General features: G+C 43.8%; 1 protein-coding gene across 7 annotated transcripts; it reads left to right on the top strand.

The window, feature by feature from the left end:
• The first annotated feature begins 23,353 nt into the window (after positions 1–23,353).
• On the top strand, positions 23,354–52,279 carry tle3b (TLE family member 3, transcriptional corepressor b). 7 transcript variants are annotated; one of them, XM_079289267.1, is made up of 22 exons: positions 23,354–23,786; positions 24,301–24,514; positions 25,140–25,240; positions 25,505–25,568; positions 27,589–27,633; positions 33,189–33,251; positions 33,552–33,626; positions 37,434–37,469; positions 39,738–39,939; positions 40,686–40,702; positions 43,328–43,450; positions 44,235–44,285; positions 44,680–44,835; positions 45,735–45,870; positions 46,324–46,499; positions 47,062–47,135; positions 47,236–47,485; positions 48,318–48,565; positions 48,718–48,865; positions 48,979–49,129; positions 50,333–50,409; positions 50,933–52,279. In XM_079289267.1, exons 2-22 carry the CDS (start codon positions 24,491–24,493, stop codon positions 51,038–51,040), a joined length of 2,325 nt encoding a protein of 774 aa, XP_079145393.1. In that variant the 5' UTR covers positions 23,354–23,786; positions 24,301–24,490; the 3' UTR covers positions 51,041–52,279. The 7 variants fall into 7 exon arrangements, with proteins under 7 accessions (XP_079145393.1, XP_079145392.1, XP_079145391.1 ...); XM_079289266.1 differs by having other exon boundaries at positions 39,735–39,939; XM_079289265.1 differs by having other exon boundaries at positions 37,431–37,469; positions 39,735–39,939.
• The last annotated feature ends 19,810 nt before the right edge of the window (positions 52,280–72,089 follow it).

Raw genomic sequence — 72,089 nt, 5'->3', positions numbered from 1 at the left:
TTTCCCATTTATGCTATGAAGCTGAACATATCAACTAAATACCATCAATGAAATAGATAATATGGAAAACACTGCTGTCGGTCAAAGTCATTTGATAATAGCTACATTATTTAGATACTTAGAACTAGTTAAGTGTTATTATATGCAGGTGACTATGTCGTTTTTCTTTCAGAGTACTCATAACAAACTGCTGGTAAGTCGTCCAAATGTCATGTAAATTGATGGTGTTGACAGCTCTCTGTTTCCCCTTTGGCTGTTCTAGCTAACACTGAGTCTTTTTGAATCCGAAGTATGAAAACTTTACGGACTGGCATCTCTCTCTCCAATAAACCGTGTTTGGCAGAGTGTACAGACACAACAGGGTGATTCATGTTAATTCAGTTACTGCCAAAAGATTAATTTAGTATTTTGGCTAATGTTAACTCACAACAACAGCATTGATTGACTGTAGCTGAAAAATGATAAAACATGAGAAGCCTGCTGAGAGCATCGATCCTGCTCTTGATTTCATGGGGGACAGTTGGGCTCAGGGAGTTTGTAGTGACGTTTGATGATGGCTAAACCTGTCCTGTATATCCTGTATGTATCCATACAGATTTTATATGACTTAAATGACATTGTAGCAATGCTAGACTTGGGTGAGATACGTACTATTTACATAGAACTCTGGTTTCTTTGTGTGACGGTAGTGAAAGCAGTCAAGCCAGGATGTACTGAGGAAACACTGCAGTTTGAGCTTTTCCTCCTCTGCGCCTCATTGACTCCGAGTGTGTAAACAAACTGGTCTTTGAACACATTTTCTCGTTCTTTGTCCTGTGTTCACACCTGCTGCTGAGTTCCTGTAACAGATGCGTCCATACTTTAGGGTCACCGTGCACAGCGCTGTCAGCATGCAGCCACATATTCACAGGCATACTGTGCAGACGCACGGAGACACCGCTCACAATTAACAATGTATTCACACATGATTATTATGTACATGTACACAAAGGAAAAACACAGACGTACACAAATACACACTGGCAGAAACACACCCATGCGCCCACACACCTGCTGCTCGTCCTCCTCCACAGCCTCTTGTGTTAATGGATGGGAGTCTAATTACTACTCTCACACTGGGACTACTTTTTCCACACGTGTCTCCCAGGACATGTGTGTGTGTGTGTGTGTGTTTGTGTGTATGTGTGCATGTTAGTGTGTGTGTGTGTGTGTGTGTGTCTGGGAGTGGTGGGGGTTAGCTACTGTCAGCACGGAGCTCACACACACTGCTCATTAGCAGACTTTCTCTCTTCCATTCCCTTTTAGCTTGCTGCTCGACGCGTTCGCACATGGAACACACTCGGCTTCGCATAAAGCCCTGTTAAGCACAGCGCAGTGTTCAGATGAACATCAACACGGGTATAGTAGCAGCTTAGCTTTGCGAATACAATTTTATTCTGAGATATCGTTTATTTCCTCTCCCTCTCGCGCTCTTTTTCTCTCACAGAGATAGCTGGTGCGTCCAAAGCGAGACACAAAACCAGACAGACTCACTTCCCCATTCAACCACCACAGTTCTGGTTAAAAATAACGACAAGGAACTGTGAGCTACTGACTCCTTCTCTCACAGCACTGATGCACACATCTGCATGCACCCACACCCACGTTGTCACAAACAGCGCTGGTGGTGGCTGAGGTATTCCGAGTGTGTTTTGACACAGCCTCGTCTGTGACGCAGTCTGTGTTGTACCATAACTGTCTCTGTACTAGAGTGACCTCCCCCACCACTTCCTCTGTTGTCTGCGTGTGTTTCATCTCCCCTGTGGCTTTCAGACTCGAGGTCTAAGTGGATCACAGAGGAGCAGATAGGTCTTCAGGGGAAAGATTGCTGTTGAGAAACGTCTGTGGCTCACAAACAAAGGCCACCTGGCTCCTAGCAGCGGGATGGAGATGTGCTCTCCTCGGCACTACAGTGACAAGTGTGCGCTAATAACGGCGTCCACACTCTTGAGGCCTAATGAGCCCTTCAACTAATGTGGTGCTAATCATTCATGAATGTTGAAAAAAACAACAACCTTGATGTTTATGTTTTTGTTCATTGAGCCTGTTCTCATTTGTTCTGACCCGTGTTGTTTTTGATCTGGCATACATCAGCGTAGAGGATGGAGTGAACATCTGTGTGTGTTAATCTAGTTTGTGCCCTTTTTAAATGCTTTATTTATGTGGTATTGACTGTGTTTTAATATTGTGCTAATAACAAAGCTTGATTCTAAATGATCCAGTTCAATATGTTTGTTTGTATTCTTGATGTACAGGAAAACAACAACAGCGCTATATCTCACCTTTTGAAGCTTACTGACTCAGTGGCCATTTCACAGGATGATTGCTGTCTGTTTTCACTGATCTGATGGTTTTCTGTGAAATCATCTTTTGCACTTTACTTCAAATGGACAATTTATTTCAGCCTCCTCTGTCGTTACCTTTTCAGACTGCGACTTTTTAGCTTTTGGCCCAATAATTCATATTTCTGTCCCTAAAAAAAAAGAGAAGATATTTACAGTCATATTCATGTACACAATGGAAGAGTCTGCATTGTAGAAGAAAAATGGAAATCGATCAAGTACGTCTCTTCAATGGTGATGTGCGTAGAGTCCTATCGATAAATTCAGCTTAAGTCCTAGTCCTTAAAATCTATCAATTCATTCATTGATGATCGTACCATCAGTGGATGGAGGTTTGGTGGTGCGTTGGCGCTTTTGTTTGTATTTGGATTACATACTGTGCCTTTAAATGCTTCACATCCATGTCTTCTTTGTATTACTCTTTGCTTTCTATTCACTGCACTGTGGCTAGAGCTCCAGCCTTAGTACGCAACCGTGTCCTTAGAAAGCACCACGTCACCTCCTCAGTGTCCATCAAGTGAACATCGGCAACATCGGCTGCCAAAGTCACAACCTCCGGACACGATTGTCGCACAAAGCAACAGTGTTTGCTCCGCGGATAAAGAATGAAAAACAGGAATGGGGTCTTACAGGCGGCCGTGCCAGCAGAGTATGGATTCATCTCCGTCTGGCTGACCTCATCGGCTGCTCGCTGTTGACCAGCGATGCAGAAGGAGGGGCAGACGGAGGGTGGGCAGAGACCAGCACCCGAGTGGACCTCCGGGCTGCTCGATTGCTCAGCCAAGTCGAAAATGTGTTCTCAGATCTTTGCCTGACATGACGTCCTGCGGGGTTAGGCCTCCATGCGTGTGCTTGGTTGTGCTTGGGTGTGCGTGTGTCTGTCAGGGAGGAGAGGAAGCAGAGATTCACACTGATCAGCCTTGACTGGTGTGTGTGTGTGTGTGTGTGTGTGTGTGTGTGTGTGTGTGTGTGTGTGTGTGTGTGTGTGTGTGTGTGTGTGTGTGTGTGTGTGTGTGTGTGTGTGTGTGTGTGTGTGTGTGTGTGTGTGTGTGTGTGTGTGTGTGTGTGTGTGTGTGCGTGTGTGTGTTTTAAAGGGCACAGAGGTGTGTTTAAAGAAGGTGGTCTGATGTGCGACAGTTGTACACGGGTCTGCTACAAACAGGAGATATCAGATCACAGGGCCATGTGTGAGCAACATACGCATCTGTTTGCAGGTGATGTGTGTTTGTTGGTATTGTCGGGACATTAGTGGTCACTGATGCGATGTGTGTGAAGAATTTAACGTGTGCTTGAACCCGTGTTTGCTTGTGAGCGCTTCAAACGAGAATTAAAGAAAAAATAGTGTGTCTGAATTTGTGTATTCGAAAAATAGATTTCAGGTGTGTGTGTGTGTGTGTGTGTGTGTGTGTTTCACGTTGTAGTGGAGGCAGTGAAGCCGTGATTCCTCCCTAGGCTTGTTTCCAACTGGAACACTTTGTCAGATTGAGCGACCTTCGGCTGACAGGCCGAGGAGTTCACTGAACCGTGTGTGTGTGTGTGTGTGTGAGCATGCAGCACAGTCTGTGATTGTATGGTTAAATGCATTTGTGCGATTGTGTGTATGAATATGGGTGAATGCACGGATGTGTGAATGTGTCTGTTCGTTTATGTGTCACACATCCATTGTGTGTGTGTGTGTGTGTGTGTGTGTGTGTGTGTGTGTTTGCAAATCTCCCAGGGTAGCAATCCATCTTGACAGTCTGTGTAGCCCCATCACATCACTATCACGCCACTCTCTCACTCGGACGAGTGATGGAAGGAGTCCAGAGGGAGGGAGGAAGAGAGAGGGAGAGAGCGAGTGAATGACAGAGAGAACGACGGATCACATCGGACTCATCAGGAAAAAGTGCTGTGACACACACTCTTCTGCACGGAGAGAGGAGGGCTGAGTGCTCCAGTCAATGCAAAGCAAAACAAACCGTCTACTTCCCCCTGATCCGTGCATGTTGGCTTAATTGGAGGCCTCCACTCGTTTGATTTCCTCCGAGGTAAACAGCTTGCGGCTTCAAATTCCACGCTTTTCAACGCTGTCACAAGATTAACTTGTGCATGGCAGTGATGAGAACCACCCTTTTTCTGCAGACAAAACAAGTATTAGAGACCACAGTCTACTTGGCCTCAAAGGAAACGGTATATACAACGTTCTCGCTCCTTTAACAAAGGCAGGTCCTTGTTTTTCTACAGGATCACGGGTACAGTAGGTACAGTTCAGAATGGTTTCCACTGATTGCTGAATTGTATTTTGGTTTGATATGTCCATCACTAGTATTGGGCAAAGATGAATTATAACGTTATCACCATGTGTTAGAATGTAATCTTGCAGAATTTTGTTTTTGGAGAGTAACCGCAGGCCGACCATTAGGGATTAATGATCAATTTGCAAAAATATGCATCCAAACAGAAACAAATGAGTGAAATTTGAAGGACATGGGATTTATTGTTTTGTTTTTTACTGTGGCTAATTGGGTTTGAGAATCATGGAATTTCACTGGTTTGGGTATCGACTACTAAATTTCTGGTATTGTGACAGCCCTAGTGTTAGAATTTTGTCCTGTGTTTTTTAATTTTAGCTTCATCGTGCTTAATATATTAACACTTTACATATGTCTTTGCTGTTAAACGTGGTCCAAATTAATCAGTATCGGTCATCATTTTAAGTAAAAAGTGAAAGCTGGAGACCATTATAGACCATGAGAGATTTTATGAAAGTAAATATCAATAACTGACCCTGAGATTTAACGATAGAGTTATGCCTGTGTGCCAGAGGAATTTAAATGGAGTTGGCTCCTGAAGGATTCAGTCATGTGAAACACACAAGGAGCGCAGATTGGCATCGAGCTGAATCCTCAATTTGTGGCAGCGATGAATCTTATGGTTCTCAAATTGATGCATTTTGCTCTCCTGCTACATTTCATTTGTTATAGATAGGCTTCAGCTATTTACAAGGAGTGAATAGCTTGTCCTTTGAAATGGCATGAAATTGGTCTCAGACAATCGTCCTTGAAGACTATTCAAAAGTAATAGATACTTTCCTCTTAGCAGGAGATGAATAAATATGTAACGCCTGTGTCCAACAAAGCATTTCTGTAAAGACTGCCTGTTGTTGTGTATCTGCTTTATTGGATAGTTTTAAGATAGTTTGTAAAGATGAAGATATTGGAATTCTTCTGTATTTTAATGCGTTTTAATCACCTAGCAGCTGGGCTCCAGGGATGGAAATGTATGTTGGTTGGCTGGTCAAAACACCAATTACTGGATGGCCATGACATTTTACACAGACATTCATGGTCCCCCAAGGATGAAGCCTACTGATGTAAGGGATCACCTAGCAACACCATGAGGTCGACGTCTTTTATTTTTTTGTGAAAATGCCATGACAACTGTTGGATGGATTGCCATGAAATATAGTGCAGCCATTCTCCGTAGGCTCTCCTCAGGGTGTAATGTAATAACTTGATACCCTGACTTTTCATCTACACCATCATCAGGTCAAAACTTTACTTTATTTTATGACAAAATACCTGCAAAAATAATGACATCCCCATCAGCCCAGCTGTTGTTTGTGTTTACTGCCAATTATCAAATGTTAACATATACGAGTAAGACTTAAAACTACACTTAAAACTCGGGATGTCAGGAGAACCGATACTTCGATGCCAAAAAATGTAAAAAAAAGTACCCTACGTACCTTGGATCAGGGCTCCAAACTGGCATCCCTAGTCTGTTGTTTGGTGAAACAATGCGCTGATATTATTTTCCACTTCTGTGCATTGTCTTATGTATGAGCCTCCAGACAGCTGTGAAACTATAGTGACACCTGTGCAGATCTCATTAAGATGTCCAGCGGGGAAGCTGCTCACTCAGCCTTGGCAACGGGGCTAAGTACTGCAGCGCTCAAAATAAACCAAATGTACTGCAGCGCTCAAAAGAAACCAAATGTACTGCAGCGCTCAAAAGAAACCAAATGTACTGCAGCGCTCAAAAGAAACCAAATGTACTGCAGCGCTCAAAAGAAACCAAATGTACTGCAGCGCTCAAAAGAAACCAAATGATAGTGTTGGTGAGTGCGTCTAAGGGGAAGTTAGCAACCTGCACTGCTTTAGCTCTCAGGAGCCTAAAGCCTAAGCATTTCTGCCACGCTGAGATTGTTTTCCATCATTGCTTTGGACCCTCTGTCTCATAGATTGTCCATAAACTGCACAATTATTTGACAAAATCCAGCCGCACTCGCTAATATCAAATCCTTGTATTGTAGATTTAAGTTTATATTTCCCAAATGTGATGTTTGGCTCGGTCCACTCAGCACGGAGCCAGCAAGTGTGTTCTTAGTCCTCGTTTTAGAGTAATGATTTACAAAATTGCACAGGCTAAACTTTCATGAGTTCATTTCCTCTCCCGGTGCGTTGTCACTCGGCTGTAAATGTAATCAGTTGCTTGTCCAATTATGTTCAAACCCAGCCTGTCAGTGCTGTTTTGAATAGCAGGACTGCGGTTAACTGAGACGGTGAAGACTCTTGGCTTGTTCGCCTTGTCAGCTGCTGCTTTTAATCAAACTATCTTCCGAATAATATGCACTTCTTCATCCAATCCTTTTATGTGTTGGCTGCTTGAGGCGCACGAGGAAAATCTCCTTGATACTCGTGGCTTTTTCAACCTTTGCTCAAAATGTGGAGCACAGATGGTCAGCGCTGGCTGAGAAGCAGCTTTGAAAGGTTCTTGTATTTCTTTATAACGTCCAGACGTTTAATTGAAATGCAAGAAGTTGGATGAATACAAGCGAACGTGTGGGAACACAGCGTGAGGTCTGCTGAGAGAATCTTCATAGACACTAAATTAATCTCGTTAGCCAGAGGAATACATCTTTTCATGGTGATTGCTGTTGTTTGTTTGGCGTGTGGCAGGGTCGTAGTGGGGTTGTTTTACAGAAATCTCGTGGCACGAGCACACAATTAAAGCGTTGTAGGGAAAGCGTATTTGAGATCTTCATCAGCACAGACAAGGGAGAAAATTGCCATCGCGTGCAGTGATTTATTAGTTTCATTAATTTATGTTGATTTGCTTAATCACTCTGAGTGTCAGGCTCAGATCACATCAAGATGTTTACAGCCCTGGCACTCAGCAGAGGGAGGTGTTAAAGCACTGACGCCAGATAATTAAACTGCAGTACTGGATGTGTAATGGCGTTAAATTGGAAGCAGAGGCTGCAATCGATATTTTATCACTCAGGAATTTGGTAGAGAATGTATCTCGCATTGATCCTAACGCATGACATACCGTCATTATCTTTTTGACTGGCTGATTATGTGGGTGTGAGCGAAGCCTTGGGGAACGTTACCTCCTCTTCTCCCCACAGAAACCCACGTTTTCCTATTGATTAAAAGTATTGAGTCTTAATGTATTTACTCATTCTCTCCTCCCATCGGTTTACGCTTTCCACTCATAACTGTCAATGCAGCAGCTGAAAACGAGATGCCGCTCTTACGAGAAGCAAGGGTATTTTTAACAAGGCCCCCTGTGTCAGTTGCCAAGCATTGAAGGGCTCGTGTGAAGTCTTGTGCCTGGAAGGGCTTTCGGTTGTATCTCTGTGTGGCAATAACAAGAGGAGGAACAGTGGAGGAGCCAAAGGGGGATACATTTTTTTTTCCCAGCAAGGTTGTGGAACTGACACTTAGAAATGTATCACAGGAGAGCCTCCAGAGACAGATAGCCTTTTGTTTTTTTTGCACTATCGGCAGATGTGGACTGAATCAGCGTAGGAACACTGCTGTTGCTGTACCCTCACTCACACGGGCGCCACCAGGAGTTTTGGGCCCCTTGACGACAGCTCTGACATCATAAATAGCTGTGGTTCCTGGTATGTTCCAGCTCCAGGTTTCATCTGGCCGGCAGCACGCCTGAATTCATACAAGACAACATAGCAAAGGACATCTATAGAAAGTTAGAAGGAGATGATTTGTTCAGATGTTCAATCTAAAGTCTAAAATCTATTTGTTGATTGTTTAATGTCTGAAACTAGTGGACAAAGCCTGTCACAATTTACCTGAGCCAAAGTAAAGGCATTCAAATGAACGCTTTTTCTTAATAACCATCAAAACCCCAAAAAGATTCAGTTTAGAGTGTTAAACAAGGTGAAGCAGCTTTTACGTTTCCATGCACCTGTTGAACAGACTTCCTGAATATCTGAGGTCTCTCACTTAAATCAGGGCTTAAAACATACTGTGGCTTTCCAATGCATTTTTTATTATTTCTTTTTTTATTGTCTTTTAAATGGAATTTTTATGTGTTCTATGTCCCATGTTTGATAGTTTGATTATATTTCTCTGCCGCTGTAAAGCATTTTGAATTGCTTTGGGTCTGCATTGTATTCTATAGAAAGAATTGCCTCGCTTTACCTTGAACGCACTTTTTTTATTTTTGTGCGTGAGCATTTAGTGAAAACACTGATTGATTGTTTTTTCTTTGGAGGACAACTTACATTTTTTTGTCAGTGTTAAAGTGTTGTTTTACTTTGGGATCTTTTCCCCTTTTTCTACCCTTCTACCGTGATAAATATGGGCTGTCATGTCGTCAAATCCATGTTTCCATGGACAGTACTAGGTCTTTGAAAATATAAATATAAACTGGATTCCATTTGAAAGAAAACATTGCTATCCTCTTTATATATACATATACATATATATAACTTGATATTATAGATACCCCCCCCCCCCCCCCCCAATAAATGCTTTGACAAATGTTTCATTTTATCATATGACGAATTGTGACATGAGCGTTTTCATCCTGGTTATCTCATTTGACAATAATAGAGCACTTATTGGGAGGGATTGCTGATATAAAAGCATCTTCCCTTCGCTGCTGATTCTCCGCTCGGTCTGAGCCGGTACAGCTGGTCTTGAATGAATGAATGAATGAATTTGATTTATATAGCGCTTTTCACAGACAGTACCATCACAAAGTGCTTAACAGAGCAGACATTTAAAAGCATAAAAAACACAATGTGACCCTAGGGTCAATAAATTATCTACACAGAGTGAATAAAAAATGTTAAAGAATAAAATAAAAATTAAATAAAAATTAAATAAAAATGTAAAACATATTTTAAGAGCAGGTCTAGGACATAGGTTTACTTTTACACAAACGCCTAAACAGGTGGGTTTTTAGCTTCAGTCTTCAGCTCGACCCGCTGCTTCAGCTAGCTACTTACAGCTTGATCGCAGTTCTTTAATCTCATTAACTGCTATCTGTGCGAGCACATCTAAATGACTTTGAGCCAGATGATGTGGTTTAGTGCCGATTTAATTGTTGACCCATTGTAACTGCTATCTTGCTGTTTAAAACCGCTTGGCAGTGAAGCCAAATCTCCCTGCCCCTCCAACTGCCATCTCTTAATTCAGTCTTAAACTGTGACCTTTGGTATGTGTCACGATATGAATATATATATATGTGTGTTTTATGAGGGTCTTTATGAGTCACTTTTAGCCACACCAGCTGCGTGGCTCTCTGGATGGCAATCTGAAGTCTGTCGGTCGGTCGGTTGATGCACCGCTTTGGTCCAGATTGAAATATCTCAACAACTGTTCAATGAATCTCCGTGAAATCTTGTGCAGACATTCATGGTGCCCAGAGGATGAATCCTAAAGACTTTGGTGATCTCCTGACTTTAAATGATTGGATGTATTGCCATGAAGTTTGTTACCGAGATTTATCTCCATGACTCTTCATCCTGTGCCGCCATCGACACAAACCTTTAATTTGTTCTGTACTGAATGTTTATGACAATCCATCTTCAAGAATAATAACATTACTATCAGCCTCAGCTGTACTTTGTGTTCAGTGGAAATGTTAGCCGGCCACCCTAAACTCACTAAACCGATGTGGTGAACATGATAGACTGCAAAACATCAGCATGCTAACACTGTCATCATGACAAGCCTTCTGCCCAAAACACAGCCTCACAGAGCATGGCTCTTCGACTTGTTTTTCAGTATTTATAAAGACACTTCTCCAGTACTTATCTTCTGCATATTATAAAGAAATCAGCTGCCAAAGCCACTTAGAAACAGCCCGGCCCTGGACGAGGTGTGTGAGGCTCTTTGAATGATGAAAAAAAAGTCTTGTTCGAGAGGCACTTCAGTCAGTTTCTAAAACACATTTGCGAGTGATGTTACAAAGAGCATGAAGTAAAGTGCATACTCCTGTGGATGCTAAAGCTCTGCACCGTGACCCCTGAGAGGCTGTTGATCACGTTTCGTAACAATCTCATCTTCTCGGGCCCGGAGGATGGAACTCGAGGAGTTGCTCTGTCGTTCACTAACAACCTCTTGAACCTCGCTACCAAGGAGACCCAGGTACTCCCCAAATCCCAATTAATGAGAGAAAGGCTTAAAGAGGGTGTTCTTGACTCTGCCTGTGACAGCTTAATTGTAATTTTAGCGAGGCCCCTCTGGCAACAATGTTCTCTACTTGACAGCTCTGTGCTGCTGATTGAACTGAAAGCCCTCTTTTGCATATTCATGTGGCTTCAACTGAATACAGTGCAGTGGTGGAACATATGCCCATCTGCAGTTGTGTATTTGTAGGCAAGGAACCATTATGTATCAAATCAACACGCATCCACGGTGGATAATTAGCATTAATGTGTTCATACAGACGACAGTGACATGAATGTGATGCTGCGTTTTAGTCAAATGTGATTAGTCCTCAGGAATATAACAATGCTTGATTTTATTTGTCAGATAACGCGCTAATAGTGCCACACTGAGACGTAATCGCTTTAAAAAATAAGGATCTATCACGTTAAAGTCACGGTGAAACAAAAATTTGTGTCTAGCTTTTGTACTGTGACGTATTTCACATTGAAGTGGAATATTTGAGCAGTTTACAGTTACAGTCTTCAGACTAATGCTTAAATTAAATACATACTACACCCAGCAACCTTATCATGCTCATAATTTATGAATAAAGCTGTTAAATCCATGTCAGGTAAACATTGACTTCTTGTATGGAGCCTTGATTTAAAACGGTCCTGTACTGTCATCTACGTGACTGGTGGAGCCTGTGCAGCCATTGGCCACTATTCCAGCCCTGCTTCATCGATACTAATAGTTTGTAAAACATCCCAACAGCCTCTGCTGCTGGGTATTGAAAGTGCATGAATAGGTATCGTGTGTACATGTGGCATGAGTAGGAGCAGCGTATTCTACCTAGTGGCAGACTGGCTTTCACATTGTGTGATAAACGGTATTTATACAGGCAACTGACAGGACTAAGGACTACTTAGTCAAAACAACATATTTCATTTTTGGTTGCAGTCATTGTCTTAAATCTTTTGTGAGACTGCCTACGCTACACTGTTTTGTTTTTATTGCATTGGCATTGCTGTTGTTGCTCAGAAGAGCATATACCTTGGTGCAGCATCCCTGACTTCGGATCAGCCTCGATGGACCATTACCATCAAAAGATGCACACAGGAGCAGAAAGGCAGCAAGGTGCATTACCAGTCTTTTTGATGTTTGTGGGCACATAGTCATCCTTTTATGAAGTGCACTATATCTCGCATGATTCCTTCTCCTTATTAACATAATATTAGCTTTGAAAAGACCGGAGCTAAATGCATTTGTCTTCATGAATAATGCAAGTAAGGGACATGTCGTCTTCCACGTTCCTTTTCCACGCAGCGTGCATCGTCTCCTCTCTGAAGTAGAAGTCCCCTAAAAGCCTTTCCTGGGAGAGTGCAGTGAGGTGGACAGCAAAGCAGAACAAAAGGTTATTTTGTTGAAAGAGGCAGAGTGGTGACAAATTATGAACAAGTCATTACACTGAGGTGGCACTTTGCAGAGCAGCGGACACAATCAAACATTGAGGATGGATCTCTGGCGGAATGTTGGAAGGTGCTAATAGCTCTCTGACAGTGACAAAATGAATTACATTAAACGTTTTCCAGAAGACCAAAAACTCATTCATACTTTAGTGCTTTTCATGTTTTAGGATCATTTTGTATGGCGTTTCTTCTGCTCTGTTAGATACAGTACTTCAAAACTTTAGAAAAACTTTTTTTCAAAAATCAAGGTTTTTATTTTTTAACTTACGGAAATGTTTCCGTGTTAAGATAAAAGCTCAATTTGGGGAGGCGTTATGTTTCTTTAAATGAGAAGTATGAAGGGTCTGAAAGGCTCAGCGGATGGCTGTCAATTCACTGAGCGATGAGACACACAGTGTGACGCAAACAAATTAATTAGTGTGGTTTTAAGTGTTTCTTCCCTTGAACTTTGAGGAACTTGATTCGTTTTGGTGTGGCCCTTGTGATGTGCTTGTATCCAAAGCGCCTCAATTTGCTGTGGTGGTTGTGGTGAAAACAATTTTAAAAAATGAGATCATGGAAGAGCGTTGTCAGTGTTGTGATGGAGCTTCATTATTCAGTTTCCTCTTGCAGGGCGGTGGGGTGAAGCAGCGTAACCCTGCTCCGGTCTCTCGGATAAAGCTGTTTGGATGCTATGGCGTTAAAGAGAGCTCCTGTGTGGGCCAGCACATGTTTCCCTGGTGGCATCATCAAATCCCCTCGGCTAGACTCCCCACTTCGCTTAATATCCCTTGTCAACAACTGCTTTGGGTTCAGTTCTCGCCACTGGTATTTTAATCAGTCACTATTATGGGCTAAACGGCTACACCGGCCCTGAGGCCAGCTGCTGGGCATGTTTGGATATCTGCCTGCATTGCGATGGCCTGCCAGCATGGAGGCAGCACAATTTGATGAACCTGTGATGAACAAACACACATTTACGCACACAGAGACAAAGATCCTTCGAAGCGCTTCATCCCATTTAAGTTACGTGTTAGTTAATGTTTTGCATTTTTTTGCTGAAGTTTGTTGCTGCATTTTGATCAGGTCACACAGCTGCTCTGGTCGATCAGCCGATAGTTTGAACAAAACTGTACTTTTTATTCGTTGACATCACCGATGAAAATGATTGGCTTTCGTCACATGACGAATGGTGACACCTTTTTGAGTGGCTGGCTTTACTAAGATCCCCTCAAACAACATATGCACCCACACACTTTTGTTACATTGCTTGACAACGTAGTAACAACCAATCACATCACAGGGATGAAGTTATTTCTGACCCAACAGACAGCCCCCTTCCCAAATTAGTCACAGCGAGGAGTCGCGTAGATGAAAGAGACACTCTACATAAACCTTTGTATCGACGCACAAAAGCTCAACATTCACAAAAAGATTTAACTACACGTTGATGGTGCGGCAAGTCTGACACTGGACCAATTGGTGGTAACTGTTAACTGAACCTGATGGGAAGATGGAAAATATTACAAAGCTTTTCGCATGAAGCATCAGCATCTAATAGAAGAATGCAAAGTGCAAGAACGCAGTCTCAAAGACCAGAAATTAGACCTATCCCCTGGAACACGGAGCCCGCAGCAAACCACACCATTGCTGTTGCCTGTGTTTATAGACATATTTAATGAGAAAAGACATGGTGCCAATAGGTCAAACATGCAGGATTATGATGAATGTAGCTCATCTAAGATGGGAGATGGCAACAATTAATAATGTTGTGTGATTTATACGGATTTAGTCTGACAAGCTTTTTGTTCATTTCTATGAATTACATTTATTTGATTAATCTGTGTGCAGCTCAAATAACTCTTGGGGAATGTTAAGCTTAAAGGAAAATATATATATATTGTGATATGAGAGAGCTGTTTTTTTCCCTCTGTCTGACAGTGAAAGACAGAAAGTGATGGGTAGTGGGCAGAGTGCCCGCCTCAGTGATAAGTGGACCACTGCAGAGCTATGAGTGAGGAGAAACCTGATATCAGGATGGCAGCACTCAGCATGCTGGAGGTGAGGGACAGACGGAGGGAGGGCATAACACTCACAACAGCATTGCTTTTAAGTGGACAGCTTGAAGATATTAACACGAGATGCTGCTCGGCTGTGTGAGTGTGAGTTAATGACACGTCAAGCATGAAGCGGTACTGAGAGGAAATCTAACTAGACCAGCGAGCGAAGGTGTAACTGTCACATATTTCCTTTTTGTTCCGTGTGAACCTAGTTGTGAGGTGTGTGTGTGTTTATCTCACGGTTACTTTGTGTTCCACATAACTTCTATCAAACCACAATTTGTTCCGATCAACAAGAGTTTGGACACGCCCTGTGGCGCTTCCTTAATTAATAGGTGTGTTTAACTGTACGCTCCCATTCTCACGTTACACAAACATTCACAGCAGCGGCAGATTCTCAGCCGTATTCCAGACCTCTGAATCATCTCATCTTCACATTTTGACCATGGTGACTCAAAGGCCTGGCATGCCCTTCATAATGTCATTTTTTATGTAAATTAAATTTGATGACTACTTTTACTTTGTGTACTTTTTTTTTTACAAAGTAACAGTACTTTTACTTGAGTACATTGTTTGGCTACTCTATCCACCACTGCCAAGTTTATTTCCAGTTGTGGTGTGTGTGTGTGTGTGTGTGTGTGTGTGTGTGTGTGTGTGTGTGTGTGTGTGTGTGTGTGTGTGAGAGAGAGAGCGAGTGAGTGAGTGAGAGTGAGAGACACGTCAGCTGACAGAAAGTAAGCATGGACCCAAACTGTTGCCTAGCAACTTAATTCCGTTGGAAAATGCTAAAACGAAGTGTTTCAGACGGAGGGTGAATACAGGTATGTTCAGTCAGACAGTATGAGAAGAATACGGTTTTCAGAACATGATTGAGTCAACAACACTATCTTTGGTGCATCAGTGATACTGTACTTCCTCGTTTCAGTTCCTTGAAGACAATGTGGTTCTGAATGCATTGCAGTGGGGGGAGCGGGGTAATTAGAGCTATTGATCTGGCTAAATGATTGCCTTCGCATCGTGCTGAAGGGCATGTGCTCAGCATGCCCCGGTGTTATCTGTTGACCCACAAAATCGATGTCCTGGCTGCAATCTCCCAGGTGATTTATCTCATTCCATTTATCTCGCAGGGCTGAGTGGGTCCACATGCACGAAAACAGCTCACAGGGCCACGCATACTCTCAATAATCATACATAAATGCTACACAATTCCCTATGAAGTATTTATGAGTGCAAAAATCCCATCTTGCCCACAGTCCTGAGGCACTGCATGTAGGGGCTTGTTCCCTTGGAAACCATATTTTGCTCTGGTCCACAATGGATTCTGGTTTCCCGCCGAGCGACTGATGAAAAAAAAAGATCATTACATAGAGAAGACATTTGAAATGTCACCAAGATGTCAGGCTACTCTCACATACTTGTAGACCCTTTTCCCCCTTGTTTCTAATAGAAATGCTACGTTGGGACAAGAAGGCACGCAGTTGAGTGCAAACCCGCCAATAATGAACAAATTCAACGCGTTCAAGGAAACTGATTATCAAACTGAAAGATTGTGCTCGAATTTACTCTGAACCACAATATCTCAATATAAGAATTTGGTCACAATATGATCAAACCTGTTTATATATGTTTGACTAATTTGCAACGAGATGTAAAGCCGGACGTATTACGTTTTCTATCAACATAATGTTGTTAATTGACATCCGGCAGTGATGTTAACATATTTTTGCCAATTAATATATCCAATCATGTGATGTTATTCATAGTGACCACTGCAACTGTAAGTCTATGGACATTTTAATGATTTATTAAACTTTCCATCGGTTAATAATCCAATTTTATTCAATAAAAGTTTGATGAACTTCAAACTAGAGAAAGATTGTGTTCTTGTTTACCACAGAAAATGTCCATATATATATATATATATATATATACGTATATGCAATGTAATTTCTAGGAGACAGGGTTGCTAGAGCAGGCACTTGTTTCTCACTGGTGGCAGGAACAGTGGTGTGAGCATTTACTTGGTCATGGCAAAGTGGGCGTCGCCGTCATCACCAGGTTCCCTGTCACTCTCCAGCTGAAGGACAGGGTAAGGTCCTTTTGTTGACCCGCTTCTTACAGCAGCCACTTGGACGGTAATCACAAAAAATAACACCAAGCCACTAAAGAGCGTTACAGCGGGCTGGCCTGTAGACCCGGTCACAATGAGTGCTGCCTAAATGAGCTCATTAATCACACACAGCACCAGAGGCAGAGCCATTCTTAATTCATTAATGCTCGGCAGAGCAGTCTGCGGGGAAAAACTAAAAAAACAATCGTGTTTTCGGTATCAACAACTGTGAACTCCAAATTGACGCTTTGTGTACAACAAATACTCAAAATGCATGAGTGCTTCATATTACGTGCCGGTGCGATAGGCCCAAAGAATACAACACTCCAAACTAACCTGCGTTCACATGTAAGCTGGTTTTACAGATACAAATCAAACGACTCAAATGCAAATGATACACACACACACTATTATTATTTTAGCTTTTAAACTTGTAAATAATTGAATCATCATCTTTGTTTTCACCACACCAGTTGTAGGTGGTTACTGACGCATAGAGTGTGTGCAATAATGAATCCGGACATCTCTCACCTCTCATACGAGCTGGAATAAGGCCGCCCTTCAGCTCCGAGTTTTTACATCTCCAGGCTTCGTAAAAGACAGGAACAAAAGGAAAATGTGTCCTGTCTTTTCTCACGTTTTCACTCTTGTTTAGAACCACAACGAATTGCCCTGATAGACATCTGTGTGTTTAAAAAGCTGACTTGTCGCAGGTTTTCTTTGCAGAGGATAGGGCAAGAAATTCCTCAACATCCTCTCTGTATTTGAAATTCAGTTCTCCATAACTCTGCTGATGTCGTTCATGAATAAAATACAATTTGGAGAATATGTTGTGCTCCTGTTTTCTGCTGGTATACCTGTTAGTCAGCCCACTGGCTTTGACAACGCTATATATATACATTCTGTAGGCATGATGAAATATAATAACGTCGGAGAAAAGACTACTTGGGTTCAGCTCCAATATTTCTTCTCCAAACATGCACGTGCATAGGCCTATGCACACACACACACGCACACACACACATACTGTATATACACTAGCCGACAGGACAAACAAATGCATGGACTTTAGCCTTCACCTGTTTTGTTCAGACACGGCTCACGTCTGTTTGTCTCTTTTAATAAAGCCCTTTCATCTTGTTTGCATTGATTACAGGCTGACGAGTCACAGTGATACACTTCGGGGGCCCTATTCATGTCTGCAGCCCCTGCGACACACACTGGGTCCATTGTGGCGAGGAATGTCTCCTTTCATGGCCTGAACCCGCCCGTGAAAGCATGTCAATAATCCCCAGGCAGTGGGTGCTTCACAATGCCGCCGCGACCGTCCCACCAAACGGACCACGGTGGAAATCGGCCCCATTTTGCACTCCTCCAAGAAAAGAAAAAAAAAGACTGGGATGGTTGAAAAGAGCGGACATTTGAATGGATGAAGTAATTAATCTGATGGCTGCTGATAATCAAACAACTTCACAAAGGTGAGACTACTTACACAAGAAGAAAAGCGCTCATCAATGTTAAGCCTTTGAAGCAGTATGCAATCCCCTCTTCATTTATAACCCTCTCACACACCGCACCAAATATGTCGAGAACAGCTTTATTGCTCTGCACAGCCCCTCCTTGTTTTCACACTGCAGGCCTCCAAGAGGCGAGCGAACACGGCTCCTGTACTCAGGAAGTATCGAGATCCTTGTGTACAGCAGAAGCAGGAACAAGAATCAGTTCGCTATAGAAGCTGTGGTTTTGGTACCGAGGAGCTGTTTGAGCAGAGGGTGCGATGCCATAAGCAGAATAAATGGGATTTGAGTCTTCAGTAGCCACGAAAGTCATTGAAAATATACATCAGGTGTATTTATTTTGGGGCTGGTGTGAGTTGGTGGTGTAGGGCTGAAAGAGGTTGAAAGAATCCATTGGCCAAGCCCTTGTAGAGATGGGAATGAAAAGAGCCAATCATTGCTCTGTAAAGAATTAAAACCACCTCTGCAAATAGCTCCAATATTTGTGTAGTGCCTCAGAGTGGGAGATTCACAGCGTCTGGGTTTCCAGTGCAAATAAACAGTGCAGAGGTCTACAAGGGTGGACTGGCCCCCCTTATCCCAGAGGTGAAGCCCCCTTCTTTGTTGCTGCCTAATCTGGGCCACTCTCTATTGAGTGGGATGAAAAGTGGATCTGTGTGTGTGTGAGAGAGAGAGAGAGAGAGACATAATCACAGTCCTCAATGTGTGAGATGAAGCTGTATGATAATGTGTGTTTGTATGCGGTTCTTGAATCAGAGTCTCGGGGCCTGTGGAGACCGCCGCAGTGTTTGCCAGTTCCCAGATAACCCACATCCTTACACTGCACCTATACATACCAATCCCAGGATCCTCGGCGCAGAGCAAACTGACTCGTATCAGCACAATTGACCATGCATCGCTGCATAAATCAACAGTACCCGCCCACTTGAGATATGATGAATGGAAGGCGGTGTTGAAATGCCAGCAGTTGATTTTGGACGGCATACTTGACGTACAAAGTAAAGGTCATCACAGGTCTTGCCCACAGAGAGCTGACCCAGGACCTGAACTGAGAAGGGTCTAAATTGTACTCGGCGTGTATCAAAGTGAGCAAACTCTCCGATCGCGTGTTCTGAAACATCACTGGAGGGAAATGTGTGCGAGTGAACTGTGACATTTAGAGGAAAATGACATGTGTTGCTTCTGTTTTTACCTGCAGCTGCTCGTTAAGCGCATCACACAGCCTGCGTTGTTCTCTATGAGGGCCGTTTCCTGTCATTCTTGGGTCCCTTTCTGATCTGATCTTTTTTTTTTTTTTTAATTATGAACTAATGCGGCCCGGTTCGGGTAGCTTTCCACGAGTTCATTTTGGACTTTGGACATTTTCTGATTGGTGGATTTTACTTGACTGAGCGGTGTGTAGACAATGGTGGCTCGTTTGATGACAGAGGATATCCTACTTTACTTTTTCTATTGATTTATGTTAAAATGACAAGATAGACGTGCATATTTTTTAGTGTTTTTATACAAAATGCAATGAATAATTTAGCTTGTCAGAAAGCCAGATAAAAGAAAGGTGCGAGTCTGAACCGTAATCGTTTCTAGAACCATCTCAATGCCAGTTCTGTGTAGAGTGACATTATAGTTAATGGGTTGCCTTGGCAAGTGACTTACAAGTGATCGTAAAATACTGAGTAATTTACTCCCTCTTTAAACGTGGCGACATCACATATTTGAGGTGAAGGAAGAGGTTTTTTTAGTGTTGCCACTCTTCTCAGGCACTTCAGTCTGGCAAAAAAAACCTAAAACTATTCGTTACACGTAAAGGTACACGTAGACATGTAATCACTTCAAGGGTCAAAGTCATACCAGAAAATAAGTGTGTAGAGAGCAGGTCGCCATCTTCTGATAGAGACGCCGTAACACTCGTACTTTTGGGTAATTTCATCTCGAACAACACCTGCTAGCATGTTGTGGTGGAGGAAACTGGAGCAAGCAGTGGAAATACACACAAACAAACTTCTGTGCTGCCACCGTCTGAAACAAAAAACGATTTGCAATAAAGATCAATCTCCGTAGTTGTGAATGTTTTCTACGACACACTCCTACATTATGAGAGTAAGTCCACGCGTGCGCTGTTAAGCACTTAACGTCGCCCGGCTCCGTCTCTGGTTGTGAAGGTGAGACTGAATACACTTGACATAACTTGGCACATTTAACTGTCTGCTAGTCATGTAATTTATTCAAGAATACATCCATCAGTAAGCAAAACGTCTTTCACCTGGAATGGTTCCGAATGAACACAGAGCTCGCTGTGCTTTAGGATTCATGTCACAAGGTGGATGTCAGTTCAACAAAGTCAACTTTGATTTAGCTGCTGCTCCAGGAAAGTGTTACACTTTAACTCATGTTAAACCTATAGATCAAGATAGTGATGGTTCCTGCACTTTTCACGAATAAGCACGCCATCTATTGTGATTTGTGAATGTCATTCTGTCATCATTTCTGCATTAGACTCGCTGTGTGTGTGACAAACACGCTGGTATGAATAGAGAATATACAGAACTGGGGAAAAGGAAAGTGACATTTCAGCCAGGTGAGCAGAGGAAGAGGAAGAGAACATAAACTGGCGGATTGATCGTGCAAACGAACTGGACATTGGTGTTCCTGATGAAAGTGTAGACCTAAAAATGAAAATAAACTCTAACAACTTTAATAGAACACGTCGTTTTTGGTTCCTCCTACAAGTTGGCTGTTCTTAAGATGCCCTTAACCTCCTTTGAGTGGAGGCACTCGTTAATCTACGACTGTTTCTCAGAGCCTATTCACTTACAATTCTTTTGAGGAACACCTCTTATGCTTAAGAGGGTTCGTAAGATGGATATTATGATCATCTTAGCCTTAAGATGCTTCTTTTTTTATGACAACGAGGCCCTGGCCTTTACAACGGAGGCTGCACAAAGTGAGAAGCGAATTTGCTCATGGAGCCTGAATTCGTATGTGTTCTTGTGTTGGTCCATTTTTACTTCCACCTGCAGCCGGACTCATGCTGTCTGCAAGGTCAGAGGTCACACAACGGCGGGACAGAGAGGAAATTATTTCAGGCGACATATTTTCTTTAAGAGAACGATGAGTTGATAGTCAGAATGTTCTCCACAACTCAATAATGAACCTTTCAGACTTTTTTATTAAAATATATCAAGCGTATTAAAGGTTGGAATATATCACCATATTATAGCTCGGATTAAATATTGAACTTTTGTGCAACCTTTCTTGTTTAATTCCCTCATCTTTTTGGCAAAGGCTGCGTCATACTAAAGCCTCATTCGTAAAATCTATATATTTAAACCTTTCTGCACCGACTTACACTTTACCTGCGTTAAAGCTAAAGTTGCTAACTTTAATATAAGATACCTTTGTGTCACATTTGCTCAAACTTGTCACTATATCCTGATAATAGCATATGAGACAGATGTACTATTTCACTCCAAGTAATTGTAAATGAAGTGACCTTTTCAACAGATACAATTATCTTCAAGCTATTATCTGGTGCTGGGCATCACGTGGTGACATTTATGTTTTAAACTGTACATAATAAGAATAAATGAATATAAATATATAATGACAAGTAAAGTTACCAACTGAATATATGTTTTGAGAATCAAGAACATGCTGCTGTTGGTTATTCCAAATCAGCGCTTGTCACGAACAGCTGAGAGAACTAATAAGGTTCCCTCAGGAAGCTTTGATTTTGAGAAGTGTAAAAAGTTTTACGGTCTGTTCCTGATAAAAAGGGCGATGATTACAACCAGGAAGATGAACTATCATTCGGGAGGCTTTGTTTAAAAAAAAAACGTTCTTTAAAGTCTCCCAGTGAGAGTGTATAGCTCACTGACATGCCCTCCGTTTATGAGTTATTATATCCCAAACTTTGTGTCAGAGCATCTGCAGGAGGGATGCATTTGTTGCTTAGCAACAGCTAAAGCTCGCAGTATGTCATGTTCAAAATTTGGTGGACTTCTAAGCTTTGGGCACTTTTTTAATTTTACACATCATTTTAAATTTAGTTGAGGTCTCATGTTTACAGCGAGTCCCCGAGTAGTTCTATTCAATCTGCATTTTAGAAATACCTTGCTTTAATTAAATAATTATCTTAGATACATTTTTTATTCTTATTATTGCGCATGTTAGGTACTGCAAACTTAGATTCACACATGATTCACATTTTCGAACACCTGATTTATTTATTTTGGATTGTGTCACAGGGGAATATTCATTCAACATTTTGCAACACATTCTTCACAGACTTTAGTAGAAGTTTCCCTGTTGACGTCAACACACGCGTATCAAAAGATTACACTTTTAAAAACAATTTGGGAAGACAATATGTGCAGAAACCGACGAGTGAACACGAGCCCATGTTTGAGGTGAAAGCTTTGTTTTGCAGCAAATGTTTTCATGGAGGAGGGGTTGAAGAGAGAGAGGGGGGGCGAATCAAACTGATATTTAGCCCCTACTGGCTTTTTTTTTTGTCCTGCTTTTGTTTTATGCAAGGCTCTTTTTACCACATGGTAGTGACAGATTGTTTGAGCTGAAAGGAAAAGCCATTCAAAGCTAATTAAGCAGCCATTCCAGGCACTATTCGCAGGCAGGAGGGAGAGTAGCACAGGCATTTGTCAGCACCGTACCCAACGTGGGTTTAATTGACAACCCGGCCTCCTGACTGACAGCTTTTCCACCCCTGAGCCAATCGTGAGCCGCGCAGGAAGACAGCCGCGACACCATTGGCTTAGAAAGCAGTGACGAGGTAGGAAGAGGGGCCCACGTGGGGGCCGGGCACTGTGAGCCACGCTTGATAGGCTGATGTTCCTCACGCGCAGACGTGTTGTAGCTTCCCTAGTGCTGTGCTGCTGATAGGGAAGCTTGTAGCTGCTTGAGGTCTCGTTAGAAATAGGTCGATCAATTGAAGTCACTCAAAGTACACTGCTGTAGATTAAGCGGTATCCACATATTCTACACATTTTGAGTCTTGAATTAAATTGTATGAGCTCCTGTTTTTTTAAGAGGATACATTCTGTATTTGGTCAGTGGGGGTATTTCCTGTTTACACCGGCACATATAGTCTCCGAATCAATATGTTTAATGATACAACTCGCAGGTAAACACTCACAATGTAAAATCACGGAAGACACCGATTCAAACGCGCTAATATATAAATCATTGCCTTTTGTTTTGAACAAGTCGTTGAAAGCACCGAATGCCACTAAAAATTCAAAATGGCGAACACGTGAGGTCACACATCGCAGACCTATCAGAACGCCCGTGCGCTGAACACCCCCACGTGGGGGACACCGCGCTGTGATTGGTCACCGGAGCTAAACTCCTTCGGAGAACCCCCATTGGTCAGCGCAGGGCCCTCTCTCGGCAGTCGGTTCCTCGTGTCAGTGCACAGTCTGTGTGTGGTAGGAACTGGGTATACCCACCAGTGAGCTCGTGGTATATTTCACAACGGCCGACATTTTTCACAAGAAGTAAACCCGTTTATTCCCCACACTAAAATATATATATATATCTTTGGACTTACTGGAAGACTCGTGTCCTCTCGCTAACTGGATTGTAATATTCTTTGAGTTTGCATGCCGTCAACAACTCGTCCCGATCGAGGGGTTTCCGACGTCCGACCGGACGGAGAGACGCTCTCCGCGTCGGAATCACCGGGGTTTTAAAGGACTCTCAAGGGGCAAAGAAGAAGAAATACGCACGGTGACGCACATTTCCTGCACGTATCAGTCTGTGGTGACGGTTACAAGTGAAGGATATTAAGCTTTTTTGTGTCTGGATACTATTTTTTTTGTTGTTACCTGTGAAGAAGAGAGAGGGGAGGAATCCGCCCAGACAAAGGTAAAAAAAAAGAGCGACATGAGGAGAGCCGCTAACGAGACGGGTGGTGCTTCATGGCAGCCGACTTTCAAAGCAGCTCCTTGTTTTCTCATTTTGTTTCTCCCCCGGACCACCAAAACAAACCCCGTTGTGTGTGTGTGTTCTTGTTCCCTTTGTGGAAGTCAACTCGTTACATTTACAAAGCATCTTGATGTTGAGATCAAAAGTATCAACTTTGGGATTTATTTTGATACATCGGATCAAACACATTTTTTCTGGTGTCCGTGTTTTTCCATCACTGCGTGTCATGCAAATCAAAGCGACACATTTATATTTTTTTTATCAAAAAATGGGGAATATATGAATTTTAAATAATGCCTCAATGAGTATTACGACACACATTTTATTCTCATTTTGTCAAGTAGTAGATTACAGTCCGGTTAAGTTCAAAATAAAGCTTTAACTCTCCATACGGTCGCTTGCTGCGAAAGTGATTCAGCGCCTCAGCTGTACCTCGTTGTCTGTTTGTCTATAGGTACAAAGGAGAGGTCCAGTGGTCGGGCTTTTGAGTGTGCGCCTCGCAGCCGAGAACAGGGCTTTGTCCGCCGCCATCCTGCGTATACCGGGGAGGGGGTGGCGGTGATCTACCGCACCTTCACTGGGATTAAGGAAGGAGGAAAAGGAGAGGGGAAAAACAGCGAATTCACTCGTGTAAAGGACGCGACATGTATCCACAAGGCCGGCATCCGGTAAGTAGCTCTCTTTGTCACTATTTTGTAAATTGATGCAAATTGCACGCGCCCTTCAAAGTATAGCCTAATTAGCTCGTCAGAGTGGAGCTGCTGATCCACACCTTACTATTTATGGTCTGCATCGGTGCCGCTGAGCTGCTTCTCTCTGGCAGGAGAGACACTGGGAGCTCGTGTTCATTGGCGAGCCGATCAGAGCTTTTTTAGGTTGAACTCAGGAAAGTAGATCATCACCCTCGTGCTGTAATGTGACTTAATTTCTCAGTGCAGTTTTTTAGTTACATTTTGACACTGAATTTAAATGTGAATTTAGCTTTCTGTGCAGCACACACTGAAAGAACCCCACGTCTTTGTTGTTTTCTTCATCCCTCTCTCATCATCCTCTGCCTACCATGTACCGTTACTTTAAGGACAAATGAAGCGACCCACTTCTGTCTAAGCAGATGTTGTTGTGTGAAAGCGGCTCTTTCCTCCGCCAGTCAGGGGGAATGTGACAACAAACCATCAAAAGAGAGAAAAAACAAAAAACCCAGTTCACCAAGAAAGAGGAGGTGGACGAGCCTATTTATCTTGACTGTGATGGCGTTATTTACACCTGTGGTATCTCCTACCTTGCACTTCTCAGGCACCTCACCAGCCAGGGCAGCCTGGCTTCAAGTTCACCGTGGCAGAGTCCTGTGATAGGATCAAAGACGAATTTCAGTTCCTGCAGGCTCAGTACCACAGGTAATGACTGGCCGACTGTAAACAGCGTTCACTTCCTGGAAATAAACGGAAGAGGAAGCTTCTGTCTTGTTCCAATTTTGCTGCTTCATGCATGTCTACACCGATGTTGCACTCATAAATGTATCTGTCCTGAATTTTATATATATATATATATATATATATATATATATATATATATACACACCAAATCAAGAATGTGCTTTTAATGAATGTCAAACGTATACAAAAAAATAATCATTTTGTTTCTCTCTTCTCTTCCTGAAGTCTTAAAGTGGAGTACGATAAACTGGCCAATGAAAAGACAGAGATGCAGCGTCACTATGTCATGGTAAGAGCAGCCGTCGTACAGCTATGCGTCTGATTTAATGGCGTATCCTCCCTTTAGCCTCAGGTGAACAGTCACAGGTGGTGCAGCCCTGGTGCTTTGCAAAGGCCATGTTAGCATTTGCTGTAGCTTGGTGTTATTGACTAGCGCCCCGTGTTTTCTGTTCTCATTGGGTAAGAAGGTGCAGGTGGGATGTGTGGAGGGGGTTGTTGAAGCTCTAGCAGGGTTCAAATGTCCAACTATTGATTGTGAGGTGTAACGACCTTCCTCTATGGCCCGGGGGTCCTCTTTACGACCCTCCACCACCCCTCCCTAACACACCCAGCATGACCCACATGGGGGTTAATGACTGGTCTGCTGGCTTTGTGCATAAATTACAGGGTTTCCTGTATTATTATTTTTACTTCTTAACTCAGCCAAATTGAACCATGGGGTGATTCAGACCCTTCGAACACACCCAGGGGTTTCCCATCTCTGAACAACTGCAAAGATAATAGACTTCTTGTGGAGACGAGGAAGTTTCATTGAGATCAACATCACAAAATATGAGTGTTTTTCCACGACTGCTATCACAATATGGGAAATAGATGCAAAACCTCACCTCACATGGGATAATCAAATTCTTGTTCAGTGCAATGAACTACACATGTTCCACTGTTTAACCATTTAACCACACACAACTCTGTACTTGTGTAACTCGAAAAAAAATGTTGAATTGTTAAGATGACGATGTGATCTTGATCAACCAAAAGCTAATCGGCCATTATTTTAAGACTTTTTTTTTTTTTAAGTCCACTTAGGTCATTTTTAAATCAGTAATGTCAAACATTTACTGGTTCCAGCTTCTCAAATGTGTGAAGTTGCAGCTTTTCGTAGTAGTTAGAAAGTAAACAAGACATTTGAAGACGTCGAATTGGGTTTTGGGAAAATTGTATGCGCATTTTCTCTCTATTATTGACCAAACGAGTAATCGGTTAAATGAAAAAAAGGGTCAGCGGGTCAATCAGTGATAACAGTAATAGTTGCAGCCCTAATATCATTGCAGTTCAATTAAAAGCCAGTAACCAGTAATCCCAAGCCTCTACTTTGCTGTTGTGTGCCAGCACGTAAACCATTTTCTGGAAACCCTACTTGAAAGCTAAGAACGATGCTTGATTCCTATCAAAGAGCTGAAGAGGGGGACTTTAAAACTCTTCTAATACTGCAACTAAAGCATTACATTACAGTTCGGAGCTCGCTGGTGATCAAATGATACAAAAGAAAAATCCGTGCCTCTGCACAGACGACCCAACTCAAAGGTTCTTAGTACCGCTGCATTGTGTGCGTGGAAAGAGAACAATCTTTATCCGAGCATGCTGTAACTTAAAGCTCACTCTTAGTTTGTGTGCGCGCGTGCTTATCTTGCTTGTACTTGAAAGGAACGACTTTTAACTAAACGCAGCAGTACGTTTGTTAAATATTATTTTCCCTGTGAGGAACCAGAAGGTGGTGGGAGTAGCTTGATAAACAAGACGGACAAACTACTCTTTACTACGCTTTAGTTTCTATCCGTTGGTGGGCTAACAATCGTTTGGCAATCATCAGCAGATAATGTGGTTTTCAGTGATAGTATTGGCGTTGTCCTGTGTTGTTGAAGCCACAGATTGGCTGTGTCCATGGAAGTAAATGAGAAGAGCAGCCACTCGGCTGTGGTTGCTCGTAGAACATGAAGTTGTCAACCTCCTTTGGTTTACGTCAGTGTGTTTTTAAAATAGCTCACTCCTTATTCAGCCTGTCTATTTTGTTGTTTGGGTACTTCAGAGGAAGGATGGAAATGTCATGCCAGTGAAACACCAACAGATTGTCTGTTCCTCATTAGAGAAAAGTCACAAGTAACTCTGGTTACTTATTGTGTTGTACAGGATGAGGATCATGTCTCGACTCAAATGTACAAAAGTAAATGCGTCGGTGAAAGATGTTTGAAACACAGTTTTTAGGGCAGTGTTATTGTGTATTCATGTTTTCTCTCCTCTCTATCTTACAGTACTATGAGATGTCCTATGGGCTCAACATTGAGATGCACAAACAGGTATGTAGCCATGTCAGGGATGGTCTGTGTACAGCCAAAACATTGCTGTTGTTTCCCCCCTCGTGATTATAGAATACAAACACACACACTCTTACACCTGCGTGTGCTCTCTACCCTCATCCTTAAATGACTTTTAAGAGGCACTCGCATGCTGGCTTCCTGTAGTAAAAATGCTGACAGGCTAAAGAACACGAAGGGCACGCTGCCTGATGGGGATGGTTTGATAAGATTAAAGTGAAGTATTTGGCAGACTGTCTGAGAGGATGTGTGTGTGTGTGTGTGTGTGTGTGTGTGTGCGCGCATATGCCTGCATTATTCTGTGTCGGCCTCCCCAGTGCCAGCCGAGCTAAAAGCTCATTAGTTCAGCTGCCACCCGGCGCTGGGCATCATGATGCAGTGGAAAGACTGTTACAGATGAGTTGGGCAAAAATATCTGCAGCTTCCTCTACACCACCCAAGAAGCCATTTCTGTAGTCTGGAGGCATGAAGGGAACGGGGGGGGGGGCAGATATGTTCAAATCATCTTAGCCCTAGAGATAAGGGCTGCGGTTCATATCAGGCTTCTTTGTTGGTTTGTTTCCACTTGATCTTTGGTGATGTTTAGCGTTTGTAGAACTCAACCATCATGGTGATTATCGAAATATGTGTTCTCACTGAGTGTCTGTGTCTTTTGTAGTGATGGAATAATTAATAGAGGGACAAATAGACATTAATTCACTTAACGATTTGCTGCTTTTCTGTGTTTTTATTATTTTGTCGTTGTAAATTGAATATCTTAGTCTTTTGGCCGGTTATAGTTGGACAAAAACGAGCTCTGTTGGGATGCTCTGTTGGGCTCTGGGCCTTTTGGTGACATTTATGGACGAAACAATCAATAACAAATCGAGGAATGACTCTGATGACGACAATAGCAGTTAGTTGCAGCCCACGCTTTGCTTTGAACCAGACAGCAGGTGCAGGTTCTTTCATAAAGTCTCGAGGTGTGAATTTGAGCACTTCATGGGAAGTGTTTCAGCGTGTCCGCTTGATAAGCAGTGTGCATGGCGTCTGGCTGGCTAACTTCTGGTACGGTTAGGATAAGACATCTGCTCCTGCAGACACCGTAGTCCTGGATCCTCTATAAACGTCAGATTACACCTGTAAACAACTCTGTTTAGCTAAAGAGCTGACCTGAGGCCTTGTAGTCAGCCGTGTGAAACCCACATTTCCTTTTCTATTAACAGACATTAGCATAATCTTTTATTCAGTTCACAAGAGGAATAAAGATTACCGCGATCTCGAGATGCCCCTCTTTTTATCTGTCTACGCTTACATTTCCATTTTCTCTGGTTCTGTCTTGCCTTGTGTTTCCCCTCGGTCACCTTTTGCCTCCTCCATTCTCCTTTTCAACCTCCTCCTCGTGCCCTTATGTCTTTCCGTTGCTTCCCGCTCCTCCGTCTGTACCCCTACCCCAGCGATGTGGTGTGAATGATTGCCTCTGTGTCATTAGCTGTGTGATATGATGTATGAGAGTGGGAGTCTGTCAGAGGGGGATAATAGAGGTGGGGCGGAGGCTTCATGGCCCTCAGATCCAGAAGGTTAATGGCATCAGTGGGAGGGGAGCCCAGTTGGAGCAGCAGCACACTGCACAATTCATCAGGTGTAGACATTTTTTTGTCGGCGTGTGTGTGTGTGTGTGTGTGTGTGCGCTAACTAGCTGTTAGAGCCAACCCCCACCCCCTGTTCTTGTGCGTTGTCTGTCATGCACTTATCAGCAACAAGGAGGTTGCAGGGTGGGGGTGGAGCCGGTTGTTGTGGGTGGATGCTGGTGGCAGTGGGCAAAACAAAGGGGGATGGAGACAGGAAAGGAGTGCGAGGCTTCAGGGTAAATGGGTTAATCGACTGGTCCTCTCCTGTGCATCTCCTTTTGTTTATCAATAAGCCCGGTGGAGTCGACGGAGCACTCTGAATAATGCATGGTTCCCGCCACCTCCCTCCCCATCTCTCCCTTCTCCCCTCCCCCGGTGTTTGTGATGACATCAGCGAGAGCTAAACAGGCAGCTCTTAGCGGCCCCTGTTATTGGGAGGGAGGCTGGATTATTGGATGCAGGCAGGCACATTACTTCGCTTGTGTAGGAGATTTATTGCGGTGTGAAATAAGACATGAGAAAATCTCACGTTGTGTTGTTATCGCTGCAAAGCTGGATTGAAAGAAGCAGGGAAACGGGCACAAACCTCACACGTCTGCGCACATAAATAAATACTCGTATCCCTTACATGGTAACAGTGCTCGTGTCTTTACACACACGCACTAACGCACTGTAATTGAAGTTCCAACAGACGCACAGCTTCCCCTGCGCTGATGCTGAGCTGGATGGTTGCTAGCGAAGGGATCTGTGCGGTTGCTGGGGGGGGGGTCATTTGTTTTGACAGTGTCTCTTATGATGGCAAAGAGTGCAGGGTGGAGGTAATCACCCTCGCTTGCTGTCAATAAGTGATTTTAATTAGCGCAGCTCATCAGGCTGCCTCAGCAACATGCCCTGCTGACTTTGTGGTGTGGGTTTGGTGGGGGTTGCTTGTTTTTATTTTTATTTCCGCTACGTCTGTTCTCTGTTGTGGTCCATGTCTCTCTCTTTTACGCTCACCTACATTTTGATTTCAGTTCTCTCTTTTGGTAAATTGAAAGCAAAAGGGATCAACGGTTTCTATTCCATACCGTTGTGTTTGGGCACAGACGTTCGTTGCACCGTAGGTAGCCATTTTGTGTAGCACGCATGTGTCCTTTTCCTCACTTGTTGAGTGAATGAGGGAAGCGGTGAAAGTGTGAGGAGGAGTGTCATGTCAGTTTCCTGGATGGAGGAAGAGCGTGAAAGAAGGCGCATGGGGGGGGGGGGGGGAGAAGAAGATCTTGTGCAAATGAATAATTTATAGAGGATTCCTGGAATTGTTTGCCAAGGTGATGATGGCCGACCTGTCTCTAAGCCAAAACAAACTGACTACGAGAACCCACACACTCTCTCTCAGGGGAGCTGGACGGGGTTATTGGAGGCTGTGAGACATGCTTTATTTTGATCGGCAGGCTAGAAGGGCTGGTAGAACAGTGTCTTGGTGTTTGTGTGTACTCAACCAGTTGTGAGTCTTGATGTGGTTAAATAGAAGAAAGGAAGTTGTACATGTATAAAGTGAATAATTAAGAATAAAATCTGTAAAAGATGATTTGAAATCAGGTGTGATCTTTTGGAAAACGACTCCTTTCCATACGCTTCTCCTGTCAGAAAAGGACGTCGCTTCAGTTTTGTGTGAATGAGCTCAAAATAGAATGACATGCAAAATATTCTTCATGCATTTGTAATGAACAAGATACCTAAAAGTGCCTCTTTCTTCCTCTGCTCTGGCTGAGAAGATAATTCCCAAACCCCCCCCCCCCCCCCCCCCCCCCCAACATCATATGCCACTTGGTTACTTCACCAATTGCATCCTCGTCAGAGACTCTGCTCCCCACTTGGGGGGCTAATGCCTGAAGCGACAAACACCCAAATGGCTTTCGATGCACCGTTGACGGAGGGATGCAATGGAGAGAGAGCCTCTCCAAGCTCTGGTGCTACAAGACAACCCTGAGTACCTGTAATTGTGGCGCTGCAGCGAAAAGCTTCAGCTGGCTCAACGGCGTTGAGTATTATTGTTCTTTTTTTCTCTCTGCCAAATGGCTGTGAAAAAGTGGTATAAATAAGCCATGTGCCCGTTTGCCCTCCCGAACATGTGTGAACTCTGCCTGAACAGAGTGGAGTGACTCAATCCAACAAGATGGAGCTGATAAAGGCAGCGATTCAGTTGACCGCTTTCACAGTTGATGCGCGAGTCATGCCCGCGCATTCTCTCACAGTGTAGCTGTAAAATGCACAAAAAGAACAGCAAAATGGATGCAAAGGAAGTCTGTTCCATTGTTTTATTTCCTGGCTCCAAAGTAATATTTTGACTCTGGGGTAAATTTCAGAGGAAGTCAAAGGTTCGGGAACATTTAACCTAAAAAAAAAGAAGCTCAACATGATCTCAGCTCTGAGTATCTGAGGCCCCAGCTGGTATTTCAGAATGAACCTCGCACACAGAAACCTGTGTTGTTGTTGTTGTTTTTTAGCGCATCACACTAAACAATGCAACGACCAAAGCAGAGTGCGCCTGAATTCCATGAATGTTTTTGGCTTCCAGTGGAGGCTCTGGAGTGGTGATTCTCGATCAACAAATGGATGCCTTTCTTTGGGAACCCGTTTGTGGTGAGGGTTTGTAATGTTGTTGCTCTAATAGCCGAGTGTATCAGCGTACCGCTGTTTTCTACAAGCCCCATGTTGCTCCCCTTGCAGCCATTTCCAGAGAAGTGTTGTGATACTGAAACACTCTAATCCAACTGTGTGTCATTGTATCCAGCCCCCGCTAATGATGATGGTTTATGAGTCTCCATAGAGCTGCCTTTTTCTCTTGTCAGCCCCCCCCCCCCCCCCCATCCCCCAGTACAGTCCCCTCCCCACTCCCAGTTATCCCTCATTAATTTCCCGTGCTGATCAGATCGACAGGCCGAAAATTCAATTTAATGACCTGCCTCTTTGCTGTGCCTAATATGATTTTACAGGCTGTTCTGGTCAGGGCCCCGGCCCAATTTACATAACGATCAGCCGTGCCAGATAGCGTTGCCCCGGCAACAGAAGAGGGGGGGGGGGGGGGAAGGAGGGGATGAGAGAGGAAAAGGAGGGAGGCCACAGAGGAGAGTAGGGAGGGGTGTGAAGGAGGAGGGGGGAGGAGTCTGGATGGAGGGAGAGAAAGCACAGTGCATCGAAGGTCACGCAGGAGGCTGTGAGATAATTCCTGACAGGCGAGCAAAGGTCTGTCCTCCTCCTGTCTACCCTCGTCCTAAATGAAAAGGGTGACGCACACACAGAGCTGTGCAAGAAGGCCACCGGCACCTCCTGTCCCCCTTTTCCACTTTCTTCCTCTCGCCTCCCCTCTCCTCCCTCACCCTTTCACAGTCAAACGAGGTTAACGGAGAAAATGTCTTGGGACATTGGAGTGCGGTAGGTGGGCAGCGCAGCATATCCATTTGTCCAAATGTAGCGCTGTAAAGTGCTATGTGCGTCGAGTCCTGCAGTATCATCTTACTCTGCCAGCTAATATTCTGTGGTCGATACCGAAGATGCCTCTGATAGATAGGACCGGAGAGTTAACCAGTCTGCCCCACCCTTCTCCATGGGCCGTAATTATGAAGCATGGACCTCATTACGGTCTCTCCAGCCAGATGTTATTAGCATATTTCAGCCTCATAATGAAATAAGGCCAGAGTCTAATGGAGGCAGGGGGGGGGGGGGGAAGTACATTTGTTCTAAGGCGGTCCCAATTTAGTTAAGAAATACAGGGTCTGTCCGGATGGACGCAACATTTCTGTGTGTGTGTGTGTGTGTGTGTGTGTGTCTGCAAAAGCACACTGTTTTGTTTTAAAGGTAGTTTAAGTGCTTGATCATAGTGTTGCCTGTAGCGTGCAGTATACAGAAAGACACTCACTCTATCATTTTCTCTCTCTTCTCCGGCAGACTGAGATTGCCAAACGTCTCAATGCAATTCTGGCTCAGATCATGCCGTTCTTATCACAAGAGGTGAGTGTCACTCCAGCATGTTTTCAACAGTAACTGTACAGGAAATTGTGAGGCTGGCTATTGTGCCGAGACCCTTTCATTGATGTTAACCGTGAAAAGTGCTGCTCTGCAATGTGAAGCTAAATGGGCAAGGAACTTTAAAACCCTTATCAAGATCTCCTGGCAAAAGATTTCAGTTGAACAGTTTGTTTTTGTTCATTTCTCATGATAAGGCAGACTTGTCCTAACTGTCGCTGTAGCCTGGATATGTGCTGATGCATTCTTCATTAGGAATCTAATCTTTGTTTTTGTGTCCTGCAGCATCAACAGCAGGTGGCTCAGGCTGTTGAACGGGCCAAGCAGGTCACGATGACTGAGCTGAATGCGATCATCGGGGTACGTGGACTTCCCAATCTGCCTCTCACTGTGTGTATACCCCCTTTTCTTACTTCATTTGACCCGAGGCCAGGGGCAAAACTGCATGCATAGAGGAGGGCCGGCACTCCAGTACAGACGTATCTACTATTTAAGCGGGCTACATTAAGCTTACGGGTTTATTTCAGCTTTCTGCGCCTCAGCTGAAGTGTTGCATGTCCAGGATAACCGGGGAAAGGGTAATAGATTCAGCAGAGAAATAGGGGTGAAAAGGGGAAAAGGGAGTAACTTAGTGTATTAATCTGCAGCCATTTTCTCCCTCCTGTCTGTGGCATTTGAACACTCGGACTGAATACAAACTAGCGTCCCATGTCCTCCTCACTCGTGCAGACTTGCCCCTGTCCCCAGTGGTTTGCTTTGTTTTTATTTAAGTTTGCAATGATGCTGTAAATATGGTCTTCACTGGTGTAATGTCTCTGATTGTTGGTTAACCGTGACCTGTCGGCACGCTGCGTGCAGTTCATAACAGCAGCTGTGCTCTGATTCCCTTCTCCTCAGAGTCAAAGAACATCTGATATACAGTAACACGGTCCAGGCTGAGATCAGACGATGTCGTTTCTCTGATTTCACTTTGGCTGCACTTAAAAGGTTCCAGCTAACGGGCTTACCTTTACCTCTGACCCAGCAGCAGGAGGAATTAGAGTAGTCGGGTTGGGACAAGCATTGTGACTGTAACAGAGATTACAGCAGTGTGGCCGTAGCCGGTACTGCACCTTTGTAAGGTGTAGAGGGTGATGGATTTAGGCTGTATCCACACAATGTGGGCAGAAAAGAAATAGCTCCTGTTATTCTGACTTGGGGCTATTCACACACTGCTAACTTTGAAGTCACACCCTATAAACGGCCTAAATTAGCTACTTTTGTTGTTGTTAGGGCTGTAACCAACTATTCTTTTCATTGATTAATCTGCCAATTATTTTCTTGATTAATAAATGAATCATTTCGTCTATAAAATGTCAGAAAATAACCCAAAATGCCCATCACAGTTCCCTTGGGTGCCATCTTTAAATTGGTTATTTTGTCCGACCAACAGTCCAATAGTTAAGTTTACTATCGCATAAGACAAATACATTCGCCAAATAGATCCTGTTAGTGTGATCATGATATTATTTTTGTTTCTTGACTCTTCTGTTGTATTTTGGAGCCGAGTGAGAGATGTCGTATCTGTTAAAAGTCCTGGATATCTCTGCTTGTAATTACGCTCTGAACAGTATAAAGTGTCCACAGCATTATGTCTGCTCCAGCATGAATGTGTTGCTCACTATATTTTCGGGGTTTTAAGAACAACTTTTGGTTTACCCTAGCTATATTCAAAGTATATTTTCTTTTGTTTGATTCAATCAGTCTAAACGTTGATAGAGGAAAGGAGTGCACTTCAAAAATCGGTAATTGATCATTTACTTGTAGCCAAAACCCTAAACACATGCACACCAAATCCACTCTGGCCAGATATACTTTTCAGTGATTTGGTCTTCCATCTGCGTTTATTTAAAAGCCGTCAGCCTAGCTGCTTTATGATAGCCAGCTTGGACGCAGATGGATAGCTGACTCTTTTGATTAGCCCTCTGTAGTTATAGGTTAGTCAGCGGTTAGCTCGTCCCACTGGTCAGAGGGGTCAAGTCTAATGAGACGCAGATATCGAAATTCGATGAAGGTAAATGAGCCAGGAGCACAACCTCCAGTTTTCAAAGTAATTACTTCCCGTTTCCTTGTCTTTCTTTTTTTTTTTTTTTTTTTTTTCCAACCAGCTCAGTGAAACAACAGGAGTGACCCTGCCATCATTAAGGGTGGGCAGGGCCATACACACACACACACACACACACACACACACACACACACACACACACACACACACACACACACAGGAAAACACACTTTAATTATAGGGGCAAAGACACATGGCAGGTGATCAATCTCCATGTCCCCACAGTGTGAGAGGGGCGGTGCTGCTGTAGTGGTCTTGTCATTAAAGTGGTATTCAGAGAGCACCAGACTCTGGCAGCTTCCTACTGCAGCGAGATCAGAAAATAGCTTATATTAAATATTAAAATCCCCCAAACACCCACCAGTCTCATAACCCAGCTGGAGTTAACTGATGTCGGGGGACTTCTGGGACATAATATTGCTATTTTACCAAGATGGACATTCATTAAGATTTTCTGATTTTTAATAGACTGGAAGGATGTATTGATTGAAAATGATTATATTATTTGTTACAGCCCTAATCCCTTTTTTATTTTATAAAAAATATGTTTTATTCGTTTAAAATGCAGCATATTTTCTATAGAAGTCCACCTGTATTGCACCAAAGTGAAAGTCGATTCACCTGATGATGTGATGTCTGACTGCTGGCTGTATGAATACCTGTGAACTCAGAGTAAACCAGTAGTTACTCTACAGTATCACATGATGCCTTTCGTAAATGTTAATTGCTTCCATCATCTTAAACTACAAAAACACAAGTTACCTACAACTTGAGTGGGTTGAACTGCGTAAAGACAAAGATGCAAACTAGTTTCGCCCGTGCTGCAGTGTGTTTTGCATATGTTGAGGCGACTCATGATTTGAGTGTGATTTGACAGAGGTGCTTTCTATCACACTCTGACTGTTTAACGAGTCAGTTACAGGTGGTGTGCTGCTTATCGCCTTATTCAAATGCAGTGGAACACCCAATGTAAAGTTACACTGCCTGGTTCTTTTTTTTTTTTTTTGCCAACAGTGATCTCCTCTGTCACAAGTTTGCATGTTTCATTTGCATGTGTATATTTACTTGATTAAAAACGGTCATATTTTCATCCACTTTGTGTGTAGGCTTTGTATAAAGGAGGAGTCTGCACATGTACACATGGTGTGACTTCTCAGCATCCACACATTGAGGTCTGTTACATGCAGCTAGCATATTGTTTCTTTCTTAGCTGCCCTTTTTGTTTTTATTTCATGTTATTTAACAATAAGACTTTAGCCTGGAATCACCCGCTTTATTATGAGAGGCGTTAGACAATGAATGCTGTTGTATTCAAGTATGTATTTCAATTACAGGAAACGATTAGTTCATTAATCAATTCGTTGATCAGCAGTAGAGATGCACTGATTGTAGTTTTCTTGGTTGATTCCAGTTTCCTTAAAAACAAAATGTTCTTTTATTTTGCTTTTGTCATCTACAGTGATTATTTGCATAACACCTGTCATAATTTCCTCTCATATGGTTCATATTGCTGTAAAAACATCTTCAAACCTCGCCAAAACCTAAATATTACAAGATTACATTGTGATAGTTATAATTTACCTTCGGCCAATGCTCACGCACCTCAATGCAACCTCTGTTAACTTGAGCTGTTTAGCTCCGTGCTGTCTGAGGACGCGCCGGTCACTGTTATTATCCTGAGCAGCGTGATGGGAATGAATTACAATATAATCACTGTCTAAATGCGTGAGTTGTTCCAAATGTTTGAATCTTATTTTGGACTTGCAGTTGTAACAAATTGCGAGCTTTGTGTCTTCCTCTGTATCTTTAATCAACAGAAAATATGTTCACTATTTTGACAATTGAATGATTCAGTCTATTTAAAGCAAAAATGTCATAAATGTGAATAATTGATGGTTTTCGTTACTACTTTGGTATTTTGGACTGCTGATTGCACAAAACCAGCAATTTGAAGACGCCACCTTGCACTGTGGAACAATTTGACTTTTTATTGTCCTTCAGTTGTGTTGCTTGTATCATTTCTGGCTGAACCTCTCCTCTTCCTCTCTCCTTTGACTCAGCAGCAGCAGCCGCCTCATAGTGTCTACCCAGCCTTCATGGTCAGTGTTCAGGTTAACGAACGTAGAGAAACAATCTGTCTTTACCAAGTGTTTTCCATTGCTTGCTGGCAGTCTAACATGTGTCTTTGTGAAGGTGGGGCTGGTGTCTTTTTGTAGACGAAGCATGTCTTGGGTGTGTGTTGGATATTTTTGGCATCCTGTCCTTTGTCTGCCTCTCTCAGGTGTCTCAGATTTGACCTTATTTCTAGCCTCAAAAACATTTTACCCGAATCCCAATCCTTTAGCGAAGGATGTAGTCTACCGTAATCGTTGTTGCGACATCTGAAGAAAATATGATGATCCACAGAAGCTGTCGTAAAGCACGGGATAAGTAGGCAACGCGGCGCTCATTGCCAGACTTATTAAGCCCAGTCTGCCAGCTGGTTTGTGCTGGTGCTGTTGACGCTTGTTCCACCTGACAGTACTGTTCTGCTGGGAGCCAGCTTCGCCTAGTTGACTTTAATTGCCTGTTTCCTGTGGAAGTTGCCTGAGCCGTGGCGGCATTTACACATAATGAAAAAAGATAAGTGTGAAAGGAAGCCAGCTCTTTATCCATGAATATTGAATTGGAAGCAATTTATTTTCTGAATTTTTTTTTGCCTTCTTTCTCTCTCTCTCTCTCCCTCTCTCCCCCTCCCTCTCCCTCCCTCGTCTCTCCTTGCTCCTCTCCTCAGCCATAGCTCGTTAATGAGGCTTCTTGATAATGATCCCTGCACGCTTTTCCTCATTAGACACACTCAATAGGGACGTCCCTGACTCAATCCCCCTCTCTCTCTTTCATTCTCTTGTTTTTTTTCTGATTCTGCCTCTCCCTCTGTTTCTTGTTTTGGCTGCCCCCCCCCCTCTCTCGCTTTTTTTTGTACCCTTTTTTTTTTTTACACTTTTCCTCAACAAATAGGCTGCTCGGCACACCAGTACAATATCGATCAACAATGCCGCCCTTCAGTTGCTTCTATCCATCGTACGGTTTCAGGTCCAGCTCGACATAATGAGCTGACTGAATAATGGCCAGCTGCTAAATAAAGCTTTAAATGTGGTGAGCCACTAGATATAGCCTCGTCTAGTGCCTCCATTTTATGTAATGAATGTATGGGTGAGGCTATTGAAGTTCTATTCAGCAAGCAGAATAGCAATCATGCTTTTTTTTTTCCTTCTTTGGAGAGGCAGTTGATGGATGTGCTAAGTGTTATTTAACCTTGTTTTAAAGCACTTGCTTCCCTCTTGCCTGAGTGGCTATTCAACTCCTGTCTATCTACTCGCTCCTCTCCGGCTGCCTCTCTCACACAGACATCCGCGGCCTCTTGGGAAGTGTGTGTGTGTGTGTTCTCCACTGTCTGTGTTTAACAGCATTTTGCTGGAGGAGCCGGCATGTTTGCGTCGTTTCCCAGAGTGTTGAAAGGTTTTCAAGTGTAGAACTATTGATTTTTAAGCGACCCAACTGTGATTGAGGCACGCTGGTTTGGGAGAGAGCAAGAAAACGCTCCGTATATCATCGCCGACGACCAGAGGCGGCGCGTTGTCGAGCCGAACATAGTTGTCGCATAAAGGCCTCATGCTATAATAAGAAATTATAAGCACAGCAGGGTTGTAATAAGTGAAGGTCATGGTGTGAAAAGAGCACCAGGTCTGTAAGATGCACCTGGAGACCCTCGAACAGCTCGCTCGTGTACAAACCTTTGCACAGAGCTGATTCAGACAAATCAACAAGCTATAAGTGCTCTCTGGTTCCAGCTCCTCCTGATTTGCCTCTTTTCTTTGTTTTTATATCTTTTTGTAAATATAGTGTATTTGTGTTAGACTGTTGGTAACACAACACCAATGATTTGAAGACATCACAGCCCTACTTTGCACTGCGGTCTTGGCACACGTTGATTCTTTGAGTGTAATGTGATAAATCAGCTAGATTGTGTCTTTAAAATGTGACATACAGCTGCCTCATTATGGACGCGGTGGTCTGTCTCTGGCTGAAACTGCACAGCCAAAGATAAAGTAGTAATTTCTGTTTCAGTTACCCAACACTTTCAACCAGACATAACCGTGCTGTGCATCTACAGCTTTGAGCAGAATCGGTTTTCTCCTCAGACGGTGAATGAGCTGGATCAGCATGTTGGCAGTCACCGTCTGCTATTATGCATAAATGGTTTGGCCTTGAACTAAATGTTGTCAAAGCCAGCTCTAATGCATGAGTAGAGTGCGGCCATTCATGGATGCACTTCCCAGCCGACCCACTTGTCCTCTGTCTTGTCTCCCCGCGTTTGTTTACAGCAGCAGCAGCTCCAGGCTCAGCACCTCTCTCACGCGGCTCACGGCCCCCCCGTCCAGCTGCCCCCTCACCCCTCAGGCCTGCAGCCGCCCGGCATGCCCCCGGTGACGGGCGCTGGCGCCGGCCTGCTGGCTCTGGGTGCTCTTGGCAGCCAGGCCCACCTGCCTGTAAAGGATGAGAAGAACCACCACGACCTGGAGCACCGAGGTGAGGATCTCACACACACACACACGCACACACACGCACCACCTGCAGCATTTTAGAAATGATGTGCCATTGTTTTGGCCAAGAACTACTTTTACCAGCCGGATATATTTATCACAGAAACATGTTTGCAAATGTTTATGTGCTGTTGGAGGTTTTAGTGCATTTCTTGGCCTTACCACTGAGGACATACACCTTTAGTTTGCACTAACAGGAAACACGACAGTGTAGAAAGATTCAGTCCAGATGTTGCAGGCGATTGGTCTAATATAAAATAATAACTACCTTCTGTACCTTCTGTGTTATTATAAATCAAGCTCTACTTTATAATAACTCACCTGATGTGAAGGGTTTATAAGTTGTAACGTATGTCTTTATAATTATTAATGCTTTATAGATCAGTTGCAAGTCATTTATGTAATTGTTGTTGTTTTTTTGTGCAACCTAAAGTCTAAGCTGCTCAATAATGACTTATAATTGATTCATAAAGCATCGATAAAGAATTTAAGCATTAAAAAAAGCTATTAGTTACAACTTATGAACCCTTTTATTGAAAGCAACTCATTAGAAAGTGTTGCAAAAATTACAGCGTGGCAGACATGAGAGTGATCTTTTAGCTGAATAATAATTGAATACCTGTTATGTGATACGAGTGCTGAGTCGTGGTGGCACCCATACTAATTTGTGTTTTGCTTGTCTCTCTCCTGGCCCCTCATCTTTTCACTTGCCTCTGGCCAATCCTCTGAAAGAGCGCGAGTCGAGCACGGTACGTTGACGCTCCGCCTCCTTTGTGTCGTGACTTTGCCCGTCTCTGGCTCACCGTGTTTGGTGATTAGGTGTGCTTTACCGAGACTTAAGCCCACTGTTCAATAGAAATTCGTGCTCTCTGTGCAGGAAGACACACATTTTTGTACTCTGTGCAGGTTGGGGGGGGGGGGGGGGGGGTTATAATGAAGTCTGGCCAAATAAGCCAGTGCCATCTAATCCAGGTGGAAAATGACTCCAATCACTGGGCGAGGATTAGTAGTCAGCTACCTCCTCTAATTTCAGCCCAATTAAAAGCGACTTTGACTCTCCTTCTCTTCTTCGCTCACCACTTTAGAGGATTCACTGTTGCATGTGTCCAGTACTCGACTCCCTTTATCCACCTTCCTCTTTTCCTTTTCACGTATACTTTCTTTATTATCTGCTCTCTTCTCCTTATCTCACTCATTTACTCCTTTCCACCGCTTCTCCCCCCCCCGTCCCTCGCTATCTCTCGCCTCCTTCTCATGTTGAAGTCCTTGTTTATTGGACTGGCTTAAAGCTCTCTGTTAGCTGGAGCGTAACGCTCTGTTGGATCTGCTAGGCCAGATTGAGTTCCCATTGACTGGCCATCCTGAATGGGACCACTCATGTCTGAAGGGAACCCAAACTCGTCCCCCATCTCGTATGGTGACGAGACGGCTGCCAATCCTGCCTCACCTGATCTCCTCACCACCCTCCCCCATCTCTTCTTTCCCCACACACACACACACACAGCGTCTTCCTGTAATGTTGTCTCAGGTCATCTGATACCAGAGCTGGAGGCAACTGCAGGGTTATTGAGTCTGAGCAATCCTTTAAAGGTCACAGGCTCAGACGCACAGACGGGCTGAGATGTCTGTCTGTCAGAAAGCATCTTCACACCAAACTCTCTGTGTGGCTTTCTTTCCCACAGCAGTAGCTGAACAAATTTCCATATTCTGACCTGACAAGAAGGGATGTGGAATTGGCAGAAAGTGTGCCATTAACTGTCCAACCTTTTTTTTTTTTTTTTTTTACGTCACTTGGCTCAGGAGGTCTTTTCATTTATTTATTTTTATTATTTATAATTTTTTTTTTTTAAAGTCGTCCTTTCACTCAAGCTGTTACCTTTCTCTGCTGCTTGTCTTTCTCTTCCTGTCATTTGCAGTCAAGAAGTCAGACATCTTCCTTCTCCCTCTTTCACCATCTCTGTGTGTTTCTGATGGAGGCAGGGATTTGTTGAGCCGTCTGCCAGCGTCGGCCGGCCTCTGGGACTGCTCGCCTTCACCCCTCCTCTTCCTTCCTCCCTCCCTCCTTGCCTGTCGGCCTGTTTGGCAGTGCACCCCCCCCCCCACCAGTGCCCAGACTACATAAACCCTGTTTGCAGCTTCTGAGAGGGTGCCAGCCTGTCAAGGCATTTCCACTAGTGGGGAGAACTCATTGCCACACTGCTACGCTCTCATTGCTTGCCAAGTTCCTTTCCTGTTTTTCTCTCTTGTCTTTCTTCCTCTTATTTTTTTTTTCCTTTTCTTATTTTCTCACTCTGCCTCTTTTATGGGTCTTTTCTCTGCTGGCAACACCCTCTTTGTGTCTTCACATTGCACTCTTGTCCTGCATGGTTCCCTCAATGGCCTCTTTCTTTTCTTCCTCTTTTTTTCTTCTGGTTGATTTTCATGAACTTTGCTGTCATTTTCTGCCATTTAGTCACCGACCTGCAACAGCACACGCGCACACACACACACACACACACACACACACACGCCCACACTCGTGGTCTCTCCAGCAGTCATAAGCGTGGGTTTTACAGTTACACCGTGAGATATTTTGGTCACTTTTGTTTTTATTTGCATGTACTTGCATGTCACAGACGAACATAAAGTCAGGAATGTGAGCTGTGTTTGGCTTGAATTGTTAATGTAGCTTCAAGCGTGTCCCTGACCAGGTCACTATGAGGGTCTACAAGAGGATTAGGTGTGTGTGTGTGTGTGTGTGTGTACCAAATATCCCATGCTGCACTCTGCTCCCACCTCACATTTTCTCTCCACCTCTCCTCAATCTGTCCTACGTATCCCTTCGCTTGCGAGTTCATGGCTTTGTCTTCCAGAGGCGTTTTGTGGGTTTGCTCAGCTGCCTAGATCTGTTTCCTCCTTGCTCCGCTGCCTTGGCAGCAGCAGCAGCAACAGCAGGACTAAGCTGTCCCAGAATCCTCTTCTGCACTTTCTGTCCCAAATCAGTCCAGCTCAGCACAGGAGCAGTGTGTGTTTTAGCTTTACAGTCAATATTGTCACTGCTCTGACAAAGGAAAAGGCTCCAGAGCCATGCCTGGACTTAAACGCACCATTTGGTTTTCCGACTCTTCTTGCTGCATTTAAGCGCCCACATATTCACTTGAATGAGGGGCAAATGCTGGCAGGGCAGTGCTTATTCTTTTATTTTAGTCTATTGCACTAAATGTTATTTATTTACAAGAGTCACACTGTTTGTTACTCCATATCATGTCACGATGGGATCAAATGGAGCAAGATGACATTTCCTATGTTGGCAGTATGTTGAGGATGCTAAGACGCAAAGGTGCAACACACTCGGGGGGGACTGACGTGGTCTGGCTGCATCTTGTTGTTGGCAGAATAACTCTGTGTCGCCGTCAGACAGCCTGCGGGCAGCGAGTGAGAAGCACCGAGGCTCTTCAGATTACAGCCTCGACTCCAAGAAACGTAAAGTGGACGACAAAGACAGCATGAGCCGATATGTGAGTGTTTATTGGTTTTATTGTGCGAGCGAATCAGTTTGAAGCGCTCCCACTCTAGCTGTGGGTGGGATCCTGAGGGCAGAAGTCAAGTGTGAGCAAACCAAAATATAAAAACAAACTAGTTTATTTCCCTTTATTTTATTATACAACCACCACAGTTTTGGCAGTGATTTATTTTATGGGTCTTTGAATTCCTAATAATTTAATAGAAAGTGTCCTGGAAAGGATTACCTACAGTAATTTGGCTCTAATTATAAATAACAAACAGTATTTAATTGATACACTTCTAATTGATCAATTTCAAATGAATTTCAAATGAATGCTAAGCTAGCTTGAGTCAAGCTGAACATTGTCAAGAGGTGAGGATACAATTCATCCGGCATGAAGACTGTTTACTATAATTAGTGAATATGAATGTACTTGGGTTCAAACGGACCAGTTCTTTCAGAGAAATTCTTTTGGATATCATCAACCGACTAAAATAAAAAAATCTCCCTTTTAATTACAGCCAACCTACACACCCTTGTTCCCAGGAAACTTTCAAGGCATTGTAATTATTATGAAATAATAAACTGTAAAATAAAGTGTTGCGTAGTCTCATTTCATTTGCGTACACAGTAGCTTAAATAATATTAAACTAATGCCAAAAGGTGGTTACAAATCCATAAATCTGGTCTTTGATGTTGATCTAGTCTTCAAAGGAATTGGGCTGCACTGGTTTTTGCTCACTTTACTGTTTGTGATGTCCCAGGAACGTTAAGCATCTCCCTCTTTTGTTTTCCAGGACAGTGACGGAGACAAAAGCGACGACTTGGTGGTGGACGTTTCCAATGAAGTAAGACTTCGTTTGAACCGAGCTGCTTGGCCACATTCCTGTGTGAACGCTGCGCAGAAACTAAACACGGCGCTCTTTTGTCCGTGGAAGCCTCCACACCTTTCACAGCGTTGCCAAAAAGTCTGTCATAATATTGGTTGTGTGCGAGTGTGTGCTTACTTGCTGTATTTCTTTTGCTATTCATGCAGAAAGTAATACAAAGAGAAAAGGGAGTGACGGGTGAATGAAAAGTGTGTGTGTGTGTATGTGTGAGGGAGGGTATGAGCATGCACAAGTATATTTATCTGTGTTTGCACATGAGGCCCCAGTTTTTGACCTACATGTACATGCCAGTGGCTTTCCTCCGCTCTGTTTGCTCAGTCTCGCTCTCCGTCTGTCTCATTTAACTCTGCAGGATCCGGCCACCCCTCGAGTCAGCCCCGCTCACTCTCCTCCAGAGAACGGCCTGGATAAATCACGAGTCCTGAAGAAGGACGCTGCCCCCAACAGCCCCGCCTCCGTCGCCTCCTCGGGCAGCACGCCGTCCTCCAAAGCAAAGGACCACGCCCATGTGAGTGACACGCCGAGAGACTAGACGGAAGATGAAATAGGGACGTTACAGTGGAGGGTGAAGTGACAGACTAAAGGGCATTTGTCAAGTGAAGTGGGTGTCTGTGTGCAGGACTAATGCGTGGGAGGCTTAGCAGTTGGCTGCTACGAGGGGCTTGAAGGGGCAGAGATGCACTCTCAGGAAATCAAACCCTGTGCCTCACTCCTCTCAATCTCCTTCATGGCTTACCCAATAAATGGTCATTTCTTCCCTGGCCTGAGGCTGTAAATAACCCAGAGACACAGCAGCGAGGGAACTGCTGTCTCCTTCTTTTCTTGCTTCGCCTCATCCTCTCCCCCATTTTCTCCTAATACCGAAGCTCTCGCTTACCAGGCTAAAACAATCCTCAATCATCGGTTTTACATAAACCATTTCTGTGAGGATTAAGAGACTTATAGTCCACATCACTACCCTCCACATCTGTGACACCCAGCCTCTCTCCATCCCTCATTAGTGCGTGTCACCGGACTAAACCCTTCACTCCTCTTACTCCATCTGCAAAGAAAGAAAGATGGATGGATTCATTATGAGAGAAGTGTTTGGGCCACCATGTTTGTTTAGTCGCTCTTAACAAGCCTGACTTCTACCCCCCCCCCCCCCCCCCCCCCCACACACACACACACACACACACACACACACGGCTGTAATGAAGTGTCAGTGTTGGATTGGATTACCTTGAGCCGTCACTCTGGATTTCTCTGAAAATGAGGGTATTTTTGACTCACTTGGGGATTTTATATATTTTTTTTACGCTGGTGTTTCATTTTGTGTGTGGCTGAGAGTAAGTGAACTCACAACTTTCAGTGAAGTGGATACTAAATAAGGTTTCACCCAGAGATTAAAGACGATTTGTGTTTCAGAATGACAAGTCGTCCACACCCAGCCTGAAGTCCAACACACCTACTCCGAGGAATGAGGCTCCAACGGCAGGAACCAGCACCACTCCGGGACTACGGCCTCTCACAATGGGCAAACCACCCGGCATGGAGGTGTTGGGTATGTAAACACCTTCACTGCTTTTGCTTAAAAATGAGTTAAAATGAGATCATACTTCTCCAGAGATGTATATAATGTGCTTTTCTTCCTATTATGTGATAATAAACAGAATACTTTTAGGTTTTGGAATGCTGGTCGGACATAATAAGCATTTAAATGACATCAAATCGGGCTTTAGCAACTTGTGATGGCCATTTTTCACTATCTTGTGACATTTTATAGACCAGACAATCAATGAAGAAAGTACTCTGCAGATGAATTGATAGAAAAATGATTAGATTGAGCGTTGATTCATGACCTTGGAAATCAAAAATCCATTAGCAGTAGTTCTGGAGCCTTTGATCGTATCACACGATCTGTAATGAACCATAGTTTTGTGTTTTATAATGTTTTTTTATAATCGTCTCTCCCGTCTGCAGAGTTTCTATTAAACTGCTCTTGTCTCTTCTGTAGCTGCCCCGGCCCTGCGGACCCCTCTGTCCATTGCGGGTTCCTATGCCTCCCCGTTTGCGATGATGGGTCATCACGAGATGAACGGATCCCTGACCAGCCCGGGCGTCTATCCAGGTCTCATTTCACCGCAGATGAGCGTTGCAGCTGCTGCCGCCGCCTATGGACGCTCACCAATTGTAACTATGAATCCAATGAAGCTCCTCTTCACACATATTCATTTATTCCATCAGTTTGACACAACAAACCCTCACTAGCGTCTGTATGAATTATCCTCCATGGCTGTAGGTTCTGGAATCTGTTTGCAAAAATGACTTTGAGAAACTTAAGCATTATTTCCACAACTCCATTGTGAATATTTCTGCTTGGCTGGCTGCTGTGTGTGTGTGTGTGTGTGTAATGAGATAGTACAAAGACGGCCGAGCCCTTTTACTTTGATGTTGGTTCGTTAGCATTCTAAAGGCTTTTAAAATAAAATGCCTCTCCGTGTTTGAAAATCTCCCAGGCTTTCATTAGCATTAGCAAGTGGGATGTTGTAGCCTTGTGTAAAGCTTCTCTGCATGCAATGAAGCTGAGTCTGCGCCTTTCAAGGGATTTGCCTGGAAAAGATAAAACGAGAGTTCCTCAGGGCGTTAGCGGTTAAAGTGAGGCATACATGTTCATTTGCATATTAGCTTAGTCTAATTAATCTCAGCAGGTTATTGGTTGTTTGTTAACTCCTGGCTGTTCTTGGTCATGCAGGCAGGGTTTGACCCCCATTCTCACATGAGGCCAGGCCTACCAGCCAGCCTCACGTCCATTTCTGGAGGAAAACCGTGAGTATCTGGATTTAGCTATATAACAGAGAGCATATATGTCCAGGCTCCAACTGACCATATTTCCCTTAATTCCCCCCCCCCCCCCCCCCCCCCGCAGAGCGTATTCTTTTCACGTGAGTGCAGATGGTCAGATGCAGCCCGTGCCCTTCCCTCCAGATGCACTGATTGGCCCGGGCATCCCGCGCCACGCTCGCCAGATCAACACATTGAGCCACGGGGAAGTGGTGTGTGCTGTCACCATCAGCAACCCCACACGTCACGTCTACACCGGCGGCAAGGGTTGTGTTAAGATCTGGGACATCAGCCAACCAGGCAGCAAGAGCCCAGTGTCCCAACTCGACTGCCTGGTAACTTGCATCTTGTTTTGTTTTTTTTACAAGGAAATGTTTGTGAAAGAGTTTTAGATTTGTGTTATTAATGTGGATGTTTCAAAGTCATCCGAACAGAAACATAATGTACTCATTTTATGAGGTCTCTGCAATGGGCCTCCTTCATTCAGATTGTTTTTTGAGCATCAAATGTAGCCTGACTCCAGATCCCAACAGACAGAGATGTGAATAATTCAGCAAAGTCTCTCACTGCTGTGCTGGAATAATCCTTGGTGGGGAAAAAAATCCTGCTGAGTAATGATGTTCTGATTGGCTGACCCGGTCTGCCATTACCCAGCTCATCACTTCCTCCCAACTGCCTCCTATTTCTCATTTTGCTACTGTGGCTTCATGCCATTCAACTCACATGGCCCCCAACACCCTTAAGGTGCGTCCAGAGTGCAATTGGGTCTTATAAAGCCATCGGGGTGCCGATTTAATCCGACCAAGAGCTTCCACCGTCTTATTGATCTGTCTTCCTGCTCTCTTGGAGCCTGGCCAGCAGCGGCAGCCTCGCTCTCTCCCTGCATCTCTTGTTAAAGCTGACATCCACATCTTCACTATAACACAAAAAATCAGACAGCAGCAGCCTGAGAACTTCACATGTCAAAGAAAAGCTCCCCTAAAGTTTAAGTAGAGATGGTCTCGACGTGGACATGCTGCTAATCTCTCTTTTTTTATTTTTTTTTTTTATTTTTTTTCTCAACAGAATTGTAATTGAGTTTGTTCTTAACCTCGTTGTCCTATTCAAGTAGATGTTTCACATTTTTAAATTACATCACGATCGTGATGACACTTGTTTCTCTTCCAGAACAGGGACAATTATATCCGCTCCTGCAAGCTCTTGCCTGACGGCCGCACCCTGATAGTGGGTGGCGAGGCCAGCACGTTGACCATCTGGGACCTGGCCTCGCAGACGCCCCGCATCAAGGCCGAGCTCACTTCCTCTGCTCCGGCCTGCTATGCGCTGGCCATCAGCCCCGACGCCAAGGTGTGCTTCTCCTGCTGCTCGGATGGAAACATTGCCGTGTGGGATCTCCATAACCAGACCCTCGTTAGGTCAGTAATTAGTATTTTTACCAATATGGTTCTATGCTTCTTGCACTCTTTAATACACACCTCATTGTGTTTGAGGACATGGAATAGTTGGCCATCAACACAAGATGGAAGGCTTAGTCCTCTTGTTTCTAACTTGATATTTGGTGTTCCAGGCAGTTCCAGGGCCACACAGATGGAGCCAGCTGCATCGACATCTCCCACGACGGGACCAAACTGTGGACCGGAGGGCTCGACAACACCGTCCGCTCCTGGGATCTGAGGGAAGGCCGACAGCTCCAGCAACACGACTTTACCTCACAGGTGGGGAGAAGCCTGTAAAAATAAAAAATAAAGTTCCCTTTCCAACTCCATCTCAAGTGTTGAAGACACACAGATGAGTGATTCTCGGTTGAAATACTGTGTCCTTGTTGCAGATCTTCTCGTTGGGCTACTGTCCCACTGGAGAATGGCTGGCTGTGGGCATGGAGAGCAGTAACGTGGAAGTGCTTCACCACACCAAGCCTGACAAGTACCAGCTGCACCTGCACGAGAGCTGCGTCCTCTCACTCAAGTTCGCCTACTGTGGTAAGTAACCGGCTCCTTAACACAGACCTGTGGGGAACAATAATAAAAAATATTCAGGCATTCCATTGTAAGGAGATTTAAAGGTTTCCCTGTAAGTGTAAACGAGTGGTGAGTGGAGTTTTGCTGGGGGAATATCTGACTCCAGACCTTAAATCCTAAACACCGCCCTGCTGTTAAATTTGGGGAACATAGATTCCTCCAGATCAGTTTCTCTTGTCTTGCAAACACAATCGAGGCAGAAACCAGTTCCTAGAGCCGCGTCTGATTCGTACAGTCGAGATGAGTATTATCTGTAGTATCGGACAGACTTACCGGTTGGTTGTGTTTGGGACACCAAAAAATGAGGAAACAACTACTTCTGTAGACGTTAAAATGATCTGAACCTTCAGTAACTGTGACTTAGTCACTTGCGGGTTGACATACGATTAAAGTGCTGTTTAGTCGTGAGAATTTGTTTAAAAACGCAGTTGCACGTGTCATTCTGTACAGTCTGAATTGCACAAAACATGCTCATTAAATCTGTCTTTGGGTTTAGATCATTGTGCCTGCTGGGCAGACCAGCTGGTGTCAAGTTTAAGGCTCAGACAAATGAAGTTTCACTTTCGCCTCACTCAGTATTCATTCCTCCTCACGAGACCCCCACAGCACAACTGGTTAATTCAAATGACACTCACTGCTCCAGAGCTCTTGCTGCCACTAATTCAATTATTACCCAACTAGTCAGTTGGGTAATTAATCAGAGGGTGATTTAAATAATTATCAGAGTGGAAATTGTGTGAGTCGTCTTCATTGTGAGCATTTTATGATTGTAAAAACCTTATCGGGGGAAATACCATGACATTAACAGAGTCACTAGTTAGCTGATGTTGTGGGTTGGAGGTGTGGTGTGAATCTATTCTAAGACTACAGAATCTTCCATGAAAGTAGCCAGTTAGGAGGTTCAGAGGGCATGCCTCCTCTTAGAGAGAGATTTTATTTTTGTTGCAAAATCCCAAATGTGGTGGCTTCTGGCACATTCTACTGCCACTCTTCCATCATATACACTGACCGTAATTATGTGATGTTTACCCAATTGTATACATGCAGTTCATAATTCACATTTTAGTAGCCAGCTGTTTGGATGGCAGCTGGCACTTTTGGAAAACTGTGTTGATCAGCATACGTTCAGAATATATTCTCAAGACGTCTGTTCTATGTTTGCAGGTAAATGGTTTGTGAGCACAGGGAAGGACAATCTGCTGAATGCATGGAGGACTCCTTATGGTGCCAGCATATTCCAGGTAACTACAACAACCACATGCACACACATTAAAAAAGGTACCTTCTTGTGATTTCACAAACAATTTAAAGGTACCGGTATGTATAAACCGTGCAAAATAGCGAATAGTCCCAAGAGTGGTATTATAAAAACGCTATCTTACTAATCATGTAGATAATTCAGACCGATAAATCTTCTGTCAAGCTAAAAACGTATCGCATTTATGAGTAGCAGCACTTGGTGGGTCTTTCAACTCATCTATTTATCGTTCAATAAAAACCATAAACAAACGTTCATGCTTTCAGAAAGGAATCACAGGCTCTGGTTTGGATTTGCGCTGGTGATACAAAACTACAACGCCGCATGTGTTGTGTGACAAAGACGTTATTCATGCTCATTCAACGGTTATTAAAGAAAGCTGCGAACTGAACTGTTCTGGATTAATACACACACCTGTTCATTAGGCTGATTAAGCATATTCCATAAAACAACCACGTATAAAGAAAGCTTGTCCTCTAACTTGGGTTTCTTCCTTACTGCCACAGTCGAAGGAGTCGTCCTCCGTCCTGAGCTGTGACATCTCCGCAGATGACAAATACATCGTGACGGGATCCGGTGACAAGAAGGCCACCGTCTACGAGGTCATCTACTAGAGAGGAAGGAGGCTCCTGCTTCAGCACTGATGAGATGACTTTTACTTTTCCCCTCCCGACCAGCCGCCTGTGGACTACAACACGCGAAAATGAACTACAGATTTGGCGGCGATCGATGGAGCCGTTTGGCCGAAGGATGCTTGTGCTGGAAAGAAGCTTTTCTGTACTTGTTGTGGAAGGTTTATTTTTTGGTTACACGTTTTTTTGTGACTTTTTTTTCCCCCTTGAGAATATTTGGGTGTAACCCGATGAAGCGGCGCTTCATTTCTGAGAACCTCGTTCCCCCAGACGTCTTGTGAAAAGTGTACATATCGGATTAAATAAAAGACTCTTTATATATATTATAAAATATATATATTTTCATGTCCTGGGTGTACTTGTGATCAATTTTTTTCTTTTGCCCACTCTGTCTTATGCCATGATATTTGAGTGGGAAAGCAGAACATAGATTAGAACTTTTTAACAATTTTACTCTTGATTTTCTTAAAGCACATTCTCCGGGCTGACCTTTTCAGAAATCAAACCGAGGAGCATGAATCTTGTAAGTAGGACGTTTTGTGGAGATTTTTAAAAGGCCTTTTTGTCACAGTGCTCTTACCGGACAATGGATACGTGGAGTCCTCTGACTCCGGCAGAGACTCGGCTGGTTTGGACCACTGTGGGATGGAGCGGGACACTGATTCAGGAAAAGAAATGGATGTAAATTTAATTCATATATATATCTATATGTATAACAAAAGACCTTTTTAAAGTGTACTGCTCTGTCTGTGCTATCTTTCTCCCGGTTTGTTTTACCTTGTTGCATTATGGGAGATGGGAAACGTTTAATGTTTAGCCGAACCCTTGGACCTCAGTTGGCAGCAGAAGCACTGCAGCAGGCACAAACTGGATGAACATGTACCATTGATTTCATGGTTACAGACTAAACTCAAACAGTTCAATCTGCGCTATTGGAATCCTTCTGCCCTTTGTATCTTATCAATATTCCTGGAATAAGTTTGGTTGGCGGCGGCATGTAAATGCTCATGGGGCCGGCGGGAACAGCACTTAAATGTAAACAAATGAATAAGTCGGGTCTCCCACGTCGACGGTAAGAAACGGTGAATAGTTCTGGTTGTACACTGTGCTCCTGATCCTGTCAGCATTTCCCACGAAAAAAAAAATCTAAAGGAGCGATAATCGCTGGCCCTCTGAATCACACCAAAGTATGTAGCAAATGCTGTCGGCACTGAAAAGAAATGTACAGTTGTTAATAAATCAATAAAACAGTTTTTGTAGAATGGCCCATTTCCTTGTGATTGACCCGAGTCTGACCGGTTCATCACCGTGTAGGACGTTGTAGTGGTGTAATGTTTCTCAAACGGGTCTGGGTTTTCTTATCCACCCGCCACCCCAAACACAAGAAAATACAAGGTATGAACCCAATTGGAAAATGGTAACACCCGGAGCATTTTGGGGGCTTTGGCAACTAATAGTTCTGTGTTAAGAGGAAAACGGTGTTAGTGTTTTGTTAAGTGCGGCTAAAATGAATTAAAACTTGATTTTAGACTCAAAATAAACATTAGCTCAGAAAATATGTACTTTTTGAAGTTCATGTGACACTTAATGCAAAAGGCTAATCAGCTAGCATCTTCACTGCCAACCAGCGGTGGAAGAAGTATTCAGATCCTTTACTTTATGTGCGTGTCAGATCAGTGTTTATGGTAAATGTAGTCGATTGAAACGATGCGTTCCTCAGGACTGTATCCACCCCATGACAACTCGAGTTTGGTGTCTAGCCTGTAAATTCGCATGTTAAAATGAGGGACCAACTGCCACCGCTGAGAGAAATCAAGTATTTATCGTAGGTGTCATTTCTGGTAATGGGAACTGTTAAATGTCGTGGTTCTAACACAAAGACGAATATATGCGTCACCGCTCACACTGGTATGAAAGGGGAGATCTTCAAACTGAAGTAAAAAGGTGCGAGTTAATGGCTTTGTCTCCAGATGGGAAGGTTTGTGGTTTCAGGCCTGCTGACAAGAGCAATGGTGGGAGGGATGAGACGCAGCTAAGGATCTGAGTGGTTTGCCAAACCGCACATACACACACACACACACACACACACACACACACACACACACACTCACACTCTCTGCTGCCACACTTGAATCACAGAACCAGTAGAGACACATTCAGTAGCACTCCCATTCCTCACACTCCCCCACACACACCTCAGAAAATGACAAACTACTTTGAGAATTCGTGGCTTTGTGCTGATATCAGTGATGATTGTGAAATAGGATTTGGGGATAAAATTAAAAGCATAATAACGACCAGCAGGTGATATTTAAACTGCAGCTTTTGGCTTTTTCTGTTGTGTATTTTGCCAAGCACATGGCTTCCATAGATTACCCATGATACTCTTAATGTGAGTGTGTGTGTTACAGACTCACCGCCCCCAATTTCTTATGCGTCTTCCTTTCCCACCACAGGTGGGGAGAGCATTGATTTTCACTCGTGTGGGGGTGCTGGCTGTAAGGCTGTACGGCTGTGAGAGAGAGGTGGGGAGACGGGGTAGTTAGAGATGCAATATGGGGAGATTTCTTATATCTGGACATACGGCTGAGCTCAGCATGCGTACAAGTCAAAACAAGGTGACTCAAGCTTTAAATGTAAACACGAATGAGGTACATGTGGTACAATTTAAGGAGGTTGAAGTTCAGGAAAGAGTGGCATACATCCAACCTTGACATGAAAAAAGATACACCGATTGTCAAGATATTTGCCTAAATTTGAGCTGTTACCAAAAAATATGTTTCAAACATGTTTCATTGTCAATCAAAGAGCTTTTACACCCAATTTATAAGAAAACATTTTCTCTTCTCATCTGCTGAAAGCTGACTGTGCTGCAGTAAAACGCTTCCAGCCGCAGACTCGGCCTGTAGAAATCCTGATGGAAGATGTTTTTTTGTTCTCTTGACAGTCGAGAGCTTTTGCTGTGAAGGAGAAGTAATGCAAGGCTCTCTACCGCACTCCTCCATTTTCTCTGCTCGCTCCATTTCAGCAGCGAGGCAAATGTTTTACTCTCCTTTTACCTGACAGCCGTCTGATTTCATCTCTCTTTCTCAGCACCGCGAGAAGAAAAGCAGGGCACAAATGATGAGCCCTTTTTTTTCCATCGAGACAGACCTTTTATGTTTCCATTTCTACTGACTCCTTTCCTCCATCCTCAGAAAAACGGAGAGGAGTGTATGAGGGCGCAATATTTTTTCTTTTAAAGAGATAAAAAAAAATGAGAAGCTCTTTCTCTTTCACTCACTGGATAACCAAGTGCTCGTGGAGAGCAGTGTGAGATTAAAGGGAGCTTGTAGAGAGGCAGAGAGCCTCGCTCCATCTTCTGACCCGTCCTTAAGATGAGAAGCTTTCATCAGTCTGACGGACACGAGAGCCCACTCAGAACCAGGGGCTCAAATTAGAGAAGGGCTTTGTGCGAGTGTGTTTTCATAGTTATGTATAATTCAATGCTGTTACACTTATAAAAGCCTTCGCCTTGTTCTTTGATCACACAGATTGGCGAGAACAATGCCTCAACTCAAAATGATTTGTCCGGGAGGTACTGAAGGGGGATTTGAAAGGATTCAGGTAAAAAACTAAAATAAACCGGCGGAGGAGGCTAACAGCACCCTATGTGGAAGAACGTTACTGCAAAAGCACAAAAGCAGCATTTAAATACATTTCATGCTATTGTGTCTACTATATGTGCATTGATGCGTCATAAAGAAGATTTGGGAACTTTAGCGAGGCAAACAGGCGATGAGGGAATAACCTGCATCGGCCCAATCTGAGCCCAAGCTGGTGTCTCAACAGACAGGATGTTGAGTATTGAGGTCTGAAGTAGTTAAATAGTTTAACATGCATCTTGTGATATACAGACACTAATAAGTGAAAGACAGCAGATAAATGGCTCACAGACTCTCAGTAACAACAACAAAAACATGACTTGTGCATTTGGTGGGACCTGTAAAAAGGGAAAGTGTGAAACACTCCTCACAGCAATCGCTTTAACTGCCAAGGTGAACACGGGGGTTAACAAGCTTAGCAAAGCAAATAATTGGTACAAATAAGTCATTAGCACAGTAGAAAGGCTCAGATAAAATGTGAAGGAGCACTAATTGAACATAATTATAAACTTCCTTCCCTTCCTTCTCCATCAACTGGAGCTGTAACGAGGTCCTCGGAGATAATTAGGATCACAGATCAGAAGTGCCACTTAAGAGGAACTCAGATGTTCAGTCGAGTCAAACACAAAATACTGTCAATCTCACGCATTCATGTGATGGTTTACATATCTTGCCCATGCAACTTAGACTGAGTTCCCAGACAGAATAGGTTTTACAATAACTCTAAATAGATTTACTCTGTATACTGTGAATATCATGATATAAACATAATTTCTGCTGGTTTTCCAGCTTCTCTGACTGTATTCTTGAGACTCACCACTGTCATCAATCTCACCATTTATACCACAGCAGATACCAATCAGATATAGTGAGACTTTACATTCATGTGTCCTAAAACACAACTTCAATGTTTGTTTCACTGTGTAATTGTTTGCTGACACATATCTTTTGGTCAGAACACTTAAAAAAAAAAAATCAGAATTTCTCATTGTAAATGTAATAAATTATAAAAAGAAACATTTTCAGGATAAAAATTAAATACATCCTCAGATGTTTGGCCTGCATTAGGATTGCAATCTTTTGGGGGTATAAAAGGTGTAGAAAATGATTTTAAAAAGTGCGGCGGGGAACCAGCAGAAAGTGCCAGCAGACTATTTATATATGTGTCTTTCCATAGACTGCTGTCCTCCACAGCGCTCTGCTCGGCACTTTTACACTCTGAAATACAATTTGAGCGGCCGGACTGAAACACATCTGAAGGAATCCGATTGGAATTGCATTTCAAACCACTTCCAAGTGTAGGTTAGATACGATTTGCAAAATGCACAGTATAGTACGTCACAAAGTCTTTATTGTCATGAAAAAAATCATACTAAATAGTCATAATATACTGTATGACATAAAATGTCACAGTATAGCAGGATATAGAGAGATTAACAGATATATTGTAGTATTTCATACAAATGTGAAAGTCATAGTATAGTTCTATTTGTCATAAACAGTCATTGCTTAAATGTCATAAAACATTTATAGTATAGTATGTCATCAACACGTCACAGACATAGTATCTCATGAGAAGTCATGAAATAGTATTCCATTAAAATGTCAAAAGAAGTTGTCGTATATTGTAGCATTAGTGTCTTATTTTGTAAAAACTGAGACAGAAGATTTAACAAATAAAAAATAAATTATTAAAAGTTTTTTGATATGAATGAGATATTATTTAGTGTTTTTTAAGCTAAAGACGCAGACCTTGAATTTGAAGGAATTTCCTTTTATCAAAACCTTTTACGTTTTAAGTTAAGTACTGAAGTAAAGTAACTTCTAAAAGAAAACAATGGCGTAAAAGAGAAGAGGAAGGGAAGGTTAAAAGAGAACATGGAGGAGAGGGAGAGGTGAAATGAAGCCGGAAGCCTGACAGGGCTTTGTGCTGTATGAACAGGTCATTTGTTTGGGTGGGTCACGGTGGTTAAAAGAGCCAGAGGAAAGTAAGGTGCCAAGTTAATGTGACAGGCAAATGAGTGTGAGCCTGTTCCTGGGATTTCTATGGGCTTTATGCAAAGCGAGAGGCGAAAGGGGAAACTGCCCATTCAGTGTGGCGGCTCCAACCAACACAGACTTAAAGCGGTGGTGAAAAAACAAACACTGTTTATTTTAAGAAAACTGTATTTCATCAAATAATCAGCCAACTCTGTCACTGGTGATTAATACTGGTATGTCTTGTAAATGTCTGGATGGAGTATCTATATCTATTTTCAATGAGTCATAGTAATAAAAAGCATCGATCCAACACGATCTGCAACTACATGATGGTGTGAATCAGTAGAAATATACTCAGACACACGACTGTTGTAGATACTCACTACTGATGAGCTGTAAAGAACACAGACACAACACTTCTAAAGAATTTTCATCAGATAAAAGACGAACTCTTGTATTTTGAGCTTCAAGTTAGCATTCGCCTGGAGATCTCCCTTGACTGAAAGGTGTGTTTGTGTACAAATACACACGACTACACGTGTAAACCCAGACGCAGACATGTTGGACGTGCCCTGAATGCCTCCACAGGGAGACAACCGAGAGACGTCCTGATCAGATGCTTGAGCAACCACAGCTGGAGGCTTTTGACACAAAGGAGAAGCAGTACTCTGTTCCTCGGAGTCTCTGACCTTCAGCCAATATTTCTGTAAACCACCAAAGCTCATGCTGCAATTACAGTCCGATTAGCCAGCAGATATGCTGTCGAACAGGAGAGACGCACTCCTGAACACAGACCGGACACTCGCCTATGCCTCGAGTTACTGCCCGTGACAATCAGAATCAGGGACAAGGCACAGCCTAAGCAGAGAGCAACACAAACCAGCAAAGAGCTTGAGTGATGCTGCATTCACGTTGTATTAAAGTTACTGCAATTACAAGTTTCCGAGTTGTAATTACGACACAGCTCAGATGAATTGCTGTTGATGCACAGTGTTATGGAAGTGTCTGCAAAAGCAAAAAACATGGATGCCTTCAGTCCGTGTTCAAAATCAAGGAGATGTGAGGAAATAAGCCTGAAAAGAGTCATTTGTGATCACTAAAATCAGACGATAGTTGTGGCAAAAGCTGCGGAAGCGAAAGCTCTTCGTCTCTCTCTATCTTCCCCTTTTTCCTCTGTCCGGGTTTCTCTCTCTGTCACACAGACATTTCCCCTCTCCCTCTCTCGACCTGTCTCACACACCATTACCCCTGTGAGGCCAGGAGACAACCCTAGCCAGGGGAGAGGGGGAGGTGGGGCGGCATCATGGGTAATGTCAGTAGACACATGTCAAAAGTACAGCCTGTGTCCTGAAAAAGCTGTGTGTGGTGTGACAGCAGTCCGCCCGCCGCTAACCCGGCAAACCCTCATCCACCCTCCACCCCCCCCCCCCCCCCCCCTCGGATCCGTCCAGCTGACACAAAAGCTTCCTGTGTTATCCCTGAGGGAGAAAGAGAGCCAGCAGGGAGGGTCATCAGCACTACTCCTCTAGGATAAATGCTTTTCCTCTTGCAGTCTCACCTCACTGCACAGCTTTTGTCCTCAGGAAGAGTGAAAAAGAGGTTTTCTGTGTGTGTGTGTGTGTGTGTGTCAAAAGACAGCAATCGTGTATGTGTGTTCGGGTTCAAACACTCAACACACACAAATCACTTGACAAACCTCTCAACCTTTCCCTATGAATTCCACAACTCAAATAATTGGCTTTCTAATAAGTCAACCTTTCTGTTGTAAAGACGCTTCCCAGTCCAGCCATGATGATAATTCACACATCACTAGATGACCAACAAGCGTATTGATCACATGGGTGCTCAGTAAACCTTGCGTTTCCAATATTTACTGCAGACATTTCTTAATGAAGCTGGCTTTGTAAATGTAAATGTAATTGAGATTCGATTTGCTCATAGGACACGACAGTTTAATGAGTGAGATAAACTACAGTGCAACTCCCTTAAAACTCATAAATGTATCCATACTAATGAGCCATACAGCATACATGTAAGATCTTTAAATAATTGACATTTCATGCACTGATGTTACAGGAAACACAGCTTTCCCTTCTTTTGAACCATCCGTCCAACCAGTGACAAACACATGGTTTGTTTGAGCTCTTTGTGAAGCAGGTCGTCACTATGTTATAGCAATGGCTATATAACAGTAACCCCGACACTGATTATTCTTTGAAACATAGATTACTTAGTATTTATAGTGTGCATGTAATGTGCAGTGCAATGCAGTAAAAACACAGAACTAATTGAATTCCATTCAACAGTAAATTGCGTGCGTTGTGTGAAAGAGTCTGCTGTCGTCTTATGTGAACACATATTTATCTCCACTCAAAATGCAAATAAATTCAAATCTTCAAGATTCAAATAAGAAGATGCATCAGAAATAGCCTGAGATGTTTTACATATAAATGTTATGTGCGTCTGGTATTACAGTAATTATTCACAATCTGAGAGCATGATGATCACACACACACACAACTGTTAAGACATCTATGCAATGGAAAATTATTGTAATTATTAAGAATAATTATGCCACTAGAATCGAGTCCTCACACTGACAAAGGGAGACTTGGTGAATTTCTACTGGAGTTATTGTGCTGCACAAGAAAAAGCATCTTATGACAAGGTGTTTTTTACGATCACAATATTTTTGAGGAAATGGTTGGTTTGTTGGTCGGTACAAGGCTCGCAAGATGTTTTTGAGGAGCAGAGCTGAGGCCCAATATGATATTATAACTCGCCCAAGGACACATCGACATGGACTAGCGGAGCCGGGGGATCGAACCGCCGTTCCTTTTGATTGAAGGACGACCCCGCTCTACCACTGAGCCACAGTCGCTCCCAATATTGTGATTTTACATGATTAACACATTAATAATAACAACTTGATGGTGCACCTGTGAGTGCATTAAACAAATAGAATTGTTAGAAGAGACTGTGTCCATTCAGTGCTGTTCAATACATGCTGCGGATATTCTACATACACAGAGGAGAGGTTGAGAAACAGTTCCGCTTTCAATCGATGTAAAAATCTAAAAGCATTCTGCTGCAGCCTCGTCCATTACAGTTAGACAACGCAAGATTATGGAAAGGCTTTCATACAAAGCCTCAGAAAGTACATTGCAGTGAGATGAGTGTCTATAATTCTCAGGTGAGGAACACCTGATGACCCCTGTTATTCTACCCTGACCAAACAAAATAACTCTCTGCTTGATATCTTGACAGAGTGCAGATGTACTTTAGTGCAGTACCTTGTATTTTCCTTTCAGCTTCTCCACAACGAGATCACAGACGGCAGTGAGCACCATGAGAGGCACGAGTAATTGCCCTCATTTCTGCCGCAGACAAAAGCTAATGTTCCGGCTGCTCTTAAGTGAACTGTAGAGTGTCAGTCAAGGATTCTTCAAGGCTGCAGAACATTTTAAGGGTCTTCTTTTCCCCATGACTACAACCAATCTGAAGATATTATACGTCTCCCCTTTATCAAAAAACCTTGCGGTGACAGATTGCTGCAATTTGAGAATACAGTGTGTGAAAGAAACGTGTTTTTGTCTTCTCTTCTTTCTGAGACAGCTGAATTGATGCTCTTTGGCTTGATGTTAGACATCATTTTTAATCCATTTCTTCCTGTTTTATTCATTATTCTTTGTGTGACGGATGAGTTGCTTTTATAACATTTGCAACTGCAGCTCAAGAGACGTTAGTTCACACTGTGCTGACAATTCTTCATTGCACGACAATGACCTTTGCTTGGGCAGAATTATCTTTCCAGAACATACTCCACGAACTGAAGTAAGACATTAGTGGACAGTTTGCAGTGTGTGTCTAAGTCGTGGATGAAGTCAATTAAGTCAGACAACTCAAGTAGAATAGATTATTATGTAAATGTAGAATATGTCCACCAGTGGTATTTGGCGGCACACATTTACATATGATTTTAACCGTAAATGAAACACATGTAAGCATCAGTCTGTAAGACATCAGTCTTTTAAAATGTATTCATAAATATGAAATTGTCTACCTCGGTTAACAGGTGGCATTTATGAACAATGACCAAAGATTTAGTTGATCACCAACCCTTAGTCATTTATTCCTGAATGCTTCATGAAAACCACCTTAAAATGCTGGCTTGGATGGGAGTCACCTCGGAGTGAAAATGGCTTGAGAAGAAGGTGGTACAGTAAGTGTAATTCCAGCTGTTGAGAGGGTGTATTTAAGCGTATGCGTGTGTTCAGTGTAAAGGACTGCTGGCGTTTAACAATGTCAAGACCAAAGTCACCACAGATTGTGCGCTTGTGCTGGGACCGAACCCATTTAGGGAATTCAGAGGGTATTAGTTGGTGATTTAGGTCCTAATGAATGGGTTGCCAAGCCACACACACATAGATGTGTCCTCATCAAACACACACACACACACACACACACACACACGCACACACACACACACACACTAATCCTTCAATGAATTGTAACTAAACATTGCTCTCACCCCAAACCTCTCTTTGTGCCATGCTAAACACTAGTTCATGGAACACCATCTGGTGTCCTCGCTTCAAAAAAAACTGTCAAAAAGAACAGAGATCTTGTCAAAGCAGCGTGAATAAGCACACAGCGCTGAAAACCCAAAGACTCCAAAAGCCAGATGAGAAGCCCAAATATTGCCCCATTACTGATCCTCTGACCCCAAATGTGATGTCCATTACAGCACACCAACCATCGGGGTAGAACCAATCCTAACCCAGTTACTATTTGCATATGAATGGCTTTAGCCTCAGAATATAGCATCCAGCGAGGAGGCGCTGGCCCTGATTTCAAGGGATATTTAGCCCCCTATTCAGCCATCAACAAAGGACGGGCATTCAGACAGGCAAGGAGGGAGGCAGTGCTTGCTGAGCCGTCACAGAGCTCATTTGTTCTCTTCTGTTTACTTAAGCCTCCCCCTCTTTTTCTCTTCCCTCCAGAGGCTTCAAGCATGGATGGGTGGGTGATTGGGAACCCTCCTCCCATCACTCCATCCCAGTGGGAGAGATAAACAGCTATTTAAATGGTAGTCAGAAAAAGGTTTTGATTTGCATGAATTTATCGGTCAATCAGCAGTAGCGACAATCATCATCAAAACTGTCGGTGTGCTGTTGAATAGAATTATTCATTATTTGAACTCCTTCTTCTTCTTCATCCTTTGTTTGGTTGTTAGAATTGTGTTTGTCTATTTGAATCTATCTGGGAGAAAGAATGTACTGTTGTGTGTGTATGTGTGACCCTGCACTCTTCAAGTCTTTAGTCTCTGATAGGGAAACACTGAGAGGTCTCCTGATCGGGTTTCTGCCACCAACCACCTCCAGCCTTCAGTGTATTGGCTGGTAGACCGCTGCGGCGTCTGAGAGGAGAGGTATTTGTAATTATATCGGCAGATTAGGGGGTAGACTGGAGGCCACATGGACGAGCTTTGTCATGTCTGAGAAGTACGGGAGGTCGAGTTGTGCTGCGTATCCCTGAGGTATCAAACACGGTGCTGTTAGAGGACTAGAGAGACCGAAGCGTCGGCCCCAGATTAGCTGGGTGTAGTGTAACGTGGTGGGAGATGAGCAGGTGAAGAAAGGGTGGCAGGTATACGCAGTACTGCCAAGACAAGAGTCCCACTTTCAAATTGGAAACCAGAAGCTTAAAACCAGATAGAAGTGAGCTGTAAAAAGATGGTGTTTAAGCAAGCTAATAAAGATATGGAGTAGCTAGACCACCTGCAACAGTAATGTAATAATGACAACATCTATTTATTATTTATATAGTTTCACTCCTTTTATGATATATGCTTTAATGTAAATGCTCAGCAGCAATGAGATGGAGTATGTTCTTTATTGGAAACCGAAAGCTGAGGCTTCAGTGTGTTTACATCAATTAGTGAAATCCTCTAAAGCTGCTAAGATGGATCATTTGTTTCCCTTCACAACTGCCACAAAAACACCAGTGAGCAGAAAACTACTGGTGGATCTCTCTCATCATTCACATGTTGAGTTAAAGAGAAAATTGAACTGGATTATTACGGCCTGTGGAACTTGTAAAATAAACTCTACCTGCTGATATAATTTGTAATGCATGGATACATGTTAAAGAGCTGAACAGAGATTCATCTCTCACTAAAGGCTCAGAAGTACTTTTCTAGCAAAAGGGAGGCTGGCGTTTGAGTATCGGCAATTCAGAAATCACGATGTTAAAAGCTGACAGAACCAAATAATGCATCGGGCAGCTTTCTGAAAATGATGATTTGTCTTTAAGCATATTTTTCCGCACAATCAACATCTATTTGGTTCAGTTCATTGCGGACACGTCACTCATTCTTCAAACTGTGATGTTGGTGAGCAGACGCTTCTGTTTGTCTCTGACCTCAATGCAGCATTTAAAAACCTGCTGTATAAATAAACCTCGTCGACAGTAATTTAACTCGGGTTCTCAGTACTGACCCAGAAACAAGGACGTTTTATTGGACAGTGACATGCCTAATACAGATATGACTGCAGTTAATGAAATACACTTTTAATAAATAAGTGGAAATGGCCCTCTTCCGAGACAGGATACTTATTGTGCGGAAATTGGAAAAATATTTGGGCATATGCTTGTTCTTATCCCAAAGAGAAAACCAATCAATCAATTAACTGCGTAACTATCTATCACCACCAACAATATGTTGAAAATATGATGTGGATAGCTGCTATCAAACTTACATAATGTTTTTTGGCGGCGTTAAGTTCATGGGGGACATGTTTTTAGTGTGTTAAACACAGTAATATCCACAAACACTTCTCAATACCAATCAGTCCATCCCACTTTCTGGTATTGAGCCTTTACTACTAAGTTATTGACACTTATTGTACTCTCTTGCTAATAGAATTAATAATCCACCAGAAAATCATTGTTGCGCAATTCCCTTAAGACTTGCTGGGCACATGTTTTGCATCTGGTGCCATAAGCAGAACACCTGCTTCCATGCAAAAGATTCTGACATGCAACATCAACGGAAGTTAGAAAGTATAGAAAACAGTTAAACAATTCTTTTTTGGTTCTTTCGATGAAGTGGACCAGGAGAAACGAGTGCACCCTTTCTGCACTGGGGCACTGTCCAAGGTGCTGAATGCGTCCCCTCTGCTGAAGCAGTAACTGCTTTAAATGTGTCTATCTGATAATTCCTGACACCCATTGTGCTCGTCAGGAAGTATGGCTCGAAATACATTTTAAAAAGCAAGTTAACAATGTCTTCTTTAACACAAAACTATTGTTCACTGACTGAGTGGAGAAGAAGGGAAATTGTCTGATGTGAAGCCTGTCTTGAACCGTTTTGAAGCTGCCTTGGCACGATCTGATGTTGAGCTGCACTGTACACCACAACTGAACAAACATAGTTTCATTAAAGTGAGGGTTAAAAACAATATAGCAGCTGTAATTTGAGAGTGCAAAAATGTCTCAATTTCACTCCTTTCTTCTCAATAGATGCAGCATCAGCTTGTCATGTCATCTTATCTCATTTCTACTGTTTGAATAACTTTGAATACTTTCATTTTTGCAGCCCTCTTCTTCCATTCTGAACGATATTGTGAATATTTGTTGCTTCATTGCATACACACTTTTATTCCCCGGTATTGAAATTCAGAGCAAACAAGTGCAGACCTTCTGGCAAAGGTTAAATGGTTTGTAGTCAAGCCTCTTGTCTCTGTGCCTCAATCTCTTTATCCCTGGACTGAGCTGGCCCTGGCCCAGAGCCCGTTCCCAGGCTGTGTGTGTGTGTGTGTGTGTGTCTCTATCCTCCCAGCAGGGAGTTATCTCGGGGTAAAGGGCTCACGACTGTTTTTACATAAACAAAGACTTTGGAATGAAACAGAAAGCGTCATGGCCAAAATCCCTGTGCCTGGCTGTCGACCACTGCTCCATGCCGGTTTCACCTCAGGCACCTTGTGGGCACCACGCTGGTCCTGGTAATTAAGCAGCACGGACAGGCACCGTGATTAAACTAAGCGAGACCAGAGCGGGGCCGCCACACAATGTGTTGGTCAGAGCCATCGATGGAGAGTTTCCATTGAATCAGACTTCACCTCAAACAGCAGATTATATGATATATGCGTTAAATACAGTCGGACACATTCTGTCCTGTTTTTACGAAAGCGTCTTTCATTTTAAAAATAAATTTTTTCAGTTTCTGATTCTGACTGCGGACATTAAGCAGAATCCTGAATATCGGACAATATATTCTGGTGTTTGGGGAGACGTATATATTGCAATTTTGCTTTTTGAACTTTTATTCATTTGCAGAATAGTTTAATCAGTTAACACTTCAGTTTGTTAATAATTTGGGTGTTATTATTCAAAAGCGTTATTGTTCCAAAGCAGGCATTAAACATACCCCCAAAAAAACGCTTGTCTTGAAAATGATCAGCTGGATCCACTCTGCACAATGTTCACATCGCTTGAATCCCTGCACAGTCAGGTAAAGCCAGCCTACATGCCAGCCTGCATTAGGTCAGTGCAGTGTGGAAAACATTGCTGACTCTACACTGCCATCGAAAGCCACCTGCCATCTCACTCGTCCTATGATGACTTATGGCGAAGGCAACCCTCGTCCCTTTCCTTGCTCCCTTCTCTATCGACAAAACTATCTCGGACATCCCTTTGAGAAGAAAACCACGGCCAAAGTCCTGCACTGTAGAATAAAAATAACCTCTCTACAATAAGTCATTGGTTTAAATATAAGCATTCAATCTCAAATGATTTGGTCATTTCTCTGGAGATACATTATTGCTATATTCTCATATGTAAATGTTGGGGTCTCACCATATGGCTTCAAAATGTGCTGTGGACAAAGAAATCAGGCCTTCACTTTGTCAAGCAAAGGTCTCATCCTGATTTGTAGTTTGAGGAGAGCAAAGGGATTTCACACTCAGGTGTGAATTCCCCCCCCCCAAATAACCATGGTAACCGCGGCAATCTCATTGGCCGAGAGCCAAGAGACCCGAGGACCCCTGTGGTTCGGCCACTGTTCTATAAAACTCTCTGCTGCCCCCACCTCATAGCTTTTTCCAACTCTCCCTCCGGGGTAACAGGAGGCACACAAGGCTCTTCGCTCGGACACCCCCGTCCAGGCCACAGAAGAACCAGCTTTTTCCCGTCGACCTCCGTCGAACAGGGAGCACACCACGCTCTCTTTGCTCGGACACCCCCGTCCAGGCCACAGAAGAACCAACTTTCCCCGCCAGCGCAACGCTGGCCACGAGGAAACAACGGCCCTTCTCCCCTCATCAAACCCTGACAAGCCATTTCGCTGGATGAAACAGCCCGCGATCACGAATCTGCTTCAGCGATCCGTTCAGTGCTCCCTGCTCCTTTTCCTTTTTGCGCACACCCCGGCAGGAAGACGTCTAGACCTCTCCTGACCGATGATTACCGGGAGACCTACGGACCACGTCGTCTCAACCGAAGTTAGGTCATCCTCCCTGAAGCGAGGATTGACCACGTCTGCGTTTCGCTCCAGAACGAGCTCACGCCACGACGGGCCGAAACAGCGCCAGCTCAAACGCTGCGCTGAGAAGCCGCCCCCCCCCCCCCTTCCTCTCGAAGAAAAAGGACAGCTTTGCCACGGACACTTCCACGTTGCAACGAAGCACCTACAAGTAAGATTCTTGGCATTTGGGCATAGCTTAGCTTAAATTAACTTAAGTTTAATTCAGGCCATTCATTTATATGTTGATATTCCCGTGTTTTTGGTGTGTTTAAATTACTGTCGCGTGATATTGAGGTATTACGCAATCATTACGGATCAGAGAAGCTCCGCTGTATTTGTGTATCAACTATGACTGTTTCTTTGGGATTACTTTCATTCATTGTCTTCCACTCCGGGTGGAAGTTCTCTTTTCATTAACTCGACTCGGTGAGTGAGCTGAGGTGCGTGGCTTATCACGGCATAAGTTACCGGCAGTTCCAAGACGACAGCGGTATATTTATGCATGATAGAGCCAGCAATCAGGCTCCCTACCACATCGCACGCCGAAGCGTGATTCACTTCGAGTTCTCGCTCCTTTTTTCTCGTTCCTCCTTTCACGAAACACGCACATACACATAGCTCCTAGTTCTACTCCTGGGGAACCTCGTTCAAACGAGCGCCTCACATCACGTGCTGCCCAGGCACACGTGAGTACATACAGCAGCCTAACTGCCATTTTGTCCGGGTCCCTCGACTCCGCCATATTTGTAGTTTTTAGCTGTAGTTCTTAAGGCCCCTCCCCTTTGGCCCGCGTCACTCGACGCCGCCATCTTTGTAGTCTTTAGCGTAGCTGTAAGACTCCCTCCTGTTCACCCACAGACACACACACACACACACACACATACACACACAGACATACACCCTCATCCATTTTATTCATTCTTTAGTTTAGGCATATAAAATCGTATGATAACGTTTGTTGGTTGCACTATTAATTGATTTGATCATTTATTATTTTGATTCAATAAACTCTGTTATACTTTCAGGAGCAGTCGTCTGTGATTACTTGTGCATATGTATTTGATAAGACTGTATGTAGTAGCCGGTGCTCGAACTCAAACCTTCACTGTCACTGAATGTGTAGTCATACGCAGACTATTGACATTATGAGTGACTACTAATTATGAGACTTAGTTTTATCGTTTGGTTATTGGTCCCTGTTCGCAGGGTGGTGCCCCGTTTATATTAATAATCATTAATAATTGTTACATACATCAATAATTCTATTGATGTCAAGAATTCAGTTTCTTAAATGCTGATAACCCAAACACGCTCCTTTAGATCCCAACATAATGGTGCCCCGTGTGAGGCTACGTTATTCCAGTTTTGTTACAGTATATATGCACATTAATCCATAATTAGTTTTGAATAATTAATTTTCCAAAAAAAAAATATTTTTTTCGAAAAATTAATTTTTTCTTCTTCTTTTGAATGATCCAAATTCCTGGAACTTATTTCCCAAAATAGGTAGGCTTTGATCTTCAAAATCTTGTCTTATTGTAATTCAATTTTTGATTTTAAATCCAGATTTTTAATCTTAATCTTTAATTCCCTTCTCGAAATTTTATTTCGTTTCCAGGTTTAATTATTCGTTTCATTTCTTAAAACTAACAGCCAGCTGTGTAGTAGATTTGATTGTTTATTTGTAATACCTTGCTTGCTTTCTTAAATCCCTCAAAGAAGTTACACACAGCTGTCACAGGCCCAAAGTGCTAAACCACATTAGCATTTTCGCACCTCTGGCTGCAAAGCAGTAGTGATACCTCAGAGCAGCAACAGTAGAAACGTAAGTCACAGAGCTAGACATTTCACTGTGCGCCTGCATGAACCGTAACACTAACAGTAATTAACATCTAACAGTAGAAATCCTAAGTTACAGAACTAGACATTTCACTGCATGAACCGTAAACACTAACAGTTTCCGTTCTAACACTAGGGAATTAACAACCACTGGGAGTCGTGCTCATTAGAGAGAATGAGCGACGAGAAATCCCCCATTCCTGGAGCTGTAGCTCCAGAAGACACCGCACTACGAGATGCGGTGGCTGATGTCCTCGGACTCACAGCAAAGGAAAGAGAGTACTTTGCAAAATACACTGCTGTCCTATGCGACGAGCAATTAGAGCAGCTGGTGGCTTATGTAAATAACCCAGCAGGTAACAGAGAGCGCCTGATTCAGGACGTAATCGGCGAAATACTGCTCATCTACCATCAGAAAATGCAGCTGCAAGCTGCCCGAACCCGGGCACAGAGCGACGAGCAGCAACGCAAGATCTGGACACTCCGAACAGAGGTTCAGGAGTTGTCACGTGACTGTAGAGCCCTACAGTCAGAAAATAGTAGCCTGCGCAGTGACCTCAGAGAGGTCAACCTAGAACTCTCTAAAGCATCAGAGAGTGATGACAAACTGAAAGCGCTTCAAGGTGTTCCAGCAACCCCGGTAGGTACTGCTACCCCCTACCGAGCCTTTCAGCCCAGTCATTTCTTGGTCTCGGCTCCCTCATTCCCCGAGACCCGAACCACCTTGCATTTCTTGAAGGCGACATCCCCAACCAGGAGGAGAGAGGACCAACGCCAGGTCCTAGTCGGCCCAGGTGGCTTCAAAACCACCTCAGGCGAACGCAATCCTCTACGCAGTTCACGCGCGCGACAAGAACTGACCCCATCCCCCTCAGGGAGGGAGGATGATAGTCGTTACCACCATCGCGAGTATGGAGACTCAGACGACTCGGATGGCTCAGGCCCCATCAACCTTGGAGGCCTGCATACTCGACAGATTGAGTCTCTGGTGAAAGACGTAGAGCGCTTCAATCCCGATAATCGCGACTCGAGCATCGATGACTACCTAAGGGAGATCGATCGCTGCCTCCTCGACCTATCGCGCCCCTCATCGCGCGAAAAGCTAAAGCTAGTGTGGAAAACCACAGCGCGAAGCGTCCACGCTTTCGTGGAAACGCTCCAGCCGAGCATCCGCGACTGCTATTCATCCCTTTGTCACGCCCTTAGGGAGGAGTACTCCCTGTACACCGACCCAGCTTCTGCCACCCTCGGCGCCTTTGCCATTTCCCAGGAAAGGCTAGAGTCTCCGAGAGACTACTTCAGGCGCTTGAGATCTGCGTACTTCCAAGGATGTAACGCCCCAGGTCTAGAAGACGACCATGCCTTCAAGTCGCTATTCCTGCACAATCTCCACGACAACGTGAGATACGATGTTACCATGCACTGCAGAACGAGTAACCTCACCATGCCAGAGATTAGGAAGTACGCGCAACTTGCATGGGAGACACGCGGACGGCCGACAAATCGGTACGAAGACACCGCCATAGTCTTAGGCATCCAACAGTCGAGCGACTCCGACCTAGCGTCGGAAGACGACGAGAGGACTTGGTCTAGCGAGCCCTGGTCACCCCCGAGGAACAAACGACCCTGGCGGTCGAAAGACCAACGGAACCAGGGGGGTGAAAGACACCCTCAAGGGCAACCCATCAGGTAACGCTGACTCGCAGCCCACCTGACTCAGCCAAGCGACCTTTCCCCCTGCTGCCAAGTCGACGTGGTAGGGGGGGGGAAGAGAACTCAGCCCACTTCCGGAAACGACCACTCCCATTTCGCACCTCGTTCTTCAACCTTCTTGGGCGACCTTGTTCGCAAAGGCAATGCCCGTTATGTATATATCTATACATATTCTTCAGTCTTACTGGGGGGTCATAACACTCTTGCTCTACCCGACTCCGGGTCAGAAACGAGCCTCATGTGTTCCCCCACCTTTTCGCATACACCTCTAGGGTGCCACAACCTTAGAGGCCCTTCGAGCACCCTAGCTCGTAAGATCTTTCGTCAACTAAGCCTTCTTCTCCTGCTCTGTCAGCATGAGCCACCTCCAGCTTGTTCAACGAAGCCACCGCCTTCTTTCAGCCGAGTCATCGCCCGGGCCTGTCAAGTCGCCAGTGCCGTAGGTAACTGAACTTGACCTGTGCGCCGGACCTGTCTCCATCTCTAATTAGGAGGGTGGGGGGAGGGAGATATCACCAGCCCGCCATGACACACTCCAGAGTGAAACTGTTCGCGACGTTTCCCTGAGTGCTGACGGTAACGTGGGGATATCCGCCCTCGCCACTTGAACAGCGCGAGGGGGGTGGGATCTCTGACAACAGAAACTTAGAGAGATACACTTCACAGGAAGTACACTCTAATCTCGCCAGTGCCGAAACCAACCGGCAGAATGGCGGCTTACTATTGACTACTAACGTTTAACTGCATGCTTCAGCTCACCCTGTAGACATGCACTAACCGCTAACACAGCCAACTTCAACCAGAACAGTTGCATGACCTGAAAAACGTTCATTGCGACTGTAAACTGATGCTCCACGCTCATAGAGAACCCTTTGCATGCTTTATAGACTCTACCAGAAGTAACCAGAGAAGACATAACCTCTGCCGTAGCAGTCAGATTTAACCCAGGACCTCATCCGAGAAGGCTCAGCTGTCAACAGCGGGAGCAGCGAAAGACCAGCCTAGCTAGTCACACTAGCCGTGCTAACGAAATCTGTAAATCTGCTACCACTACTGTTATGCAACCCTCACAGGTACCTCTGGCCTATAGTCTTGGCAACGCAACTCCAATATCGATAGATTCTAAAACTTAGACACAGGACTCGCTCCAATACCGATTAGAGAGAGGTAGACGCACATATCATGTACTAATAGATCCAGAAGCGACAGACTAACTGGATTCCCTCCTATTCGTAACACCACGTAGCCAACCTACGACTGCTCCGCCGACGGACTCCAGTCCTGTCTAGGAGTTGAACCAGTAACCACTGTTTGCCCCTCACCTGCTTCTTGTCTTTCTATTCTTTCCTTCTCTCTCTTTTGTTTTGTTTATTTGGGTTGGTACTTTCTTTGACACTGTGCCACAATGCTAGAATATCACAACATCATAATAGCGATTGAATTATTTGGGAATAATGTTTTGCTCACCTATGATTTGAATTGTGTATGATAGTAGATGTAGGTAGAAGTAGTTAAAGTCATCTGCCCAGATGCCACCTTAGTCATCTGCCCAGATGCCAATGAACTCTGAACAATGAACTCTGAACTCGAACACCATGAACTTGACCACTATGAACCTTGAACTCTATGAACAATGAACACTGCCTGTTTTAACCACTGCTTTTGGTCTCAGGAACACTTGGACTGTCTCACCTCTTCAGGTTTCCCCACCACATGGATGCACATGCCAGCCCTTGGTTTGCTCTAAAGACCGAAGCCAACACCTCGCTCTTCAGAACAAAGGGGGGATGTTGGGGTCTCACCATATGGCTTCAAAATGTGCTGTGGACAAAGAAATCAGGCCTTCACTTTGTCAAGCAAAGGTCTCATCCTGATTTGTAGTTTGAGGAGAGCAAAGGGATTTCACACTCAGGTGTGAATTCCCCCCCCCCAAATAACCATGGTAACCGCGGCAATCTCATTGGCCGAGAGCCAAGAGACCCGAGGACCCCTGTGGTTCGGCCACTGTTCTATAAAACTCTCTGCTGCCCCCACCTCATAGCTTTTTCCAACTCTCCCTCCGGGGTAACAGGAGGCACACAAGGCTCTTCGCTCGGACACCCCCGTCCAGGCCACAGAAGAACCAGCTTTTTCCCGTCGACCTCCGTCGAACAGGGAGCACACCACGCTCTCTTTGCTCGGACACCCCCGTCCAGGCCACAGAAGAACCAACTTTCCCCGCCAGCGCAACGCTGGCCACGAGGAAACAACGGCCCTTCTCCCCTCATCAAACCCTGACAAGCCATTTCGCTGGATGAAACAGCCCGCGATCACGAATCTGCTTCAGCGA

The sequence above is a fragment of the Melanostigma gelatinosum genome (genome assembly GCF_949748355.1).
Source record: "Melanostigma gelatinosum genome assembly, chromosome: 2".
NCBI lineage: Eukaryota > Metazoa > Chordata > Actinopteri > Perciformes > Zoarcidae > Melanostigma > Melanostigma gelatinosum.
This window is presented reverse-complemented; position numbering and strand designations above follow the sequence as displayed.

Bases quoted from the DNA above. Each gene is read 5' to 3' on its own strand.
- tle3b (XM_079289262.1), top strand. From the start codon at position 24,491: ATGTATCCACAAGGCCGGCATCCG. The intron at 45,871-46,323 runs GTATGTAAACAC...TCTCTTCTGTAG, and splicing joins ACCCGGCATGGAGGTGTTGG to CTGCCCCGGCCCTGCGGACC. The intron at 48,866-48,978 runs GTGGGGAGAAGC...TCCTTGTTGCAG, and splicing joins AACACGACTTTACCTCACAG to ATCTTCTCGTTGGGCTACTG.